We start from the raw sequence: 60,948 nt of genomic DNA, 5'->3' as shown, positions 1-60,948 counted from the left end.
GTTCACAAGAAGACAAAACAAACATTTATGGACATGTCAGTATTTGCTAATGTTCATTTCAGTCCAAGCCTTTTAGGAGCAGTTGGTCAACACTGTCTTTCACATTTCAATAATGCAAATAAATGTGTTATATACTCTGAAAATGTGTTTTGTCTTGTTTTGCTGAAAAGAAAGCTGAAGATGGGTCATGCGTGATTGACCGACACATACAGTATTGATCTCGTCCAAAATGAGTGAGTTTAGTTTTAAGGAGCACTCGACAATATTCCAACTATATGCCGGCGGTCTGTAAATAATCAAGTCTGGGCCAGACAATCCAGTGATCATTATCATGAGCATCGTTCTTCGCAGTTGGGATACGATAACATGATTTGTGTTAACCAAGACTCGATCCTGTTAGTCACCTCTTACGAAGGGTTTTACACAGACTTTTAAAAATGGGAATCATGGTGATTCCCAATATTTATTTTTTGGGAGTCATTCCCAATATTTGGCAGTCATGAAAATTTTAATATTTCTTTGTGTAAATCATTCGCAGTATATAACTGTGTATGTCAAACCACCAAATGAAACTACAGCATTGTTCAATTCAAACAGGCACGATTACTGTCTGAGTTCTCTGGAACAATCTGACAGCTCTGTAAAAGTCAAAACTATCATCAAACAATATCATTCTTTGCTTATCAAATCGATTTTATTGAACTGAATTGTGAGGGCCACCCATAAAACTTGCGTCAAGCTTGACTCGTATGATAATATTTTGAGTGTCGTTTAGAAAATTGTTGCGTCAAATACGCAGGAATCACGCGTCATGTAAAACCCTGCTCTTACAGCAAGGGGCAGTGGGGTAGCCTAGTGGTTAAAGCGTTCGCTCATCACGCCGAAGGCCCGGGTTCGATTCCCCATATGGGTACAATGTGTGAAGTCCATTTCTGGTGTTCCCCCACCATGATATTGCTGGAATATTGCTAAAAGCAGCGTAAAACCCAACTCACTCACTCACTCACTCTTACAACAAGCATGAGTTGCTGAAGACCAATTCTAACTTGGATCTTCACAGGTGTCTTGTGCAAAAATATCAGTATAATGGGTAAAGTGGTCAATCTCCACTCGAAAGACACTTCATGTCGAAAAGTGCAGTTTGCCTTGACATAAAAAATGCTACATATTATTTCTTGACAGAAGAAATTAGCATAGAAATAATAAATGATACACACATTTTGGCATTAAGCCTGTCATTTCAAATAACTTACATAATATTTCAGGGATGTGTTTTGACATGGGGAGACATTTTTAATGCACAAAACACTACTTTGACAAGACTTGTTCTTTCGACAATTCAATCTGACAATGCACTGTATTTTAAGCAAGTCGAATCTTCGAATGTCAGATTTTTCCCATTATTATATAATATTTTATCTTTCACACACGCCAAAATTTGAAGAATCATAAAATCATTGAATCGGAATTAATGAAAAGTTATCCTGTTGTTACAGTTGACCACAAGATGTCGCTGCACAACACATCTCCATACACTGTTCCTAGAGCTCGCTCGATATGTGAGGCGCTTTGTCTCTGCAGTGCCGTGAGTCGAGTTGGAAAGGGGCGGCGAGTTTGCTTGTCATATCTTTAGGAACCGTCTGCTGTATTTTTCACATAACATGTGAATTTGAATTTCTTTCGCATGCACTTGTTAATGGCAGTATATCTTGATTATGGGTAATATTCTAACAAGGGTTATCTCTGGTGACAGAAGGAGGAAAAGAAAGCGTGCAGACGAAACATTTGAAAAATCTTCCGACGATTCTTCCAATGATGATGGAGATTCGGCATCCGAATCTGGTTCTCCACCTGCCCGCAAATCCAGAACAGTCGACATACAGACGCCGAAAAGGTGAATGAATAGCCTCATTGTTGGTCAACAATCTCTGTTGGTCCTGAACCTGTCAGAATGCTTCGGTGGGCATGTATATTTTAAGACATATCGAACTATCTCTGTGAATATTGTGATCAACCAGGCGGTTGTTCAAAACAGGGTTGCGATGATAGAGTCTGTTTGCCACCCAATAATATACAAAGTATTTGAAAGAAAAATAATGCTTAAAATGGATTTCTTTGTTGACTGGTCTGTACATAATAATTACTATCATTTGAGTAGGTTACTCTCAACTTTCTCTTTAACCTCTGGTTCCTTTAAAATGAAAGTAGTGCCAGATATATCCTTTAGCAGTTCCTAAACAAGTATCTGTTCTGTAATAACAGAAATAGCTGCAAAAAGAATAAGTTTTAAATTCGGGCAGGTATTATGTGGTAATATTTCTGAAATGCCTGCAAAATGTCTTGTTGCAGGAAGCATATCAAGTCCACTTCCAAATATATCTATGAGACTCTCTTTGTGAAGGGTGATAACAGTGATGTCACCATTCAAGCACTTGGAAGAGACTGGCACCTGCACAAACACTACCTCAAGCAGGTAATGTCTTCATTCCTATTGTTTCTTGTTTGTTCCTTAAACTTGTTCAAAGTAATGAATTGTTTTCATCATTATCATGATTATCATGACTTTCAGATCCAGACACAATGCTAGATCAAGGGTATAAGAAAATGTCAAACCCCAAGTGAGATAACTGGGCATTTGTCATGAGCTTGAAACATAGTCATCATGCAACACCTAGCAGATATACAGGATGATATCACAATTTTTGTTTGCAAATAATTCAGTTCACAACTCATTAGTTATGACATGTCACTTTTATCAGAGATAAAAAAAAAAGCATTCAGTTACCCCAGTGTTCACCGGTTGCCATATTTACATTAATGTCCAAAATGAGAAGTATGAATGCAAAACATAACAGAAGAATGTAGAATATTTTCCATTGTTGAAATCTTCAGATTTATGCATTTAACAGAGAATATGTGTCTGAAAGTTTTTTGTGTTTGTAATATTGCCTTCCTGTATGAAAATACCACATGGGTTACCTCCCTTGCCATTTGATTACACCCTGATCTGGGTGTGATAATACCAAACCTTGCAATATATAAGCGTCAGTGAAACCTTAAAGCATAGGTGCCAAAAAAGCAATATGTCGCTTTAGGAAAAGTTATTTTTTTCACACATGTCAAATATGCCTCCAAACACCCAGTCATTATAGTGTCTCATTAAATGTTTTGCATACATCTTGAAATGTAATCTTGTGTCTGGACCTGATTGTATCAACAGAATGTTGAGTGTTTATTTGGGGAGAGGATATCCTCAAGGAAATGTGAATTGATTAAATCCCTTGTATTGTCAGCCTTTTCGATATACAGACTGATTGAACAATCTCTTTACTGATCACTAATTTTGTGAGAAGTTGTTAATGACTCATACTGTGCCTAGGTTTTCAAATTTTTGAGTCAACCACTTTAGCTATTTCTGTAGTATGCTGAGTGAAATATATCTTGGTATTTATGAGTGCAACTACTTCAACGGTTTTCTGAGTGAACTATGCTTGTACATCATACATATTTCTCTGTGGCATACTTAGTGAACTATATGCTGTTTAGTTTTCATCCAAATTATCTCGGACCAGTGAAGGTCTGGGTTAGAATATTGATCTTCAGTAACCCATGCTTGTTGTAAGAGGCCACTGACGGGATCAGGTGGTCAGGCTCGCTGACTTGATTATTTACAGACCGCCATCATATAGCTGGAATATTGCTGAGTGCGGCATGAAACTAAACTCACTCACTTCAAATTATCCCGTGTCCTGGGGGAACTATGAGTTTGTGTTTCAGTCTGACTTCTCTGATATTCTGAGTGATCTGCATGTTTGTGTTTCAGTCTGACTTCTCTGATATTCTGAGTGATCTGCGTGTTTGTCTTTCAGTCTGGTTATTTCTGTGGGATGCTGAGTGGTTCATGGAAAGAATCTAACCAGGATGTCATACAGCTTGATATACCAGACAACAATGTGGATGAAAAAGGTAGATTAATGATATTAATACATGTATATGGAGACAATGTTGTACACACAGGGATGTATACAGGGTTGCCAACTGAGTACTCTTTGCAGGTAATTTGAGAAATTAACATATTCTTGCTTAAATAAGTTAATGAAATACAACTACCTCTACAAAGCCAAGCATTTGGCATTACTGAATTGGGAAATTTGTCATTCCAATGTGGGAACTGTAACTTGCATTTGCTGCAGACTTGCATGTGAGAAATGGTCTCTCAGCAATTCAGTATAAAGCCCAGATACATAATATATAGTTGTGTATGTTGTATGTAGGCTATTTGGTGAGAGGATTGAAAAATGAAACAGTGTGATTTCCAAATTGAAATGCTGTGGCTTGTCTAGAAAGAGTCATTTTGCAGAGATATTTATCTGTTAAATCAGTCAGTGGCTACAGAAGATCAATAAATAATCAGTCAGTCTATGTATGCAATCAAGACCCCAAGACGAAGGGTCAAACAATTCTCAGCAGCAAGAAGTACAAGCAACACAAATGCACAAGATGGTGTAACTGTCGCATGTCTTTAACGAGGCTTATCTCCATCCCTGAATCCAGTCGAGTTGAGGTAAAATCCTAATCATGTTTTCAGCTCTGCAGACGGCCCTGGGTTGTCTGTATAAAGACGATGTTGTTCTGAAGCCAGTCGATGTCATCGGAGTATTGGCAGCTGCTACGCTCCTGCAGATGGTTGGTTCTACTGTATAGAAATACTGAAATAGGCATTTACTGTTTTAATAAATCTGAAATAATAATTCATGGTCAATCTGATAATTTTAGTCTGTGCCAAAACATTTCAGTAGATGCAGGCTTCAGATTAATGTGTCATAACATGATGGAAGCAGGTAGATACACATTACTTTGATGTAGGTTATGAACAAATTATTATTTCAGGATGGTCTGATAAAGCACTGCACTGAGTTCATGAAAGAAACAATCAGGTGAGTTCTGTGACTGTAAACCTGTTCTCATGTCTGGTCTGATGTTGGCGTCATGATATGATCATTGATAATAGGAGTCCTGGTTGAGATTTCATTACAAAGAGAAGCAACTATCTTCAGAAATTTTGATGTTCTGAGAAAGAAAAATAATTCTTCTCAATCAAGTAAAATTATTTTGTAAGTTTTCAGTAGCAAAGTTGGTATTAATTTAACCATATCAACAATAATATTAATAACAAGTTTCCTGGTTTAAAGATTGTGGAGAAATATCAACAGATTACAAGGCTTAAGCCTACAGGATAGACATACCTTTTTGTTTGTTTTGAATGGTGATGTCAGCCCAAAGTTTCATTGTTCATCTTATTTACATAGTGTTGGAATATAAGTGACATGTAGCACAACATGATTCAGTGACTATTGGGTATTTTCTGCCATGTGTATATTACCCATGTGTTTTACATCAGTTCCAGCACGGCAGTGACATACCAGGCTGCCAGTCAGATGTACTCCCTCCCTGATGTAGCTACCTTCTGTCAAGGTTGGATGTTGCACAATGTCATGGCACCCAGTAACCTGGCTATACTCAAGGATATCAGGTATAGTGCTACTCAGCAACCTGGCTATACTCAAGGATATCAGGTATAGTGCTACTCAGCAACCTGGCAATACTCAAGGATATCAGGTTTAGTGCCACTCTGTAACCTGGCTATACTCAAGGATATCAGGTATAGTGCCACCTAGTGACCTGGCTATATTCAAGGATATCAGGTTTAGTGTCATCTAGTAACCTGGCTATACTCAAGGATATCAGGTATAGTGTCATCTAGTAACCTGGCTATACTCAAGGATATCAGGTATAGTGTCATCTAGTAACCTGGCTATACTCAAGGTTATCAGGTATCACTTAGTCAAGTCAAAGTAAAAAACAAGAACGTTTATTGTGTTTAAGGCCTCCGGCCCACATACATATATACATTTGTAAATAATATACAATATACAGAAAATATACAATACACATAATGGAGAGAACAAAATGACAGGCAAATGTAAAATTAGCGTTTTAAATTGTTTCACAGTTCATTTCTTAGTCTCGTACTATGTTTGATAAATAGTGATAGATAGAGATATTTCCCTTTGTGGTAACAGCACGATTCATGTCAGTGAGAGCATTTTTCTCATTTTTAAAAAAACCCCTGCAGAAACCTAGTAAACTGGCAGTACTCAAGGATATCAGGTATAGTGTCATCTCTTAACCTGGCTATACTCAAGGATATCAGGTATAGTGTCATCTAGTAACCTGGCTATACTCAAGGATATCAGGTATAGTGCCACCCAGTAACCTGGCTATACTCAAGGATATCAGGTATAGTGCCACCTAGTGACCTGGCTATAATCAAGGTTATCAGGTATAGTGCCACCCAGTAACCTGGCTATACTCAAGGATATCAGGTATAGTGCCACTTGGCAACCTGGCTATACTCAAGGATATCAGGTATAGTGCCACTTGGCAACCTGGCTATACTCAAGGATATCAGGTATAGCGCCACCCAGTAACCTGGCTATACTTAGTGTCTTCTAGTAACCTAGCTATACTTCAAGGATATCAGGTATATTGCCACTCTTTTACCTGGCTATACTCAAGGATATCAGTATAGTGCCACGCTGTACCCTGGCTATACTCAAGGATATCAGGTATAGTGCCACCCAGTAGCCTGGCTATACTCAAGGATATCAGGTATAGTGCCACTTGGCAACCTGGCTATACTCATGGATATCAGGTATAGTGCCACTTGGCAACCTGCCTATACTCAAGGATATCAGGTATAGTGCCCCTCTGTAACCTGGCTATACTCAAGGATATCGGGTATATTGCCACTCTGTACCCTGGCTATACTCAAGGATATCAGGTATAGTGCCACCCAGTAACCTGGCTATACTCAAGGATATCAGGTATAGTGCAACCTAGTAACCTGGCTATACTCAAGGTTATCAGGTATAGTGCCACCTAGTAACCTGGCTATACTCAAGGATATCAGGTATAGTGCCACCTAGTGACCTGGCTATACTCAAGGTTATCAGGTATAGTGCCACCTAGTAACCTGGCTATACTCAAGGATATCAGGTATAGCGCCACCCAGTAACCTGGCTATACTTAGTGTCTTCTAGTAACCTAGCTATACTTCAAGGATATCAGGTATATTGCCACTCTTTTACCTGGCTATACTCAAGGATATCAGTATAGTGCCACGCTGTACCCTGGCTATACTCAAGGATATCAGGTATAGTGCCACCCAGTAGCCTGGCTATACTCAAGGATATCAGTATAGTGCCACGCTGTACCCTGGCTATACTCAAGGATATCAGGTATAGTGCCACCCAGTAGCCTGGCTATACTCAAGGATATCAGTATAGTGCCACGCTGTACCATGGCTATACTCAAGGATATCAGGTATAGTGCCACCCAGTAGCCTGGCTATACTCAAGGATATCAGGTATAGTGCCACATGGTAACCTTGCCAGGGAGGGAGGTGAAAGTTATAAAATATATTTCCTGATGGACATCAAACTTATGAACAGCTCTCTTAGGTTTCTTCACATACAACTTAATATATGAAGCAGAAAATGTGCCAACCTGTAGGGTGCTCCATGTATTGTGTTGAGCAACTATGACTTACTCCTGGTGGCTGACTGTTCCAGTGAGGATCTGATGCCAACACTGGTGGGATCAGGGGAACTGTGGGTGCTGCAGGTCGAGATGGATCTCTACACTCTCCTCAAGAAGGTAACTTGCCCAAACACATCTTTCATATCATGGTGTAATTTGCCTAATGTTTACATTTAGACTCTCCATTTTCTTCATCACCAGCTTGTCACACAGTTATGTTCAACATCAGGGTTCTGATCCACAAAACATTCGTAGCACTACGATATTGATAAGTCTATGATAAACTTTATGAACACTTATGTAACAAATGTAACACAGCATATCACCTTATTGACAACAACTTGCTGTTTATTGCATAGAGTGACATGTTGATTTAGATTCTTTCACCATTATCACTATATATTTATTTACTCTCCAGAATCTAGAATACTGATCAAAGAATCAGTAACAGATACTGGTGCTTCAACACAAACCCAAACATTTAACATTGGCCGCCTAAGGAAAACTTCAAAATGAATACTTAGTTAAATAACAATGTGTAACAGACCAAGTGCTCACACCAAGTACTCAGACCATGTAGACCTGAACTAATTATGTCTTCTATTATAATCAGATGTTTTGAGGGAGATCAAGAGGGGGTCATGCCAGTTGAACTCTGATGAACCTCAGACACCAAATCTAAATGAAGCACGCAAAGGTTTTTCCATTAATCAAATGTCACGATTCAAATGAATTGGCTAAAGCTTCATTCCTCAGCCATCACAGTATATTAATTTGATCTTGACAGAAGAACACCCGCACAAAACACAAATATGCTGTCCTTAGTAGAACGGTTTGGGTTTAGATGCCATGGCGTTTAGAAATGACTGGATGTATTCATGTATAATTGTGATGGCTTTATCATTTTAAATTTGGAAGTGCCTGGGTATATTTTATTTAGATGCAACAAATATTCTGCAGTGAATGGTTGGCACTATAGATGCCTCTGTGCTGATCATTTGGTTAGAGGTGCACCTGAAGCTATCCCCTGTGTGTTTGTGGGACTTTTATGCTTAGTTTGGTTGTTGTTTAATGCCACACTCAGCAGTATTCCAGCTTTATGGCAGCAGTCTGTATATAATCGAGTCTGGACCAGACAATTCAGTGATCAACAGGATGAGCATCGATCTACGCTATTGAGATACAATGACATGTGTCAACAAGTCAGCAAGCCTGACCACCCGATCCTGTTAGTCACCTTATGACAAGCATGGGTTGCTGAAGATCAGTTCTAACCCTGATCTTCGCAGGTGGAACTTTTATGCACAGTGGTATTGGTGAGAGATCTGATTTTAAGCAGATTAATTTTCTTGTTCTGTCTGTTAATGCTTCCTCAAAAGTGGATATTCCTGAGACATAATCCTACCTGGTCTGGACGTCGCTGCCAGCTGATGTCAAATGTGGATTCCTTTTTCAAGCAACTGACAGGTGTAGTAGCTGTTTAAAGTAGATATTCAGAGCATTGTGTACTGATCAATCTAAACGAAATTTTTGCACCATATGCATACACAAATTGTAAATCACCGAACTGATGTACAGTTTTCTTTCAAGGACTTGTACATATTATGGCAGCAAAGATGAGTTTACATGCTCCATAATCAAAGGTGCTGAATTTTCACTGTGCAGAGTTGTATTCCTTGGCTGTACCAGTGAGTGTGTGAGTGAGTTTGGTTTTACGCTGCTTTAAGCAATATTCCACTAGTATCATGGTGGGAGACACCAGGTATGGGCTTCACACATTGTACCCATGTGGGGAATCGAACCCGGGTCTTAGGCGTGACAAGCAAACACTTCAACCACTAGGCCACTCCACCGCCCCCTTTGGTTGTGCCAAGATCCACTGTTTATCGTTTCACATCCTAGATTAGGGTCTTGTGTTTCATGATGCATTCATACATGACACACCTAATCATGAAGTAAATGATGGAAGTATTTCCTTTTGAAATTTCTTCTATCTCGGTACTACACACAATGTTGTTGTTTCACACATGAACACATAAGGCCACTTTGAGATACAGTCACATTAATTTTAACAAACCAATCAAGCAGCGGCCTGGTTCCAGTGAAAGGGAAGTCAGCAAGTGTTCAGATTGGATCACACAACTGTTTGTTTCTCAATTGACAATGTGAGCAGCATGTGAGGTATGTTGCATGCATGTGCCACAATGTTGTACACACTCAGCTCAATGTTGTACACATGTGACTCGATGTTGTACATACTCAGCTCAGTGTTGTACACATGTGACTCGATGTTGTACATGCTCAGCTCAATGTTGTACACATGTGCCACAATGTTATATACACTCAGCTCAATGTTGTACACATGTGACTTGATGTTGTACACATGTGCTGCCACAATGTACACATGACTCGATGTTGTACACACACTCAAGCTCACACTCAGCTCAATGTGTTATATATACACGTTTGTCTCAATGGTGCACACATGTGACAGGTCATTGAGGAATGTACTGAATACAATGGGCAACTTCCTTCTTTAGGAGACGAGTGTTACCTGGAGAGCAGTTTTAACTAATCCTGCACTACTTACTTCCTGCACTTATTGCTTACGGCTCGGCGTGGCTTGCCAGGCGATGTCAAAAGGCGTAGAACTGCAATCACTTCCTGGTCTCGGCTGCTTTTTCGTCTGCGCATGCGTCACGGAAGGTGGCGTCAGCCACCTCAGATTATTGCTTTTCATAGCGCGCGCCTCGTTAGGCGTGTTGTTTGCCAGCTCAACTTGTATCCTCACGGGATTATATTTTGTGAAGCATTAATAAAGACTGACTTTGTGTGTATTTTGTTTTTGTACCTCTCACGAGAAGTGTAGGTATTATCTTTCACTTTCTTTTTGTCATTCAGTAGTTCTGTGTAGTGATGTCGTTCGTTTATATACGGTCCCGTCATCACACTTTCACTTCGCCATTAAAACACTTTGCGTATTTGATCGTCGTTGTGTTTCATTTAGTTCAGGCTTATATACTATACCATATAATAGTGGTATATTTATTGTGCCTGTATTATGGTCTCTTAAACTTTCAGTTATTTTGAGACTTTTGTTCTCAACTTTGCTGTTATATTCATTACTTTGTATGTAATGCGTTTACTGGGTTTTCTGCTTCATTGCAGATCTATGTACAAGCGCCAGTTGTATACATTGTCGAGGTGGGAAGTCTCGTAAAGACCCTCATCCCGATGTTTGAAATGTACTACTCAATGTACCTCTGGCCATAAATGTGCCAGCTGCGCTGTGCTATCACCCAAGAGTTTCTCCGTTTATCTACAGGTTGTTAAGAAGCCTGGGACAACAGAGGCGGAAGAGTATGTCTACTACGCCGACACGGTCTTGGCGACCACTCGTCTCGTCAAGTGTTGCGGCGTCAACTGTGTCAGCGAATCGCCTGTCACCAGCATTCAGATTATGTCTTCGCGCTTATGTGGCGGGTGTTACAGCGTTTGAAGCCGGCGGCTTACAGCTTCGTCGGCGCTTGGATCGGTGGCCTGGGTAACCAACCGGCAGCACTCCCTCACCTCCTCGCTGTTGCCGATGTCATCTCCACAGCGACCGATGGGCCAGCAGTTTCGCCCGTATCAGACACCCCAGCCAGTGTTCCGGGGCAGGCGCCTTATCGCGTATCAACCACATCACGGGGTTTCCAATGCCTCAAGCGTCTATGATGCAAAGCGCCATCACGGCCACCAGCAGTTTGATGTATCCCGCTCAGCACTCTCTTGACTTTACTATCAGGTCAAGCCCGGTACATCAGCGCCTATGCGTTTATGCCACCAGCTACATCGGCCTCTCCCCTCACGAGGCCTCCAGCGCCTTTGCCACCTTTGCCACCTCCGGCGATTTTGAGCCTCTGCCCCCTCCAGCATCGGTGCCTATCTTGTCAACTTTGTCTGCTCCTGTGCCTCGCTTAGCGTCTCCCGTTCGTCCCGTCTTCGGCAGGCGAACATAGGTCGAGACCTCGTAGTAAAGGCGTCTTCTGCTAAGGCGTCGTCTGCGCGTAGCCGTTCCCCTTTGCCGTTTAGTTCACCGTCCTCTGAGAGGGACTTTGCCCCAGACTATGAGGAAGACCACGGGCTCTAATCACCTTGGCTTTGATCCGTGTTTGACTGGATTGCTGATCGTTTAATAGCCTCAGTCCCTTCACCAGGCCCTGATGTTGCAAAGTCACTTACTATTTGGGACTCGCCTTCCTTAATGTTACCAGCACATGAGGCGGTCAGAGATTCTCTCTACCCTTGATGAAGATTTGGCGGGAATGTCTCTCAACCCAACTATTAAAAGCCTAGAGTGCGTCGTGATGACTATCCTATTCATGGCTTGGACTTTGCCCAGACAGTGACTAAGGTGGATGAGGAAATGAAGCGTGTGACAGGTTCTTCCTCTGTGTCCTCCTATAAAGTTCAGGATACAAGGGTCAGCGGCTTTGGACTTAGAGCTTAAAGCGTATGCTCCGCCCTATATCGGCATTGGCGTCAGCGACTGATGCCATCACTCAGGATCTTAAGGAAATAAATCCGGATCGACTGGATCATCTTACAACTATGATGCTATGGCAGGGTAAAGTGATCACTGACCTGCGTGAACACCTTAGGTCGGCTTGCCAGCGCGTGCGTAATTCGTCGGCAAGGCTTCCTCTCCTTTTCTTCATGGGATTGAATTTCAGCGGAAATTATTCCACCAACCCTGGTCATCGTCGTCACTGTTTAGCGATGCCATTCATGATGTTTATCGGCAGGTGTGTGATTTTGCCAAAGGGAGACTGCCTTGAAAGCGTTTCAAAGGGACAGCGTCCTGCCTCCACGTCATCAACACCTACCAGCCTCGGCGACCGTCTGTTCGGCGTGCCAGAAACTCAAGCGCCGTCGTGGCGGGGGCGTGGTGCCAAGCCTAGATCAGACAGGGGGTGGATATCAGCGTCGCCGTGCTCCGCCCAGAGGCGGCGAGGCGTGAAGGGCAAGTGAAGTGAGGGACGCATGCGACTGGACACTCCACCTCCAGTCGTCCCAGTTTATCCTACACGGTAGGTGGGAGAATAGGGATCTTTTGGGAAAATTGGTCCATCCTAGAGGATCCATCGTCACCCGATATATTGAGGCAGGGGTTTGGCTCCCCTCCTCTCCGATCCACCTCTGACAATGTTCCGCTCGGCACAATCACTCTCAGGTTCAACACAACCTTCTAGCGGAGAACATAGCGATTTTGTTGGAGAAAGAGCCATCGAACTCCTCCGTATCCCATCATAACACCAGGGTTTTATTCTCCAATATTCTTAGTGCCGAAGAAAGGGTCCGCGAAAATGAGGATGATTCACAATCTGTCCTATTTCAGCGAGACTTTCCTGGAGCGTCCTCCGCACTTCGAATGGCGTCCCTCGAATACCTCAAATCTATGGTATCGTCAGCGACTTTCTCATCAGCCTGGACCTACAGGATGCATACCTCCATGTTCCAATCGCCCCAGCGACAGGAAGTACCTGCGCTTTATTTTCAACAATCAACATTTCCAATGGGCTGTCCTCCCATTTGGAATTTCAGCGACCCGTGGTTGTTCACCACGTATCACAACTCCTATTCCCGGTATCTACATTTGAGGGGCATCAATTTCGACCATTACCTGGGCGATTGCCTTATGCACCTGTTAGACCGTCTACTTCTTATACAACAGCGGGATTTCACCCTTCGTCTGTTGCGCCAACTAGGGTGGCTGGTCAACTTGGACAAATCGGGGCTTGTCGACTCACACTCTGGCGTTCATCGGAGGCCATTTCCAGGCGGACAAGAACCTGGTTCAGATTCCCTGGACAGGTGGGACAAGATTCAGTCTCTGATTCCCGCGTGCACTCTCCCAACCTCTGTCCCTCAGAGAGTGGCAGTCACTTCTGGGATTGTTGGCGTCGGCGCAGGATCTTACCAGCAGAGGGCGTCTTCAACCGTCCTCTGCAGCGGTTTCTTCAACCATACATTAAATCCGGGCAGGCGTTCATCAGCGGTTTTGCCTTCCACCTCAGTTACATCGCTATCTTCTTTGGTGGACTCGCCCATTGAGCGTCTTAGGAGGAGTCTCTTTGACAGAGCAGCCTCCGGATTGCCAACTGTTCGTGGGCGCCTCCTGCAGGGTTGGAAGCTCACTTACACGACCAGACAGCCTCCGGCCTGTGGTGAGGTCAACACATCAACTGGCATATAAACAGTCTGGAGTTGGAGGCCGTGATCCTCGCTATTCATCATTGGGCACATCGACTCACGAGGAACTTGTCTTCTAGTGGCTACAGACAACACCGCGGTCGTATGGTACATCACGAAGGCAAGGGTCGAACACACTCACAGTTTCTCCTCGATCAGACATTTCGGCTCTTTCAACTGGTCGGCCGATCTCCACATTCTGTTGAGAGTTCGGCATATTCGAGGGGTGCCGCAATATACTAGCAGGCGCTCTCGAGACCCGACTGAGTTGCTCCCACGGAGTGGATGCTACACAAGGAGGCCTTCACTCTTTTAAGTCACGCACTGGGTTATCAAACATAGATCTGTTTGCCACCAGCCAAAACCATCAACTGCCAGTGTATGTGTCCCCAGTCCCAGATCCAGCGGCTTGGGCGGTGGATGCTCTCAGCCTATCATGGGGAGGGACTTCCGCGGCAGATGCGCTCCCCGCCACCAGTTCTATTACCCAAAGTTCTCGCGCAAAGTCAAGGAGACAACTTGCTACGACTAATTTTGGTGTAGCCTTGGTGGCCAGCCAGGAACTGGTTTCCGTTCTACAAAGTCTAGTGGTAGGAGATCCCTTCCCTCTACCCCGTGGAGGAACGTTCTAGTGCACCCTCACAGCCATCTTCCGCATCCGGCTCCAGACCGATTCAATCTGCATGGACCATTTGCAGAAAGCACTGAGTGCTAAGGGTTTTCGGCTAGAGCAGCCAAAGCCATTCGCGACGGGCGACAGAACTTCTACTAGACATTTGTATGGCGACAAGTGGCAGTCGTTTGAGCGTTTTTTGTGTTACCAAGAAGCAGGATCCGCTGACTGTGTCTCCTCAGTTCATAGCAGATTTCTTACTTTATCTCCGAGCGTCCAGGGCGTCTGAAGGGAGGCACCATTGCCACGTATTTGGCGGCAATTAGCTCTGTTTTAGCGATTCCCACTGACAGAAGGATTTCCAAAATCCCAGAATTACAGGCCATGCTTGGCTCATTCCTCGACTTGAAGACCAGAAGTTGAAGTTTCATCCGCCCGGCATGGAATCTCAACACTGTTTTAGACCATCTCCGTGGTGCACCGTGATGAACCTCTTGATAACGCTTCCCTCGCGCTGATTTATCCAGGAAGACGGCATTTCTGTTGTCATTAGCGACTGCGGCTAGAGTGAGTGAGGTTCACGCCCTTGACGTGACTAGGATCAAGTTTGAACGTCGTCGTCATGGTTCTGTGCACTTAGGTATGTGTTGGGATTTCATCGCTAAAAACCAACTACCAGGACAACCTGATCGCCAGTTTTCCATCCCGCCATTATCATCTATTGTTGGCTCTGAAGGCGATGCGGAATTATTGTTTATGTCCGATTCGATGCGCTCAAAACTTACATTGATCGCACCAAAGTTCGCGTATGGTACAAAGGAAGCGTTTATTTCTTCCACTGTGTCGGAGCGTCGCAGTCAGATGTCAGCAAAAACACTATTGCCTTATGGTTAAGAACAACCATTCTTCAGGCATATAAAGCGGCTGGGCTGGACCCTCCCTCGTCCTCTCATCCCCCGAGATTCGAGCACTTGCTTCGACTATGGCACTTCACAGTAATTGCACTGTGTCATCCATTATGCAAGGTTGTTTTTTGGCGGATTCCGGACACAGTGTTTGCCAGTCATTACTTGCGTGACATGGCTGTCAGGGCGTTAATGATGTCCACAGCTTCGGACCATTGGTGGTTGCTCAGGAACTTCGCCATTCCCGAAGAAAGTGACCCTCCTGCCTTGTGTTTCCTTCCACGGACCACCATGTGGGAAATGAGTTGTTTTTCTTCACAAACAACTAGGGTATGTCAGTTAAGGAGTTATCCTTGTTTTTCAAGTCCATGCTTTTGCTGCATTCCTTAAGCTTCGCCAGCTTTAAAATTAGTGGGTTCTTTTCATTTAAGGCGCGCAGTCTTATTTGCGAATTACCGCTACTTGATCGTCCCTCGCTAATTAAGCTCTCTGTTATAGGTAGCGTTATCAAGCGCTTCCCGAGCACGGGATTACGGATTGAGCTGGCTGCTATTAAGTAGCGAAGGCGATCCCTCAGATGACACGCCCACCTTCCAGCCTGCAATGTCGGATAAAGTGCAGGAAGTAAGTAGTGCAGGATTAGTTAAAATTTAGTAAAATCTAAATATTTTTTATATTTGTATACTTATCCTGCACTACTTATGATAAGGAGCCCACCCTGTGCTATCAGCTACCTCCCGCTTAGTTTTGCCATCTGTGGGATTTCTAAGCAATAATCTGAAGGTGGCTGGCGTCACCTTCGGTGACGCATCGCAGACGAGTAAGCAGCCGAGACCAGGAAGTGATTGCAGTTCTACGTCTTTTTGACATCGTCTGGCAAGCCAGCGGCTTTTAGGAGGCAGTAAGCAATAAGTGCAGGAAGTAAGTGAGTGCAGGATAAGTATACAAATATAAAAATATTTAGATTTTACTAATTTCTGGTGTCCCCCGCCGTGATGTTGCTGGAATATTGCTAAAAGCGGCGTAAAACCAAACTCAGTCAGTCCTTACAGTGTAACATCTAGGATGTATATGTGTTCTGTTCATTTGTAAATTTTATATTCCTTGTGAAAGAATAAGCACAAATTAGTTTCAGATGCAAAACTTTGTATTCACTGTTTATTTGATGGAATCCACAGTGTAAAGATATTTTTTTCAGAGCTCATACAATTACCGGTAGATTGGAATGGGCTTTCGACAGCTGCCATTCTGAAAGGAATGCTGTGTTTGGTCAGATGTATTTATTGGAATAAATGCTATCAGTTAATTCTAATGTTTGAAAACTTCTAACCTTGGGTCACATGATGCTAGCAATTCTTTGACAGTGGTGTGACTTGTAATATGTACAGATAGAATGGAAACGGTCAATCAGTGTGTCACTTTATAGTGGTGAGCAAGGGACATTTAAATTTGTGTCATTGATTCCATGATTTACAGTTATTATGTTGATTAATAACTAATCCTTAAACAAGGGTCTGTGTAATATTAATGCAAATAATTCTATAAAGTATAAGGAACCCTGAAGTCTCCTAATTTCAGGAGCTAAGCATAGGAGAAAACACGCCCCTGAGGTTTTGGTAGAGAATGTAAAACCGTAGGAGGAGGGAAATCCCTAGGGACTTTAGCCCCGAGGGATTTCCCTCCTCCCAAGGTTTTAAATTCTCTACCAAAACCGAGGGGAAGTGTTTTCCCTAACATATAAACCGTCAATGATGGATAATTATAATGTAGATGATAATTTAATGAAGCTACATAACAATAACAGAAGCGCAAGTAAAATCAATTTAATGACAGTAACTATAAATAGATAATTCAACCCCAATGTCTTCGTCGGCTCGGTGGCCGTGAGGTAGAGCATCCACTCAATAACCTGAAATACGTGGTTCCAATCTTGCTTGAGAAAACATTTGCACTTTGAAATTAATCTTGGATGATATTTTTCAATTGATTTCAAACACTCGTATATCATTTGAATGTTGATGTTCATATAGAGTTTGGAAAAAATAATTACAAAAAGTAAAACCTGAGAGCAAACAAAAACCTCAAATGCGGTTATTCCGGGAAAACAAGTGATGCTTAATATATAGTGAGAAGCACACTTCAGGTTTATATTATGGGGACAAGTATTGGCTGCTGGAAAGTGGCTGCAGAGGGGCAGGAGGTGAATGTTCCTTATATATATTCCTTGGTTCTGTCAGACTTGATGTGTTGGTACATGTTTAATACTGACTGCTGTGATGCAGGCCCCAGGATGTGGAGGAGCCGGTGTTTCTGGCCAGAGCCATGAGATGTGGTCGAGTTTTACCATCCAATGAAGAGGTGAGGTACTTTCTGTATCATTTAGCAGTTCAAGGTTTTCTTTATATTGGTTTAGTGTTTCACAGAGGACTTACTGTACACTGATACTTGTGGCATGTGTAAGGTGTACCTGCATCAAATCCCATCCCACCTTATCAGTGTTGTGCAGTTTTAATGTATATAAAAGAATGCTGACTGTGTTATTAGACATCATTAACTTTCATTTAATATAACATGACTGTTATGTGACTAACAAAAGTTATGAGGTAGTTCTTGAGCAAGCATTGTTGGCTACTTATTTGGATGGTTTATTGGGACTGACCATTTGATATTCTTGGGTGTGCAGGGATTATTTCTTTTTTCATTATTGTTTTCCACAAAGTTCTGAAAAAATGTGGGCAAAAAAAATAACCTTTCCTTAACAGAAATACTAATAGCATCATCCCAACAATATCTGATGCTGAGTCCCTGAGATGGTTAAAACATTTTGGGTATGTATAGATCAGTATACAATGTGTTTGCCATGACGCAGAAGAAAACCTGCGTATTTGACACACAAATTATCTCAAATATGCAGTGAATTTAGGAGCTTGCATCAATGTTGACGCAATGCTACTGGGCCCTTTGTTCAGAAAATCTAAACTTCTAAAACTAAATGTTTGCCAGTTAACTGCTTAGTGCTGATTTAATACCTGACCTGCCTTACCTTGTTTTTTGTTATTAAACAATCACAGTTGATGTCTTGATGAAAGTTCCAAACTGAAGTCCATGAATCTTGTCCATGACTCCCTCTCATGACACCAGGAAGTCATGATGACTCCTAAATGTTTATGCCTTGGGCAAACACTGATACAATCACATAATCCTGTACTATAATATAGCATGCTTGTAATGTGGACTAACTGAATGTGTTTTCAGTTCTGTTGGCGGTGGGTTGGCTACAGCTATGGTATAGATGCGCTTATCACCTATAAAAGCAGGTCAGTTATGTCATGATTGGTGGTGTAACCATACAGCAGGACAGTACTGTATCGCGATACAATGCTCATGATGCAATACCTTGACTTACACCTCCTGTATTGCAATACATTGGATGAATTACATTACAAGTTTTGTTGATGAAAAATATGTGAATAACAACAGAAACTGTTCAAGAATCAGTTTATGTAGATTTCCATGTATTTCCTGGTATTCTACAAAGAGCAGAATCTTTTCATTGCCCCAAAGCTTATGTGTTTACATTATCCCATTTTCTCTAAGATATTATAGGATGTTGATCACTGTATGGTCAAGTCTAACATCATGTGCAAACAGAATAGCTTCTTTTCTTTAATAAATATTTCTTGATTAATGAACTTTGTTGTTATGCTCTAGATGAACAGTCATAAAAGGTACCACTAAGTTGTATCCCTTAGGTATGCCAGGATGCTATGATTATTTGTTAGAATTCTAGATTTACCAAGATTATTATTGTTATTATTGTTTGAATGACAATCCCCATGCTAATGGTTTCACTAAAGTGGAAAACATCGAAGACATGCAATACCTCAGGCTTCCTTCTAGCTGACACAATGTGATATGACTGAAATACTGTAAAAAGTTCTGTAAGATTCACTTACTCCAAGATGCATGAATACAACTTTGCCTTATTGCACATGTCATAATACTTCAATACTTTGTGTAATGATCACAGATTAATTTCCCTGATGAGAAACAACTCCTCCAGCCTCAACTACCCCGGGTCAGTCAGCCTGCAGCCCCACAGGTCCATGTATATCAGGTGAGTCTCTCAAACTACCCCGTACAGTCAGCCTGCAGCCCCACAGGTCCATGTATATCAGGTGGGTCTCTCAAACTACCCCTGGTCAGTCAGCCTGCAGCCCCACAGGTCCATGTATATCAGGTGGGTCTCTCAAACTACCCCGTACAGTAAGCCTGCAGCCCCACAGGTCCATGTATATCAGGTGGGTCTCTCAAACTACCCAGTACAGTAGGCCTGCAGCCCCACAGGTCCATGTTTATCAGGTGGGTCTCTCAAACTACCACGGGTTAGTCAGCCTGCAGCCCCACAGGTCCATGTATATCAGGTTGGTCTCTCAAACTACCACGGGTTAGTCAGCCTGCAGCCCCACAGGTCCATGTATATCAGGTGGGTCTCTCAAAGCCCTACCCATCAGGTGGGTCTCTCAAACTACCCTGGGTCAGTCAGCCTGCAGCCCCTCAGGTCCATGTATATCAGATGGGTCTCTCAAACTACCCCAGTACAGTAAGCCTGCAGCCCCACAGGTCCATGTATATCAGGTGGGTCTCTCAAACTACCCTGGGTCAGTCAGCCTGCAGCCCCACAGGTCCATGTATATCAGGTGGGTCTCTCAAACTACTACCCGGCACAGTCAGCCTGCAGCCCCACAGGTCCATGTATATCAGGTGGGTCTCTCAAACTACCCCGGGTCAGTAAGCCTGCAGCCCCACAGGTCCATGTATATCAGGTGGGTCTCTCAAACTACCCTGGGTCAGTCAGCCTGCAGCCCCACAGGTCCATGTATATCAGGTGGGTCTCTCAAACTACCCTGGGTGAGTCAGCCTGCAGCCCCACAGGACCATGTATATCAGGTGGGTCTCTCAAACTACCCGGGTCAGTCAGCCTGCAGCCCCACAGGTCCATGTATATCAGATGGGTCTCTCAAACTACCCCGGGTCAGTCAGCCTGCAGCCCCACAGGTCCATGTATATCAGGTGGGTCTCTCAAACTACCCCGTACAGTTAGCCTGCAGCCCCACAGGTCCATGTATATCAGATGGGTCTCTCAAACTATGCAGGATGTGTCAGCCCCTGCCCACCTGTACATCTTGTTGGGGGTGACTGACTATCAGGGGTATTGTGATTACATTACATTGAAGTAGTAGTCCATACTATCCATGATGTTTTTAACTTGCTCTGATATAGTAATATTGTTGGGCAGGTATGTTGATATGCACATACATTCCTAGTGTCTAAGACTACAGTGGGTTTATACTGGGCCTATACTGAGTCATTTGGTGTTTTTCTCAGATATGCGGAAGATATACAACATAAACTTAAAACATGGTTGACGCTAAAGTTTGGTTGACAAATATTACGATGAGAATCCATCTTGCGACCTAATTAAAGTGATACAACACATAAACAGCTGGGGTATGAGATTAAATCTTTTGTTCAGAATTTGTTTCTAATAATTATTAACTTGCGAGAGATTACATTTTTTCCTGAGATTTTCCTATACTTTAAAAATATTCTCGTGGTTTTTGAGGAGTTGGAGTGACTTTGGTTTCGATGCTTTGAAGAGCGTTGTTAGGCCTATACAGAATGCCAGCCTGACATGGGAGGAGTGAGTGAGTGATTTTGGTTTTACGCCGCTTACAGCAATATCACGGCGGGGGACACCAGAAATAGGCTTCACACATTGTACTCATGTCGGGAATCAAACCCGCGTCTTCAGCATGATGAGCTAGTGCTTTAACCACTAGGCTACCCCACTGCCCCTGATGTGGGAGGAAAGTGACATGTGTGGTACTGATGGACTAAACTCACTCACTCACAAGCAGCTTTAAGCAGATCTTTACACACATGTGCATGCACACTGCTATTTGAATACAATAATCCTGAACACAAAGTTAAACCCCATTTCACATCACATCATAATCTGGACAAAAGCAGGATTCATTCCCAAGATAAGTAGAACCTGTCATGACTGGGAATGCAGGTCTCGTGGTTTAGACCATTCAGGCCCCTATGTAACTGCATTGTCATGATTATTGTTAAAGACATGTTATTTTAATGTTTCTTGACCAGATCTCTATATTATTAAAGGGGTGGTGGGGTAGCCTAGTGGTTAAAGCATTCGCTCATCGCGCCGAAGATCTGGGTTTGATTCCCCACATGGGTACAATGTGTGAAGCCATTTTTGGTGTCCCCTGCCATGATATTGCTAGAATATTGCTAAAAGCTGCTTAAAACTAAACTCACTCCCTCATTATATTATTAAATGATGGGGTTAAACCTTTTAATATTTCGAAGTATTTAATATTTACAGTTTTGTGGGAGCCATATTTGCTGGTACTGTTAGTTTTCTGAAGGAGTCTCATGATATGTTACCATGGTTACAGACTCACAGCTTCCAACATCAACGAGCATGGTTGTGTCACGGCCACTAAGTCAACCGGCATCAAGAAGATCAGTCTTGACAAAAATGAGGTTTGCTTAGCTACATTTTTTTGTTTGTTTGTTCATGCTTCTCCAACCATGCATGCAACATGTACAATACATCAGAAATGTAGGACCAAAATGGCTGGCTTCATAAATGCTAAATATGATGTCTGTTATATCTTCGAAGACAGGAATCATTCCGTATATAGAAGGGTAGAATTTGAACATTTGTCTCGTATCCTCAACATTAGCTTGACATTGATTGAGTGGGCTGTCCATGTTTGTTGTTATGCCCGACATTCTGAGAGAGGAAGTGTGAAAGAAAATCAGAATGACCTTCATGTATGTGTTACTAGTCTGTAGGTATTAGTGATTGTGTTTTCTGTTATCTGTCAACATCTTGTTTCTCTGACAGCCAGGGACATGATGGAGTGATGATCCAATTACCATTACCCTGTCCTGTGTTGCCATGTGTTGATGTCATTGTTGTCATGGATGGGAATATATGTTGAAAAGAGACTTGGGCTCATCCAGATGTTTCTCAGTACTCAGCCCAATATATGTAATCATTGAGTAATATTTAGGCTGTCCTATAGCTGGAACCTTTTTTGAGTGCAGCTATATACAACAAACAAACATATCATGCATTGTCACGTCATGCATTAATGATCTGTCATGATTCAGTTTTCAAATGTATACAAACACACCTCAAACCATTTTGATATAACAGGTTCACATTTACAGAACACGATTCCTGTTTGAAGACAATGATAAACCTTTGGCATCCACAAGACAAAAAAAGCTTTCAAAAGAACAGCCCCGAGGATATTTTCAAAGCCTTTTGGTCCTGCACACAGACAATATTTGTAAATACTGGGTACAAATTCAGAGAGTTCTACTCCGTCAATATACATAATAATAGTTAAATTAGTTGTTACTGTTGTAAAATGTAAACATACATTATATAGGTCACACATACCAATAACCACATATTGTGTATAAGAGATAAACTTTTTTGTTGTGAAACATCCTGCAATTATGTAACAGGTTTCATCCCACAAATGGTTTTGCATTTTGAATTGTGTAAAGTGATCTGGCCGGTATGACTGTCTTTAGTCATCATTAGAGTTGTCATCGTAGAGCTGAGACAGGAGGACCCCGAAGAAGAGAAAACATTGTGCTTTTATCATGTACACTTTGAATTTGCTCCTCTTCATTATTTTGAGGTTGATGTGCTGTACAAAGTTAGTATTTTGCTTCCTTGCAGTCAGTGGTATTGCTAAGCCTGGAGAACAGCTTCAAATTCCCCCTGTACATCACAGTCTGCAGCCTAATGACCACACCCAACCCTGCCCTCTCAGTTCCCCGCCTGGATGTCAAGCTGTACAGCAGCACCACCTGCCAGACACACAGACTGAATACAGGAGAACAAGACAAGCCGGACACCATCGCCTCAAGCTGCATCGGTGACGTGGATCAGTCTCATGATCATGTCAGTGACAGCTGTCAAGCCGACCCCAACAGCCATGATGAATCTCAACACTCCCATTCCCTCAGCCCCCAAGCAGAAAGTTTGTTGGCATACTTGAGAAGGAGTAAATCCAGTACTTCAACACAGCCCCATGACATGGACAGATAATGGTCAAGGGTTTCGTCTGTCTGTGATTGACTTACATACCCTCAATAGGCTTTTCTGGAAGTCGCACCTTTCTTGCATTATCTCCAAGGCTCATGTTTCAGTAAACATTGGCTAGTATATGGTTCGGGCAGTCTCATATTACCTCCCTTGAGCTTGTTAGCCAGTCTGATTTGCTATGCTGCTCTGTCTATAAGACCAATCAGAATGTGAGTTACAAACACTGTGTTGTCAATATCAGCAACATATGGGTTAAGCACATTGATTCCAATATAGTTTTTGCAAGAAATTCAACTTTGCAAATCTGAACGACATGCTGAAGAAAGCCGTTAAAATTCGTTTTGATGGAAATGATGTTTTCATGTTACTCCATGACCAATTTCCTTTTTCATCTCATTGTTTGGTTGGTCTGTAACATGTTTAGGAAAATCAAGGGCAGGTAATTTATGTTGTAATGTTCATGCTGCCGTTTCAGTTTTAGTATGCCGAATACAAATCTATCAAAACACATATACCTGTGAAACCAGTACATCCAGATTATTGCTAAATCATCATACATAATAAGAATTGAAAAACCCTTGGTTTAACCCTTGCCACTGCACGAATAAGAACCCTTGGTTTATATCATCAGTTATAAACCTATGATTTGTATCAAAATAACAGTAGTGAACTTTTTCAAGGTACCTTGGCAGTATATATTCAGTGCCATACTGGAGGGAAGCAATTCCTTTTTTTACAAGATTACTAAAACATCACCCAATGACACAATTCATTAGATTTTGTTGCCAGATACACTAACAAAACAATGGCCTGTGACATCAACTTTACAAGAGTGTTTCTAGGGGTCATCAAGTTTGCCTAAACTTCTCTGACAAAAAACTGGTTACTTGTGTGAATAAGTTACCTGAGAGCCCGATTTTTCCCATGGGAAGCCACTGCAACTTTGAAACATTAGCATGGGTCTTTTTCACAATCACCTGACTTTGCGACAACTGCTCACATGCTGATATTGTATCATAACCTGTGTTTCCTCTATTTATATATTGTATCACTGATTCCTGATAAGAATATATCTGCTCACGATGTCAATCACTGGATTGTCTGGTCTTGTGATGCTATTATTGTGATTCAGACAGAAAACAACAAACAAGAAGGTTTCCTCCCAATATGTAAACATGCAGTGATACAAGTGATTAACACAAAATGTTCCAGCTCACTCAGCAGATTTGTTATGAAAGATACCTGCTTTGTTGAAATATATTAATGTTTCTTGGCGACTTGCGGTTGTCTGCTATAATTAGATAATGGCAATATTGACTGTGAGTCAATAAATCTTAAGGAATGAGATATTGCCAAAGAGAAAGTTGTTTCATCATTATTTGTTATGTCATTCTGTGAACTCCTGAGAACTGCTGTGCAAATATTCCGTTTCACCACACCCATAATCATGTGATCTTGGTAGTCTCACACAGAGGACAGAGACCCGTGAAGATCCAGGTTAGAATTGATCTTTGAAGCCCATGCTTGTTGTAAGAGGTGACCAGAGGTGACCATAGGGATTGCTTCACTGACCATTGGGATTGCTTCACTGACCATTTTGACTTCAGAAGAAACTAATGGCATTCCAAACCCTTGAACATCTGGGTTAGAACTGGTCTTCAGCAACCCATGCTTGTCGACTAACGGGATCGGGTGCTCAGGCTTGCTGACTTGGTTTACTCATGTTTTTGGATCCAAATTGCGTAGATCGATGCTCATGATGTTGATCATAGTTTTGATACAGATTTTAAAGACAGCCGCCATATAGCTTGAATAGTGCAGTGTTAAACAACCAGAAAACAATCAACAATCAGAGGGCTGAGAAGCAGTCCTATAATCTGAGGGAAAGAGAGTTCACTCAATGGGATAGGCACTCTAACGAAATGAAGCAGATCACTGCAGTCTAACAAGATGCTGTCAGATTACCTCTTTGATTGCATTTCTTATAGATGCAACACAACTAATTCTGTTCTCACTGTTGACAAAAACAGGTTCGTTTTCACTTTGATGTTTTCGTCTTGGTTATTTATATCCTAATTTTCTATTTCTCACTTTTGAACCTGTTATGTTATGTAATATCAGTCACTGTTGATTGATTGAGAAATAAGAGTAGATTGAGGGAACATGATTGAAGCTGTTTTAAGATTTGTTAAAATTTATCAGTTTCACAACACTCAGAAGCTTATTATAGACATGCTTTGATGAAGTTGAATACTTCAGACTATTTTGGTGAAACTAATTTCTATGAGTGATCTGAGAATCGGAAGTCTTGATGTTATATTTTGGTTATTATTTTATTTCCTTGTATTTTGTCCGAATTGTATTAATTTCTAAAAATGAAAAAATCCAAAAGTTTTCTCAGTATTAAATATGTTTAACAATTTCTTTGTTGAGGTTTATGTTCAGATCATGCACTTCGTCCTTAGAACAATCTTTCCAGGTCATCGTGCCCAAAGAAGCAACACCCGATGGTGTTTTATGACGAATATTACGTGTCTATAGTTCTGTATTCCCGTGGGGATTCGTGTAAGAATCTGGTCAAGTATCCCTGCAATTACAGTGTACAACTGGCAGGTGGCCATCTTGGTGGTGACAACATGGTTCTTTGGTCTCTAGCACTGATTTCCTCAGATTTCTTCATTAAGTACAGGCGTTCAGTGATCAGGCTTGAATATCACAGATTTAGCTTTAAAACTAGCTCGAGCTTCAAAGCATCACTGGTGCTGTCATTTGTGTCATAACTTTGCAAATTCTCTGACAGAGGCCTTAACAAATTATAGATCGGGAATTCAATGTTCGACTAAAAGACATTCTACGCTCTGAACTTTGGTTTATTTGTTACCTGAATGTTTGTTTTCAAAAGTCCTACAGGCCCCCCCAGGATTCACAATGTAATTTCTTTGCATCCATTATCAATTACGAGTTGGAAATAGGATAAGTACAATCCTTTGTTATCGAGAACCTACGCAAGTCGCAAGTATTTTCATTCCAGCTTAAAATATAGAAAAACATTATCTTTATTTTCCCGCCACTGTGGACATTTATGCCTTGATGTCACATAAAAAGTACTCTTTCCTGTGCAGTGTTGTTTCTCTAGTTGAAACTAAAAAGTTACCTGGGAATCAGAACTACAAAAGCGTGGTGTAAAAACAACAAAGTAATGTGATACAATTAACAATTGTATTCTAAAAATCAATACAAATTCAGCACATAGGTGTAACTAACAGTACAAAATACAGCGGCAATACAAGTTCGGAAGCAGTATAATACAAGAGCAGTGATCATAGCAATAAAGCCAATGGTGGTAATATTCACCTCTCATGACCCGTGAAGATCCGGCTTAAAATTGGTCTTCAATAACCCATGCTTGCCATAAGGTGAGGTGAGGTGAAATTGGGTTTAACGTCGTGCTTGAGAATATTTCGCTCATATGACGACGTGCATGCGTGTGTATGTGTGTGCGGCTGCTTGTACTAGCCCAGACTTAAGCTGGTTTTATAGTGCTAGCCCACTGAGATACCATACCGCAGTTAGGCAGAATACCCCACTCAGACACATTATACTGACTCCGAGCCGACCAGTCCTTGTTGTACCCATTAATGCCTAGCGCCAAGCAGGGACCAACAAGTACGATATTTTAACTTCTTTTGGTATGACGCGGTGGGGGGATCGAACCCGCGACCTTCAGCTCTCCGGGCGGACGCTGTAACCACTACACCACGGAGGCCGTCGCTTGCCACAAGAGGCGACTAACGGGATCGGTGGTCAGGTTCGCTGCCTTAGTTGACACGTGTCCTGTCCCAGTTCCGTAAATCAATGCCGTTGATCACTGGATTGGCTGGCCCAGACTCGATTATTTACAGACCTCCACCATATACATGGAATATTGCTGAGGGCGGCGTCAAACAACTATCCAACCACAAGCAGAGTCTAGTACAATTCCGACTATAAATATATCATGAGTATGTATTTGTTTCAGCAGTATTACAGCTGTACTATGTTGCTTGTAAACAATCGAGTCTGGACCAGACAATTCACTGATTGTCACCATGATGACAGAGTATGTGTTTATGAATCATTATGAAATAGTGAAAAAGGTGAGCATAAACTGCCCCACCGGTGGCACCCGTTATAAACATATGCAAAGTCAATCCAGTTGTTCGCCTGAAATAATTCGGGAACGGATGGTACATGTCAAAATAGGGAATTGTATCGGACGTGTCACTGATGCATCAAATTTGGAAATGTCCTCCACATGTCTAACATAAAACTGTTTGAAAGCTGTACCGAGGACTTGAATCTTGTAACTTTGATCGAACAACCTTTGAGGAAGAGTGGTATGACGCTCCTTTAAATCTTGGTAAAAAGAGCATGTTCGATTGTACCGCAAAAGTTGTGAAATGTCAACACGAAAGGCAGGTTCTTGTGGGTAAACAATTCATTGCATTATTGATAAGTGGTGCTTAATTTTCTTCTTGACGTGCATATAATTTAGACAACCTCTAAACAAAAGAGCCATATTGAACATGTCCACAGACCAACACCGAATAAAGCGAGTAAAAAGTGGTGGTAAACCTCTGCGGCCCTGCGTGTCATGTTGAGAGTGAGTGCATGGCTCGCTCATCGTGCCTTCAGTCACTCGTTTGTCTAGTTAGATTTCCGCCATAACAGGCTAGCTATTCTCGAAACGTTCGTAGCCCTAAGAACTTCTTAAGCCCATTCTTAACACACTGGCTACGATCAAAGTTAAGAATTCTTAGATCTACGAACGTTTCGAGAATAGGTCTCCTGGTCTCCATGACATAACTGTGGCCATAAACGCCATTCACTCGCCTAAATGAATAGAGAAGAAATCTGACTTTGGTTATCCTTGTATTTTTACAGTAATGCAGAGAATGCAGATCATAAACACGCCCTCGTTCGGTTGGGTCGATATGACCCAATATATCGAGCCTCTTTACTTCAAGTGCAGCTACGGGCCGACTTTGATAAAACAATGTTGTCTTTTGAAACGTCACTTGTCAGATCTCCATGTATTGTAAGTATGTTTAGATGTGTCTTTTGATGATCCACGAGATGTTCTACCCTTGAGTGGAATTCGCCCGAAGAATTACCTTTGCTTTGTCAGCTCCGTGTTGGTGTACGCAAGTTGTACGAGCTTTCGTCCCTAAAGAAGCTGAAGTGCCCGGATATGACAAAGTTAAACCACGTAAAACTCAGCTACAAGTTATCCCCACAAGTAATACTTTCCTAACAAGCGTGTATGTGACTTTTGTTGAACTCAATTACAAAAGGTAGGTCTACTACCCTCAAGAAATACAATAATTGGAAAGTATTATAAGCGTATATTGCTTAGATTCTGGCATGCGGTATGACTTGGGGGTTTAGATCTATAATGTTGCTTAGAGGCAACCGTTATTTGGATTTTATGTGTCTCGTCGGTTGGTTGTTTTATGCTACACTAGGCAATATTCGAGGTACATGTAAATTCCAGTCTGAACGAAGACATCATTGGCTGCAACAAGCGCTAGGACCCAACTGCACCCGTGAGCTGCATCAGTTGCTGCTTTCCAGCATCAAACGAGACCACTAAAACGGTTCAAATGGCATTGCACTCAACCCGCTCATTTACACATCATCCAAACTGCAGGTTATCCTCCATGTAGAGACGTATCTACCTCTTGGCCATAACATCAAAACTGATGCAAGAATGTCACTAACACCGGGTGTCTTGTGAGACCATCATGGACTAAGAACTGTCTGTCACTGAAGGAGCCTTGATGCTATTTTCCCTTTGGTGCTCGGAAAATCTGAGACATAGTTTCATATCATGTACACAATCAAGGACTCTCCGTGTTTCATAAAGGTGATTTGCATGTTCAGCGTCATTCATCATGGAAACAAAAATGTCGGCAATGAGCAAAGAATCCCAGATACCCAGTGATCATGTGTCTCGGTTTGTCAGAACTAATGGTATCTTGAGACAGGATGGGTGTGAGAGCTTGTTTGATGTTTCCAAGTCTTTTTTCGTCTGTGGAGGAAAGTGTGATTTGTCAGATCGAAATTTATCTTGAGATAGGATGGGGTGGGATGTGAGTGAGAGCTTTGATGTTTCCAAGTCTGATTTCTTCTGTAGCGCAAACCCCAAAAGCATGTTTAGCAGGGAGTGAGTTGTGTTTGATGCCGCTTTGAACTGTATTTCAGGCATACCCAACGTGTTAGATCAATGTGAGACGAAATCCCGAAATAGAGCAGGAATCGCGCTTTAATAATGGCTGATTTTGGTGAAACCCATGTGTACGGTTACAGCAACATGCGGAACTTTAGAAATCTTTGGTCCGTGTTCCACAGTGAATCAAGATCTCATAAGGTCATAGACTTTCAGAAGAATTCCCTCACTCATCAGCAACTGCTATCGCCATTTTGTGTTAACTTGCTGGTGAGAAGTCAGTTCCTGTTTCCGGCGTCAACGACGATGATTTCCCGTGAGGCTAAGCGCTGATATGGTGAGAGTTGATTATCTTCCCTAATCACTGCCTTCGATCAGGGTAATAGTGTACTATATCATGTATAGTTGGTATATTCCCTTCACACAAACACACATTTATCTGATCCTAGTATCAATATAATAAAGGCTCAACAGTATCCCACATCAGACAAGGTCGCTGCAACCGATCCTGGTCACAAGTGGCAACCCAGTGTACCGATTGACGAAGCCAGGAGACTTGGCCGATTGCAGGTCAGCATATCCCGACGGTTTGGATCGACGCTCATGATATCAGTCACTGGATTGTCAGGTCCAGACACGAATATTTACACGCCGCCGTCCAAGGGGGCGATTATTTCTGAGTGCCTTGTTAAACAAAAACAACCAATATACTATAAATGAATTCTTGAGCTCGATTGCTCGGACAATTTTAAATCAATCCCAGCGGTTTTAATGACGGACATTTACACAGCTACTTCACTTGATGTCTGGGATATAGTCCGTTCTGGTAATAACTGATTGCCGCAATCACTCGGAGATCGTATCTCATCATCGCAAGATTCTCATGGGAACGCCTACATTTAGCCTGACAACATCATCAAACATGACTGGTACTATTTCGGATTATGATTTGGTTATTTTATCGATTTTAACCCATTTATGTGTCACAGATACTTTGTGCGTGTTTTTTACGACTGATTCTACTTTATTCTGTAGACGGCAGTTTGTTCCACGCAAACAGAACATGTTGCTAAGATTATCGTTCTCGGGTTTTTAGCCCAATTTGTATAATGGCCTCTGTGTTAAGGCCTGTGGACCTCCGATTCTCTGAACCTGTTTCTGGAACATTTAGCTTAAATTTGGTTCCCATTAGGATATATGAGTGAGAAGCCTTGTGGCTAAGTTGTTGTCATCCAAGACCCTGATACATTTCCATTATTTTGATTCCTTGATTGAAACCCATTGATGGGAAATGACATTAAACGTTCAAGGTTATTGTACTTACGTTGCCTGTTTGCTTCCGTTACACCGGATTCATTATAGTGCTTGCCTACAGAGATGCCATGCCGCAGGACCCGTGGAGACTGAACGGGATGGTCAGGCTTGCTGACTTGGTTCATACTTGTCATCGTATCTAAATTGCATAGATCGATGCTCGTGATGCCAATCACTGGATGGCCTGGTCCAGACTCGATTATTTACAGACTTCCTCCATATAAAATGTAGCTGAACAATAGCTGATCTCGGCTTAAAAAACAAACAAAACAGTAGTATAACATGGACAGCCCGTTTAGACACGGATCACTGACTCTGAGTTGGCAACCGCCTCCGTGGTGTAGTGGTTAGAGGTGAGGTGAAATTGGGTTTTACGTTGTGCTTGAGAATATTTCGCTCATATGACGACGTGCATGCGTGTGTAGGTGTATGTGCGGCTGCTTGTACTAGCCCAGACTTAAGCTGGTTTTATTGTGCTAGCCCACTAAGATACCATACCGCAGTGATACCCCACTCAGACACATTATACTCTAACCACTACAGACCGCCTCCGTGGTGTAGTGGTTAGAGCGTCCGCCCGGAGAGCGGAAGGTCGCGGGTTCGATCCTCGTCCGCGCCATACCAAAATACGTTAAAATATGGTATTTGTTGGTCCCTGCCTGGTGCTCGGCTTTAATGGATACAACAAGGACTGGTCGGCTCGGAGTCAGAATAATGTGGCTGAGTGGGGTATTCATGCTTAACTGCGGCAAGGTATCTCAGTGAGCTGGCACTATAAAACCATCTTAAGTCTAGGCTAGTAAAAGCAGCCACACATACACACGCATGCAAGTCGTCATATGAGCAAAATATTCATGATTACGACGTTAAATCCAATTCACCTCTTGCAAGGCAAGTTAAGTACCACCCGTAAAGTACCACCCCATGCAGACACTCCATCCACGTGCTGGTTTTATTCACCAGCGTATGACATATGGCTTTAAATAGCAATACATGTGCATGGAGTCGTCACATACGTGTACGATGCGTATTTGGATCAAGATATTAAGGGAACACTTACACCGATTTATTCAACCTTCCAAATTGTATTATCGCGGTAGGGTAGAGGTTAAAGTATTCGTTCGTCCCGTCGAAGACCCGGGTTCGATTCTCCACATTAGTACAATGTGTGAAGCCCATTTCTGGTTTCTCCCGCCATGATATTGCTGGAATATTGCTGAAAACGGCGAAAACCTAAACTCACTTACTCACTCATTATTGCTTACAAATTTACACTGACATTGAAATATCACCAGGCTTCAAATTGATTTGATTAAGGAATTGATCCTTCTGAGAAAGTGAGATGTATGTCAAACGTGACAACGTATTCATATTTCATGACCGTTTCGTACTAACGGTATGGATTAATAAATTGCATGAAATCCAATAACTGTCTAGGTGGTTTCTTATAATTGCATTTCTCGAAAGGTTACGAAAACAATTTGTCTGACTAAAAATATATACGTGACGAAGATCGGGGACACAACTTATTGTGACGTCACATACTCTCATTTACAGTGATCATTCTGTAAAGATGGCGTCATATAGAGGGGGCACATTTCAATGGCGTGAGACCAGCTCGCCCATACAGTAAACAACATCGACAGGTAACCTGTTTAGGGGAGGCTGTGACTATTTTGTACAATACACCGCAACTGCCGCGTTTGCTCTTGCTGGCGACTGAACACGCCAACAGCCTTCTGATGACTGGTGAATGGGCTATTCACGCGAGGATAACAGAAAAGTACCGTCTCGGCTTGTTTCTTTTGCATGGACGTGAATGTCAAAGATTATGTTTATTGATTGTGGAAACTGGTTCAGAGTCACAAGCCGTATCCATGTCATGCATCTAAGAAATGTTTATCTCTGACAGTGAAGGTGGAATCAATATCTGTTCGAGTGAGTGAGTACTGTTTTACGCCACATTTAGCAATATTCCAGCAATATCACGGCGGGGGACACCAGAAATGGGCTTCACACATTGTGCCCATGTTGGGAATCGAACCCGGGTCTTCGGCGTGGCGAGGGAACGCTTTACCCACTAGGCTACCCCGCCGCCCCGATATCTGTTCGAGAATTCGTTAATACGGCAGTATAACGTAAAATGAGTGAGTGAGTTTAGTTTTACGCCGCACTCAGCAATATTCCAGCTATATAGCGGCGGTCTGTAAATAATCGACTCTGGACAAGGCAATCCAGTGATCAACAGCACGAGCAATTCGATCTACGCAACTGGGAACCGATGACATGTGTCAACCAAGTCATCGAGCCTGACCACCCAATCCCGTTAGTCGCCTCATACGACAAGCATGGGTTGCTGAAGAGCCATTATAACCCGGATGTTCACGGGTCGCATTTTGCATGAGCTTGAGTGTAAACATGTTGATATTAAAATGTCATAAGTTCGTATTGTTAATTAAAAAAACATGTGAAAATACGACACAACTTTAGTGGAGTGTGTTTGGGGGACTGACTGAAAATATTCTTTAGTGTATTTCCAATATAAGTTATGAAAGTTTGACCTACAGTCTGAAATAGGTCTGAAAATAATTATTTTCTTAAAAAGTGTGTTCGGCGAATAGGAGCATCAATTTTTGTGTCTTTTGTCCTACAGACTGCAAACACAGACATATTATCACTGTTTTAAAATGTCCATTGCTACTTCTTGTCGGGTCGTCGATTATAACTAAAAACGTGTACTCCAGATACATGTGTGACTAGTTAGCGTTGACTGATACAAACACCACGTTTTATACAACACGAACTGTGTAATAGGGCGGAGCTGTAATAATCACCCGACAATAATTGTATCCTTCGATTGGCTTCCAATGTGTCTCTTTCACGTTGTCGTGGATGCTTAGTTCGAAGATAATGGAATCAACAGAGAAAAACTCCATAGCAAAACAAATCGATTTAACTAAAGTTCGGAACATCGTTGGATTTTTCCTTCAGAATAATACATTGCTTCAACAAAGTGACATGGGTTCAACAAAGTTTCAGTTATTTCATGGCGTTACGTGTGTATTGAAAGTGACACCTTTCTGTTTCCTGTTTAACAGCGCAGCCAGTACTGCGGCCTATAAGCAGAGACCATATGGTCTCTGCTATAAGTAAGTGAAACTGGACTAGGAAAAAAACATACACGCCCTACTGCCCGATTCCGGTATTCACCTCTCATGACAAGCATATATTTCAGGGCACCATGGTTGGTCCGTTCAAACCGAACGGGAATGGTGTCAGTAACAAAAGGTCACAAAAAGAGTGGAAGCGGTATTCGAACCCTCGATCAGCAGATCCAGACATTGCTAAGGGAAGTAACGTAGCAGTGGCTTGTGGCCGTGAGAACAAAGACAACTCGGTGCAATTATCAAGTCATTATTTCATGAAGGAACGGTTTTCCATGTGCTCATGTGGTATTTTTTCAGGCGTAGTGTTAATGACCATTTCCCTTCCTTTGAACAGTTACGCCATCATAGGAAACAGTTAAATATTGAAAAGGTGTAAGACCGTCCCAAAGCATGTAATAAAACTGAATAACAAAATCTAATACATTTCGGATGCCTTTTCGCATTCTTTGCTTGTTGGAATACGGTTCCCAGAGTCATGATAAACACAACACCAAAAAGGACAGGAATACCCTTTTTGAAAAAACCCTGTTATCATCACTGATTTTGTGTGATCTATTAAGATATGTTTTAGCTCACAATTGCCTTACGCCCAATGGAATCTGTATCTCTGGATGATCGCTATTATCTGACGTTGACGCCATATATTTAGGTGTTTCTGGTTAATCTTCTCTTTCTTATAAAGTCTTGTGTTATCTTCTGGACATTCTTCAAACCACTACATAGTATGACATCATCATTTCATTACAGCATACATTGTACGGCCCCTTTTTCCAAGTCGATATATGTTCGAGGTTACACACTCTTGAAAAACATTTATTTTCTCGTTGCCAATTTTCTAAATCTCCCATCCACTATCTCCTCCGGTGATGATGGAAGTACGTGTGCTGAATGTGGCATAGCACAGAACATTGCAAAATAACTGGAAGCCCATCGTTCCTTGTACCAGTGCATTTCGCCCTATTTTGACAGGTGACAAGGCGTCCATAACTTACTGTATTCAGAAGCGGTTAGATGTGTTCATGATAGTTTCAAATGTCTGATTTTAAAGGCTCCATCTTTAAAGAAGTATTGTCAAAGTAATGCAATTTGAGCAAACAATTCAGGTTGACACACGGTGATGTGACGGAAATACCATTCAAAGCAAGAACACTGTTCAAAATAACTCACTTGCTGATGGTACTGCCATGGAACAACCGTCATTTATACTTTTTACCTCATTACTTCACCAGCACGTGTATTAGAATATAAATATGCATATTTCTATTCAATATAAACACACCGGTGAAACAATTTGAGTAGCTATATGTAAACAGTTATAGGTGATATTGTGTTCAAAGGTCCTCAGAACCCGAAGATCCAGGTTCGAATTCATCTTCAACTACCCATGTTCGGTGTAAGAAATGACTAATGGAACCGCTGGACTCGCTGAGTCGGTTGATGCATGACATCGTATCTAAAGTGCAGAGACCGATGCTCATTTTGTCAGTCACTGGATTTTCTGACCCAGACTGGAACACAGACCATATATAGTTGATAACTGCTGAGTGCAGCGGGAAATAACCCTGAAAACACAAAGGCACTGTAATTTTGTTTGCAAGTCCCCTTTTCGCCCTGACTGCGATCTTTTGATAATAGGGGCGGTGGCGTAGCCTAGTGGTTAAAGCGTTGGCTCGTCACGCCGAAGACCCGGGTTCGAATCCCCACATGGGTACATTGTGTGAAGCTCATTTCTGGTGTCCCCCCGCCGTGATATTGCTGGAATATTGCTACAAGCGGCGTAAAACCAAACTCACTCACTCACTCACTCACTCACTCTTGTAACACCTGTCACATAAAAAAACTTTGTCCTGCTTTACTGTTGAATAGAGTGAATGAGTAAGGTTTTACGCCGCTTCTAAGCAATATCCCTACAATTTGACGTTGAGAATCGTACACAGGTGTTCGGCAGACAAACGAATTATTTTTGTAATTTGTTAGTAATTTTTGTAATGTATATTCACCGTCACATATTTGCCATTGCTTTCAGCCACGAGGACTAAATGACAGCGTTGCAATTTAATCACATCGGATGTGGAAGGTATTTCTATAACATCTACATAATAAACCAGAAATCGTGTCGTATCAAGTTATATAATCAATGCCAATACTCCCACAGTCAGTAGCGAGGCAGACTTTGGTATGTTCTATGTAGTGAAAATAGTCTAAACCCTGCCTATGGGAAGAACGTATAGCGATTCACTGTTAAATTTAATCTACATGCCGGTGTTAGTTAATGAGTTAGACATCAGGTCGTGACGGAAATATGCCAGAAGCCAATCTCTTTCTTAAACATGAAAATAACTTGTCTTTCTAGAAACATGCGTTCATTAGTTCGGGAAAATCATTTACATGCTCTTGTCAATATTTAGAATGACATTCGCTTGAAGACGTTTGAATTAATTTGAAATATTAGCTTATAACGTCAATAACGCAGTCTGAAAACTAAAAGAGTCTGTCGGAAGTGAAACTGCGACCAGATCTGTCTGCTAAGTATCCGATGGCTACGAGAAGGAACGTGGAGGTCGGTGTGAGGTGAAACATGCGTCTGTGAGATATGAAATCTTAAGTGTGAAACTTGTTAGACAGGTTAACAGTTCCAGACTGAACTAATTACCTATGTCAAACGGGGCGTTGGGGTAGCCTAGTGGTTAAAGCGTTCGCCCGTCACGCCAAAGACCCGGGTTCGATTCCTCATATGAGTACAATGTATGAAGCCCATCCAGTGATCAACAGCACGAGCAATTCGATCTACGCAACTGGGAACCGATGACATGCGTCAACCAAGTCATCGAGCCTGACCACCCAATCCCGTTAGTCGCCTCATACGACAAGCATGGGTTGCTGAAGAGCCATTATAACCCGGATGTTCACGGGTCGCATTTTGCATGAGCTTGAGTGTAAACATGTTGATATTAAAATGTCATAAGTTCGTATTGTTGATTAAAAAAACATGTGAAAATACGACACAACTTTAGTGGAGTGTGTTTGGGGGACTGACTGAAAATATTCTTTAGTGTATTTCCAATATAAGTTATGAAAGTTTGACCTACAGTCTGAAATAGGTCTGAAAATAATTATTTTCTTAAAAAGTGTGTTCGGCGAATAGGAGCATCAATTTTTGTGTCTTTTGTCCTACAGACTGCAAACACAGACATATTATCACTGTTTTAAAATGTCCATTGCTACTTCTTGTCGGGTCGTCGATTATAACTAAAAACGTGTACTCCAGATACATGTGTGACTAGTTAGCGTTGACTGATACAAACACCACGTTTTATACAACACGAACTGTGTAATAGGGCGGAGCTGTAATAATCACCCGACAATAATTGTATCCTTCGATTGGCTTCCAATGTGTCTCTTTCACGTTGTCGTGGATGCTTAGTTCGAAGATAATGGAATCAACAGAGAAAAACATACTCCATAGCAAAACAAATCGATTTAACTAAAGTTCGGAACATCGTTGGATTTTTTCCTTCAGAATAATACATTGCTTCAACAAAGTGACATGGGTTCAACAAAGTTTCAGTTATTTCATGGCGTTACGTGTGTATTGAAAGTGACACCTTTCTGTTTCCTGTTTAACAGCGCAGCCAGTACTGCGGCCTATAAGCAGAGACCATATGGTCTCTGCTATAAGTAAGTGAAACTGGACTAGGAAAAAAACATACACGCCCTACTGCCCGATTCCGGTATTCACCTCTCATGACAAGCATATATTTCAGGGCACCATGGTTGGTCCGTTCAAACCGAACGGGAATGGTGTCAGTAACAAAAGGTCACAAAAAGAGTGGAAGCGGTATTCGAACCCTCGATCAGCAGATCCAGACATTGCTAAGGGAAGTAACGTAGCAGTGGCTTGTGGCCGTGAGAACAAAGACAACTCGGTGCAATTATCAAGTCATTATTTCATGAAGGAACGGTTTTCCATGTGCTCATGTGGTATTTTTCAGGCGTAGTGTTAATGACCATTTCCCCTTCCTTTGAACAGTTACGCCATCATAGGAAACAGTTAAATATTGAAAAGGTGTAAGACCGTCCCAAAGCATGTAATAAAACTGAATAACAAAATCTAATACATTTCGGATGCCTTTTCGCATTCTTTGCTTGTTGGAATACGGTTCCCAGAGTCATGATAAACACAACACCAAAAAGGACAGGAATACCCTTTTTGAAAAAGCCCTGTTATCATCACTGATTTTGTGTGATCTATTAAGATATGTTTTAGCTCACAATTGCCTTACGCCCAATGGAATCTGTATCTCTGGATGATCGCTATTATCTGACGTTGACGCCATATATTTAGGTGTTTCTGGTTAATCTTCTCTTTCTTATAAAGTCTTGTGTTATCTTCTGGACATTCTTCAAACCACTACATAGTATGACATCATCATTTCATTACAGCATACATTGTACGGCCCTTTTCCAAGTCGATATATGTTCGAGGTTACACACTCTTGAAAAACATTTATTTTCTCGTTGCCAATTTTCTAAATCTCCCATCCACTATCTCCTCCGGTGATGATGGAAGTACGTGTGCTGAATGTGGCATAGCACAGAACATTGCAAAATAACTGGAAGCCCATCGTTCCTTGTACCAGTGCATTTCGCCCTATTTTGACAGGTGACAAGGCGTCCATAACTTACTGTATTCAGAAGCGGTTAGATGTGTTCATGATAGTTTCAAATGTCTGATTTTAAAGGCTCCATCTTTAAAGAAGTATTGTCAAAGTAATGCAATTTGAGCAAACAATTCAGGTTGACACACGGTGATGTGACGGAAATACCATTCAAAGCAAGAACACTGTTCAAAATAACTCACTTGCTGATGGTACTGCCATGGAACAACCGTCATTTATACTTTTTACCTCATTACTTCACCAGCACGTGTATTAGAATATAAATATGCATATTTCTATTCAATATAAACACACATATATAGTTGATAACTGCTGAGTGCAGCGGGAAATAACCCTGAAAACACAAAGGCACTGTAATTTTGTTTGCAAGTCCCTTTTCGCCCTGACTGCGATCTTTTGATAATAGGGGCGGTGGCGTAGCCTAGTGGTTAAAGGTTGGCTCGTACGCCGAAGACCCGGGTTCGAATCCCCACATGGGTACATTGTGTGAAGCTCATTTCTGGTGTCCCCCGCCGTGATACTGGAATATTGCTACAAGCGGCATAAAACCAAACTCACTCACTCACTCACTTACTCACTCTTGTAACAGAACTTTATCTGTACTGTTGAATAGAGTGAATGAGTAAGGTTTTGCTTCTAAGCAATATCCCTACAAGACGTTGAGAATCGTACACAGGTGTTCGGCAGACAAACGAATTATTTTTGTAATTTTTTAGTAATTGTTGTTGAGTATATTCACCGTCACATATTTGCCATTGCTTTCAGCCACGAGGGCTAAATGACAGCGTTTCAATTTAATCACATCGGATGTAGAAGGTATTACCACACAATCTACACAATCAACGGAAATCGTCGTCGTATCTAATTATATAATCAATGCCAATACTCCCACAGTCAGTAGCGAGGCAGACTTTGGTATGTTCTATGTAGAGAAAATAGTCTAAACACTGCCTATGGGAAGAACGTATAGCGATTCACTGTTAAATTTAATCTACATGCCGGTGTTAGTTAATGAGTTAGACATCACGTCGCGACGGAAATATGCCAGAAGCCACTCTCTTCCTTAAACATGAAAATAACTTGTCTTTCTAGAAACATGCGTTCATTAGTTCGGGAAAATCATTCATTTACATGTTCTTGTCAATATTTAGAATGACATTCGCTTGAAGACGTTTGAATTAATTTGAAATATTAGCATATAACGTCAATAACGCAGTCTGAAAACTAAAAGAGTCTGTCGGAAGTGAAACTGCGACCAGATCTGTCTGCTAAGTATCCCATGGCTACGAGAAGAAACGTGGAGGTCGGTGTGAGGTGAAACATGCGTTTGTGAGATATGAAATCTTAAGTGTGAAACTTGTTAGACAGGTTAACAGTTCCAGACTGAACTAATTACCTATGTCAAACGGGGCGTAAGGGTAGCCTAGTGGTTAAAGCGTTCGCCCGTCACGCCGAAGACCCGGGTTCGATTCCTCATATGAGTACAATGTATGAAGCCCATTTCTGGTGTCCCTGGTCGTGAAATTGCAGGAATATTGCTCAAAGCAGCGTAAAACTAAACTCACTCACTCACCTATGTCAAATTATTCTATTACATAGACATTATATTTTCCATGTAGTAATTATTTAAATACGCACTAAATTATTGAGTGATTTTAAACGTTACTGTCATAAACGTTTGAAAACACCAGCACAGCACCAGTCCAAATGAATCTTACATATGATGGAGTATTATGTATGGAAAACTGCAAGGAGACACTTGGAAGGTATCCCAATATCAGTTTCCCCGGTCTCACTATATTGTAGCTTATTGTATACCAGTCTACTGTCAATGTCTGCTATGAGAGTGCTTATTGAAAGGGCGAAGAGCTAAATAACACCACAAACGTTTTACACATTGAATTCATGGTATGGTTTGAAGGAGATTTTGTGAAACAAATTGTGTTCGGACATTGATATTTCTCTGTATGGAATGGATACTGGTGAGATACATCAATAGTTACAATGTGCTTGATGTAAAAGAAAGGGAATCAGAAAAAGCCCAGATATTTCGTATACGATAGACAATAAACCATTTCCAAAGTAACATATTTTTACCATTGATGACAAAATGTTGGAGGTGAATATATTGATTACATCAGGTCAATGCATTGGCTTCTGAATATACATACGCACGTGAAATGACAACATTTCGCATTTTAAATAATATTATTGGGCCTTCACCTGATGGCACTTATGTGGAAAGAAATATTAATCATTTTGTTCAAGTTTGTCTTGTACGCGATATGGTCACTTCAGTGGATTTTGATTCCCAGTTATTATGCTTTGTCAGCATAATGCATGTGCTCACTGGTGAAATATAAACGGCAAAACACTCAACATCAACAGGAAATCTCAGAAGGCAGAGTGGATTGTACACTTCCGGCTATGTCACGTGTTTATTAATCACTATCAAATAGCGATGATGCCAAGTATTGGCGAAAAGGTTAATGCTTCCTGTCCAATGCAAACAAACAAATGAAACGGCTAGTCAGTCATTCACCTGAACAGGTACGGTATCAATTGATACAAATCAAAATTCGGAATTGCATCGGCTATCATTTATATCACTGATGCGACAAATTGGGGAATTTTCTCTTTTAAAAATCGGAAAAAGAACCGTTTTGAAAGTTTTACTGATGTTGATGGTGCTATTGTCTTGTTATCATTGAATTATTGACTGAATACTGTGACTCCTTTTGTCTACATTGTACCCGAACACCTTCAGTGATCCTCGGGGTGAGGTTTCAAATCCATGTTTCTGCTTCAGAATAATCTTCAGACTCTCAAGATCATTTTGACCCTCTTGTTTTCAGCCAAGGGTCAATTATCCGGACACAACACGATATAAAGATATACCGTTCAAATCGGAGTAACGACCAGTTCACTCGTTGATGTGAAGGAAGCAGCCTATGAGGCTACACTTTCCCAGCTTTGGTTATACATCTCTCATACAATACATTTCCTCTTGCATCAATGCAGCCAGACTCAACCCCCGTTACTAACGTCATCGGATTGGAAGGCTCGGCATTCAACCTGATCAATATGACCCTAAGCAGACCTAATGAGACACAAGATTGCTGGAGAAGAGAATCAATGTTTTAGTTTCACATAAATAACATCTTTATTAACAGTGTGGTTAACCAACCATGATGTGTTCCCTTTACAGGGAATCAAATCGTTGTAACAAGGGATATGTGATCGCATCACACCTTTATTGCAGCTGAACTTACAGGAACTGTGAATATGGGGAGTTGATAAATTAAGTAAGTCTGCATACAAGATATAGCCTGCAAGCTTCCATGAGGTATCTGTTTGTAGCCATGGAATGTCGGCTTGTTTCAATGTGGGAAGATACATCAAGTGAATTCAATAGCGCTACACCGTTGAAAACCCAAATTATAGGTTGTTGATAAACCACTTCATATTATTCATTCAGGACAATAATGATAATGTAGAATGAAATAGCATAGATTTTGCAACAATGTGTCAAAACTTGTTTCAAAATGTAAATTATGTAGCAATTTGAACAATCTTCAAGTTCACTGTCAGACACGTAATTCTTTACACTGGGCAATACAGGTTAGAATATGTAGATTGAATGATTAAATATTCAACAAAAGGAACCATTGTTTCTGTCAGCTTTCTAGTTCAGCGTTGCAGACAGGTGTAAAGAGCGAAACAAATGGCGACAGGCTATTGCAGACAATATATATACAGTCGGCAGCTATGACACAGACATACTACTTACGTCCAGCTAACGAGATGAGTTATTTTTACGAAAGGTCACAGTATAATGGATATTGATTAAGATAAAAATGGCAGAGTGAAGGGTTAATTACGTTTGCGTCTCTGCAAATTCTGAAAGAGACCATGTTCAGAACAAACACCCACAAATCAGTATGAGGTTACAATTATCTCACCTGGTTTTCGCGAAGCATGAATACTTAAGTTAGGTAGCATATCACCTGGAGGATGTATGTTGTGGGTTACTTCAGCTGACGTACATATATATTTGTGCTGTTGTTTCCAGTATTAGTTGTTACAAACATACTTCCGGATCTCCTATTTAGCAAAGAAGACAATTTTCTCATATATGTGAATCTTCACTGTATATTTATCATAAATAACGTTTTTTCCTTCGAGTCATATATAGACACGGAAGGACTGAAAAACTGAGAGACAAACGAAATTATATTGGACTCTATTTTTAACATGTGCAACCTGATGTGATGTGACTTACCGTGTTCGTGAACATCTGGTGTAATGTATGATTTTCAGCCAGCCATTTGTGTGATCTTTGTCACTATTTGACCTTTAAACTAGCCCTGTGTCTGTGAAAATGTCTACAAGTGATGCCTGTTATGGCAGTTAGGGACGACATAAAAACAACCCTACAATTTTAAACAAACCTTTGTTTTCAATCTATAATGTAAACACAATAAGGATTTATAGGACAGTGTAACGGTTTATTGAAAACTAAAAATAATTTCTGTCTTGGAATGACTTAGTTATCCTTGTGGTGCTAAACCTACAAATATATTAGAAATGTTACAGCTGTACAGAGACACTTTCTTTATATTATATATTCTCCCAGTCTGCATCTGTTCCCTGCATATTGCTTACCCGTTGGCAATCAATGTCTGGTACCAAAGGGCATGTAAGATTGAATTTGTTTTATAGATTTGGTTCTTAACAACTGGTGAGAAATCCGTGACACGCATTTCGCTCATAAACATGTGTTCTCTGGATTTTGCACAGACGAGTTGGGTGACATAATAGTTTCAAAATGATTGATGAAAAGGCGCAGACAGATAATTTCAAAGATATACATATCAAAACGGAAAACTATTCCACAATTGCTGCTCACACTAGTGCGGAGAATCTGATCATCCCATTTCCCAACGTACATAGGTGACATTGACAATTATTCGTATGTGAAAGGCTTTATCGGACAAAAGATGTATCAAGCATGAATGCGATACAATTTGGTAATATTTCCATTGTATGAATCCCCACCACACTGCAACGACCAATGCATAAGCCAAACCTATTATACGAGGAACAAGGGATCGATCGAAAAAAACCGAATCATCCTACAAAAGTAAGTGAATTCCCTTTGCCGAAAGGTTGTCTGTTTAACTTAGCAACCAGCGAAATGAGAGCATGTTTAACTGAAAAACGAATAAATAACGTCGTCGGCGACTGGAGCTTGAACATGACAGTCGGCTCTAGCCATGGTTTTCGACTTGTCCCACAGCGCCATCTGGAAACGTTGGGAAGTAAAACGACTCACCAAGGTCAAACCTGTAACATATTTCGTTTCGGTCTTGCTGGAATGTCTATTCATTCCATTTCCATTTTTAATATTGCAGTTCTTGTTTTTTTGTAGACTTACCATATATGTCACCTGATTACAAAGGTATGGCCATCTGAAAATATAACAAAGCCTATAATATTGTTTGGCAGGGGCTTCTTATGATTATAGGAAGGTTTTCTCGGTTTAATTAACAACGACTGGGACCATTTCAAACGACTTCGGGGACCATGGGTAGTCAAGCGGTTTATTCGTTCACTCGTCACACGGAAGGCCGGATACTCGTAAAGGTTCGGGTCAGAATTGGTCTTCAGCAACCGATTCGTGTCGTAAGAAGCGTATGATGGTGTCAGGTGTTTAGGCTTGCTGTCTTGGTTGATACATGTCATCGTATCGCAATTGAGTAACTCGATGCTCATGATATCAGTCATTGGGTTTTCTGATCGAGACTTAATTATTTACAGACCACCATCATATAGCTGGAATACTCTGAGTGTGGCGTTAAACAAACAAATATATCGTGGTTGCAAATTTGACACATTCAGTTGTCTATTATTGATAACCAGTTGCATGACTCAACAACGCCTGCACTCCCATTGGATATTCCGTGGAGACCATACAGTTGTTCTGTCCATTGGGGATTACCATTACAGTGTGCGTGAACCTTTGAAAACATTGCAAAATTTGATCAACAAAAGTATTGTCATTCAAGAGAAGCATACAAGCAATGACCCATAAAATACAATCAATGTGTTTTCGTTGTGAGACATTGATGGTATCCACTCCTATTGTGCTAAAGTTTGTTATATGTTCAACAATTGTGGTTTCACCGCATGTTGAAAGCATAATTCCCTTAAGTTCATTATTTACATTTTAAAAAGCAATGTGTGGCACCAGTGTTCCAACCTTATTGTATGGAAGCTGTTTTCTTTAACTTTGTAATAAGATACTGATTTGATTGAACGTTCTAAAACACCTTCCATTCTCATTAATGAAGACTTACGATTACATTACATGAACATGGCTTCACATCCTCTTATGCTTGGAACTATATGCCCTTCAACTAATGGCGCCAACTATCTGGACACGAGGGCCCCTGCGGAATAATATCGAACACAGGTCAAGAAACGTCTGGAAGAGTCACGTCCCCGGGTTTAAATTCACACACGTGAAGAAGAATAAATATGCTTTTCATTTCCCTTTTCACTTCATAAGTGAAAATGTCTGTTGAAATTTCGATGAATGGGCCAAACACAAGCGCTACATTGAAACACACCCAAGACAAGCTTGTTCTAAACATGATATAGGATCTGAAATTGAATCAAATATACGGCCTCAAGCACCTATCATCCTGCAAAAGAATATACAATATGCCAAATATATTTCTACAATATAAGCCTTTTTCATATTTTAGCTTCTTTAGCGATTTTCTGTATAAATAATATTCCGCTCAAGTACATCGAATGTGTAAGCAAGTGGTGTAAAATAAGGAATGTTTGTTATTGTGAAGAAAATTATACATGCCAATTGTCGTTTTTGTCTCTCATTTTGAAGCAAATAATCCAGACTTGTAATTAACCATTCATGACTAACATTATTTGACTGCTGTCATCAGCAATAAATACTAATATCTTCATATTGCAGAACTATATAAGTGATTGCGTATTACACTGTTCGCACAGACAATACAATTCCATGTTTTAGTATGGCGAGTTTAGTATCACAGAACGCCGATAACAGTACAGATGGATGGATATAAGAGCACATAAAAATAATAAAATAATGTAAAGGAATGTAAAATGTGTTTATTCTCAGGTACTGATTACTAGCAAGTATTTCTTGTGCCATTTTGGGAACGTTTGCTTCCGTGTCTCTAAGTCAGGCAAGAAGTTTGCATGTATGCTGCGTTTGACCAATGGCTGTATATAACAATCTATGACCCTATTGAATACACAAAAACCTGAACGAAGAAGAAGGTTATATAGAAGGTAGAAGTTAACGCTTTCCTGTAAACATGCTGATAGAGGGATAAATGCACAATGGTGTTCTTCTGTCTGAATATATCAGACTTGCTGTGTATAAAAACGTGTAGTAGAGTGTACGCATATCAACAGCAACTAACGTGTTTACAACTTAAACAAATGTAAATCGATGGCACTTCAGTTTAACAACTTGTCATATTCAGAATTTACACAAAACGTTGACTCTATTGGGACAAAGAAGTTGTTCTGTCTGCTAGATGATAGATATGGACCTACGTGGCGTATTTATATGAAGTCATTCCTAGTTTAGACAACCAAGTGAGGGTTTCAAATTTGCATAAATGCCAGACTGCTGAAGGATGTAACTAAAGCCTATCTTCCAGAGTCTCGATATCAAATTTTCAAATCTTCAGTTCTAAAGCTGCAATATTTGACACGCATTGGCTGCTGCGTTTCTAGATTAACCAGAATTAACAAGAGAATAATTCTCTCTTAAGTTAGTGTATAGTCTCTAGCAATCATTGGATGAGCAAACGTTTCAACTTCGCAAAGTAACAATTGATGCCAATCCTCTCAGTTTAATTTACACAAGTAACAGGTGCAAACATCTGTGATATTGCTGATGCGGCTAGTGACATTAAGGCTTATTCATTCACACACCTGTGCCAAAAATAATTCAAAGCAAATAGACGTAATTCAGCACAATTCTGCATTTACAAGTTGAGTGACCTCGATTGTTAAGAAAAATAGCTAAAGAAGAATGAACCGAATTTAATATCAATACGTTTTGTGTCTTGTCATGCGCTGTAATAGATACGAGTGAGTTCTGTGAGAATTTATGGCTTGCGCATTTTGAAAAATGACCGCAGCCAATACCCAGAAATAAAGGTGAAATCCTTCTGGATCAGTTTCATGCTCATTTTCTGCATGACAAAAGGTGAAAAGCTAAGAAAAACATACATTTCTAGTTGATCACATTCCCAAACTAATGAAACATCCTCACCATGAAATTAAAGTGAAGAGGTGCAGTTACTCTCCACCTTAAGTAACACTGACATAAAGTATCTTAAACGAGAAGCCTTCCTGTGCTTCACATGCATGAACCGTCTCTAAAAGCCTCTCTTACATAATCATGTTTCTTCAAGGACGTCTTGTCACAGAGTCAATTAAAGGATGTCACAACATCCTCCATCAAACTGTTGAAATCGGAATCTACTTTTGTACTTTTTTCACTCTTCTATCACTTTTTAACTGAGCGTTGTCATCGAGAATCCATTCCACACGTCGTGCACTGAAGACGTAATGCTGGAATGCAATCGCTTCAACTGTACTGTCAAATTGGATCAAACAAATGGTGTGTAACTGAATAGCTTTCCATTTTGAAATAGAATGAAACGCGCTAACCCAATTCCAAATGATATCCATTCACTATATCTAAATGATATTTACACACACACACATTTGCCATTTTCTTGCTTTACAAGATCTTTTGAACGATTAAATACCCTCTTCCTCGTATATATACTGCATATATAGCTGGACATTAAATACCTCAGTTTTGGGATTGTTTGTCTGTGTGGATTGCATACTATACACAATTTGTTAACACATCCCCTATAAATCAACCCAATGTGCATTCATTCTATTTCACAGCATACACATAGTAATTACAAAAACGTCAATACCTGTGATATTCAACGAAGGTCGATAAGGAATGCATGTACGAGATTTCGAAATACGGATCACCCAATGGAAGATGTATTTTGTTCATGTTCAAAGGACACTCGCACAGTTTGTTGGGCGGAAATACTTGCCACAAAAGTACGCTTCATCAGTGTCATACTATCATGAACCAACTGTCATTTTTACCTTTATTATTGTAGGTATGTTGCAATATACCAACCTCGTCAAATGTACAACTCAAGTGAGGCTTGGTGGATGATTTCACATTGGAACTGTTGGGTATTCTAGGAGGTTCTAACAATTGATGAGACTGCTAATGCTCTTTCATTATAATTAGCAACATTATAGTTTTATGTATAGATTGTATCATTCAATATATTCCCGAACAAGACAAGTTGGTGGTTCTGTGTGAATTAAATGTTCAATAATGTGTATTATAAAGTTACTTCCCATGCCTTTGTTTAATTTCTTCCCAAATTATGACTCCCTTAACATTACAACGGAGTAAACATTCAATATATGGTTCACAATGAGTAAGACAGGAACCGGCGCTCCTCTGATGTTACGCCAGGTCATTCAAACGTCACTGACAGTGTAAATATACAATATACATCATAAACAACAGGGAATATCCAGTCTGGATTGTTACAAATACAGATGCTATTTGTCGTAAAGGACAAATAACGGTAACAATTATATAACTGGATGATAAAACCAGGTGTTTAAAAAATGGGTTCACCTACCTCAAATTACATCAAATCTGAATCTGAGATTGTGTGTTTAACGTGTAGGGCGACGATTATCAAACCAGTCATAATGTTTACAGCCTTTACTGCGGTATTTCAGTGGCAGTCCCGTATTACTCATAATCTACACACATATTTTCCACAAGACTTGACCTCTAACGGTCACACATCAATTTCTAAGAATATTCTGCTTGAGAATAGATATGGACCTACGTGGTGTAGGTGAAATCATATTCTGTTGCATAAAAGCGAGAATGCTGGTGTTATCTGTTCATGTTCATTATTCAGTGAAGGTAATGATATGTTTTCTTATTGCCACGCGTAAGACAGAATCGGGACAGCAGTGTTGACGATCAGACATAATGGGATTGTGCTAAATGAAGGATTGGTTTGTCTGCATGTCACGAACTGGCTTAAATTCGATCCTCTTGTTGGGGAAACGGGGATTGTAGAGAACAAAAAGCATCGAAGACACGCGTGTAGGAAATGAACCAACCGCCAATTCATCAATGGGCTAGGAAAACGAAATGTAAACTTTAGTTAGATACTATCAATACACAACCAGTTAAGTTTGTAGATTAACAAAAACAGACATTTTCCAACAAACGTAATCATTATCTAGTGTCTGCTCTCCGACAATCGCCAGTTGAACAAACGTTTCAATTTCACAAAGTAAAGCAGCAGCATTTAAATGATGTTAATCTCCACAGTCTATATTATGTAAGTAACAGGAGCGAATTGATGTGATATTGTTGAAGCGGGTATGGACATCCATGACGTTTCACTCACACACGGATGAGATAAATCAGTCAAAGGGATTAAACGTCATTCAGCACAGTTCTGCATTTGGAAGTTGAGTGACCTTGATTCGTCTGAATAGAACCTACTAAGTAGGAAAGAATGTTCACAGCATAATATCAAAACGTTTTTGAAAAAAAATGTGATGGTTAATGACGTGTTTCGTGAGAAATCATGCGCTTTTTCAAAAATGGTTGGATCGATTTATTTGTATCTTTAAGACAAATAAAGAGATCCTTCAGGTTCAGTATCATGATCATTTTCTGCATGACAAAATGTTAAAAGCTAGCCAAAACCTACGTCAATAGTTGAGCACATTTACACAATAATGGAACCAGTTACTCGCCACCTGGGGTAGCACTGACATAATAGTGTCTCAACGGAAAGCCTACCTCTGCTTCACATACATAAGCCGTCTCTAAAAGCCTTTCCCCTCAGAGATTTGTATTGCTTTAAGGATGTGTTAGCACAGTTAACAGATGTCACAGTATCAACAAACTGTTGAAATCAGAATCTCTTTTTTCATTCCCTCACTGAACTTTGTCATTGAACATCCATTCCATATGGCGTACACTTTCAAAAAGATAGACAAATGCCGTATTACTGAATGACTATCCAATATGAACCCCATACTTTTGCAATGCTGAATCTGTTACACATAGCTCTTTACACACCAAACACATGTTGTCAGTGGAGAAATACTTTTGTCCTCTGTCTGTTTATGAGGAATTCATACATCACACGTTTTGTATACGAGGCCACCAATAAATCGAGCGTGTGTGTATTTTGTTTTCATCTTGGTAACTATACATAGTTTGATATTCTACTAATAGATGGATTTAACTACATATAACATAACAACACAGTGAAATGCAAAGGGACATGCTATAGTGACTATCTGAACTTCTTATCATTTATGAAGTTACACTAGCACACTATAAATGAGCTGACTGCAACATGTATGCTAATTTAACGCTTGCCTGTTTTGACATTTTCGTTACAATTTGCATATTTTAACTAATTGGCTTTAAAAGAATATTATATGGAAACTGTAATAAAAATCCATGAAATCATTACAAAATTATTGTGAAAACAAGTTCAGTGTGCTTTTGGAATTACACTTTCTCAGTATAGAACAGATTCTAGAACATTTTTCTGGCTGAGTCTCATCCGAACCCACAGTCTCAGAGTGAGGCACCCAATCATGAGCACCCAACATAGCGATTTAACCCACTCAGCTACAGCATCTTCCACACAAATGAACGACTGGAGTCAATATCATATACTTTGCGTAGCCCTCTGATAAGTGTAATTTACACTTTCTAAATGATATTGCCTGTTCTCATTTCAGTGTATACAAACCAAAATTGATGACAATATTGCACCGTCGTGTTTAGGCATTGGCCAACTCACCGGACGTCACCTTGATTTATTTATGGCCTTACTTTTCAAAGACATTTTTTTTCAAACTGAAATTGAAAGTTGTTAACGTTTATCAGTTCAGTGGATTCATCATCCAGCACCTCCTCATCCTCTTCATTCCTCTTCCCTGTCAAAGGTTCTTCAAATTTATAACAGTTCATGGCAGCGATCACAGCAGTCCATCGTGTGTCACATCGTGTCTGATTAATGAGTCGTGTGCTGATGGACTGTGAATGTCGACTGTTTTTCTATGCTCTGACTAATGGCGACATCAGGAGCTCGGTAAGAAGCCTTGTGCTTTTCTCCATCAGCCCTCGAATACATATTTCACTTCTTACACGCACCTGATACAGAAATGTCATGTTCTGGTTGATATGGGCCTCACTTCCATGAACTGTTGGGAAATCACATGGACATCATCTGTCTTACTGGCTTGTAAAGGATCTCACTGATATTAGTGTGATTAGTATCTTCTTAATCTTTACTAATCCTGTTTCCTTGATCTTAAATTTTGTATATATCCAACCACTTAAAATATGAACATAAACAATGGCAAACACTACCCCATTTTCTGTCGTTGAAAAATGCATAATTGATCTTTGTTCAGCGTTGAAATATTTAACTTTTTGCCTTCTTAAACTCGTTGCCACGATTCAATCAATCATGATATCTTCACGATGAGGCTAGTGCACTTCCGATCACTAAATTTTTCAAAACTTAAATCTTTGATTTAATGAAAACATTCAAGTGTTGTGTTGCTTGATTACATTCTATAGTTATCTTCTAGTCCTCAATTTCGAACTGAACACTCCGGTGATGTTATCGAAGGAAAGCCAATAATGACCGCTGTTATAACCACACCCTGAGCGCTGAACACATGCACTCGAGGAACGTTGTATAAACGTTTCATTTTCCTTACTGATGCCAATGGATATCAATGTTGTGTTGAATTCAAACCTCGTCGAAGGATTCTTCATCTAAGAAGTAAAGACAAAGTGCTGCTAATAATGGTAATATTGAAACATGCAAAGTGCAGCGTTAAACAACACACAAACAACCAATCTCTGATGCGTCCACAAGTTTCTGTTGAGAAACTTTCTCTAACTGGCTTGGTCCGACTAAACTGGAATATTCTGGATGCTCAAAATTCTTCCACAAGATCAACACCCCACTGCCGCCTACTCAGTCTTCACAGAAACAGTGTACCACAAACACAAAACAGTTCCACAGCGAATAACACTGCCCAATAACAGCAGTTGCAATGTTTCAAAGAATCAAGTTGCGTTTTAACTTCTTTGCTGTTTCGACCCTTTGGTTGAAACAAAACACTATCAAAAGACATGTCAAAACGAAGGTACATCTAATTGATCATATGCTGCATCAAACGGACGATCTGCTCAATTACGTTCTTGTAGCTGATTCAGAGACTATCTGCCTTTGTGGAGTCGGGTCTACATTCGGATCAACACAGCTGGCATGGTGTTAATGATCCAACAACAATACCTGATGATATAGCGTTGGTGCACATGCCAACCCTCTGCCGAAAGACACATTCCAGTTCGGTAATGTTAGACAAGGAAATCGATACCTTTAAGCAAGCAATATGCCTGAAGCAATATGACGTTTCTGTAATCAAGGGCTGGGTTTGTTTGGATTGCTCAATATCCAAACAATTAACACCAGAAAAGCATGGAGGTAAAATGTGAACTTCTCTCAGAGAAATTGTTTTAAATTCTTTTAAGGATCCCAGAGTACCTTTAAACAGTTATTACATGTAACTGCCGATTAGGCGTCAGTAAACCCTACAACAGTTACCTACTAATATGACCCTTCCACATTGTCTCATGCATGTTCCATTTCAACAGAAACATGATATTAAAATAGAAAGTAACGCAATTATCATTTAAATGTTACGTAGAAATTCTTTTGCCAAATGAGATGCTTATAATGGTAATTGATTCATCAAAGAAAGGTTTTCATGCTAAGATCGATATTTTGCTCATATAGACATGACGGTATACTTTCACTAGACAATAGCACGATTAGACTAGGATAAGTTTAGGCATTATAGTTTCACAATCAACCCATTACACTAAGTGCATCGTTTTCTTACGAAGCCATAATGGTTCGAAAGGAATTAACCAGCCAACCAGCCTGTGCATTATCATTTTAACGTAAACCAAAATGAGCTATATGAGTTGATGGCTCATTTAACACTATGATCCTCCTCAGCACAGTCAGCTGTAAGTCATACTCAAAAACAAATAGCTGCCCTCAGTTTCGAGTCTGTCCTATATTTCAAGAAGTAGCGATTCCGTCCTTGTATTTTCAAGCATCTGCTCATTATAAGAGAGACAGTTTTTTCGAGGATCCGCCTTTTACTCAGAAACTCAGAAAGTCCGTTAGTCTGAATCCCGTTTATCAGAAGGTCCGGTAGTCAGAAAGCCCGTTTGTCAGAAGGGCCATTAGCGAAAAGACATAACAAAGAATCTATTATGGAAATATACGACGAACAGCAATCGACTTCATGCGTGTGGACAGGCTCTTGTATTATGATGATATTAGGGTCGTATTATGATGATATTAGGGTCGTTATCTGCAAGGTCAAATTTGTTAGTTCTTATACTTGCCCCACAGGTCTTCCGCCAGCATCGCCAGTATAGGGCGTTGGCAGTTACCTTGTTTGTTTGGTATGTATATCCACGATAAACAAGGATCTTTCCTCGTGTAGTTTGCATAAGCGAGGACATAGCAGCTTGTGACGTGTATTAACAAACTGGTGCTGACCTGCACAGTTTTTGTGTGCATTAGTCAATTTGAAAGGGGTCTAGTCAAACTCATTTGTTTTCTATTGGCTTACATATTCCATTTCTTTGCCCTCTTATTTTCCTCATGCACGTTCGTTTATTTTCATTCTCTTTTTCTCCATCTGTCTCCTATTCTCCTCCCTCCATTCGACTCTCTCACACGGTCAAATAATTTTTCTGACTAACGGGCCTTTTGACATTCGGGCTTTCTGACTACCGGACCTTCTGACTAACGGGATTCTGACTGACGGGCCTTCTGACAATTGCACCTTCTGACTAAAAGGGTGGCCCCGTTTTTTCTCAGCAACATACAGTGCATTGATTAAGAAAAGGATTGTAAATACTTGCATCCGCTGAAGAATAATTTTCAAAGAACAAGATACAATTGAGTTGTCTGATGTGAATAGCTGAATACATATTCCCGTCTTGCTGAATCCATTCCCAAAGAGATCGAACACCCTTAACCAAAACTGTGATATGAGGAGGTGGAGCCGGTCTCCACCTTAAGTGACAGTGTGACATAAAGTATCTGCAAACAGAAGCCTTGCTTTGCTTCACTCGCATGAACCGTCTTTGAAAGCTTACATTATCATGTTTCTTCAAGGACATTGCGGCAGTGATCCAACAACATCCTCGATAAAACTCGCAGCCCCCTTTCTACACTTGTCACTTGAAAGTGAACTTGGACTTGCCTTGAACACAGGATCGCATGTAACCAAGCACATGTATATAGATCAGCTTAACAAAAATTTCAGCAATAATTGCCCCTGATATCACACTCGTTACTGTCACTGACGCTACGGCAATGTATTCTTTTCATTCAAGTATTATATACAACCGATGGTTGACGCCACTTTCACAGAATGCTTAGGTCGTTGATCATAGGAGTTTCACAGTTTGCTGAGTGCAGGCTATAGCAAATTAGTGTCTCGTCGGTTATGCTGATAATTTTTGCATTTAAATCTTGCATTCTAGTGGCTGTCAGGGGATAAAATGTAATTCAATTTGAAATGCATTTTCAAAGGGTTTATCCTTTGCAGGGGTTTAGATTCCTGCTTATATTTTCATGCCTGAAATTTACAATTATTAAATATTAGTTGCATTTATGATTTTGACTTGTCATCGTATTTCGTATCATTTCAAAGAAATATGTTTAGATATGATTAATAAACGTATGTGTATGCATGTGCGTGTTGTCTTTTGCGAGGTAGGCAGCGTCGGGTGAGTGGAGATGTGATGACAATATTTTCATTTGGACGATCTGGCAACAAAAGCCACTTGCCAGTTATTAGTTTACATGCCCATAGCTCATTGTCGTGTCCTCAAGTGTCTCATCGACTTTCATCATTCCCTTGGTATGGAACCAGAAAATTGTTTTAAAATATAAAGCAGCTAATATTTCTTGTGTGTGTGTGTGTTGCACTTCACAAACCTGCATCTATTAAACGAGAAATATCAGTTTTACAAAAGAAATAGATTTGTTTTACCATTCACTGAATAAAATATGTGAAAGTAGCCCTTTCTTATGTTTTGTTTGAGTGACGTTGATGGCAAATGCTTCTGTCGTGCTCAAGATTGTTTCTATGTCCAAACAAGTGTATGCTCACCACATGCAGCAAAAGCTTTTCACATATTTTCATCATTTATACTTTGAAAACATTCTGTGGCGCCAGTGTTCTTTAAGTTGTGTAGTAATTGTTTTCTTCAATACTTTAAGAAGCTGCTGACTTGATTAAATGAACTAAAATGTAACACTGTAAACTATCTTTAGCGTGAAAAGAGATTTTCATTGATGGTGGCGTGTGATTACATTACACGAACACGACACCCATCCACTTATGAGTGGAATTAGATGCTCATGCAACATATGGCGCCAACTATCTAGACACAAGGGACCCTGGGGAATAATATCGAACACGGGTCAAGAACGTCTGGAAAAGTCACGTCCTCAGCTCTAAATGCATAAAATTTAAGAAGAAGATAATAATATTCATTTCAACTTTCGCTTCATAAGACGTAAGGTCAGTTGAATTGGCAACGAATTAATGTTAAATAGGCAAATGACATGCCAAACATGCTTGTTAAAGAAAATGTATAAGACTTAAAATTGAATTAGATTAGCATCCACAAAATGTAAATTTCAGCGAGATATTGTCAATATACACATCTCAGCCACTCGGTTTCTATATTAACATAGACATTCTGCTACAAACGTAACCAAAGCTAGTGTCTGCTTTCCATCAATCGCCAGTTGAACAAACGTTTCAATCTCAGTTTATGGTTTATGGAAGTGTATACCCAATGCAAACAACTGCAATATTGATGATGCGGCTATTAACAGTTATGATTTTCCACTCACACTCTTTGGCTACAACACACCAAAGCGAATATACGTCATTCAGCAGGTATCTTGCAATATCGTAACCTTATATGAGGTACTACTCTTGAGTGATTCCTGCTTGGAGGTTTTACGTTGCAATTGCGGAACCTTCTCAGGCATTTTACGTTTTTAACCAAACCCAAGGAAGTGTGTATTGAATTTAACATTCTGTCATAATGACGTATATAGTGAGACGTAATAGTGCCCCAAGTTTGTCAATATGTTGAATCTGTTTTGACGGATATTCGAGACTGATTATTATCTCTTATATTTGTATCATTGAGGTTTTATATTTAGTTAAATATATTTGATATAATCCCGAAAAATCACAGAAAAATTTGATAGATGTGTTTCTGAATTTAGTTTTCTTTGATTATATTAATTGTTTTCCCTTGCCTTTTTCAGCTAGTGGTAAATTGTTACTCACTTGATATTACAGCTTAACAAAAAAACATGTAAAACAAATGTACATTTAGTCATAAAGGTTGAACATTACAGTTCTAGAACGTTTGGTTCAAGCCGTTCAATCGCTATTTAGTATAATATATAGCGTAAACGCCAGGGGATATATCGCGTATCTGCGGAAACAGATTTCCTTCAGATTAAAAGGCAAAGTATCTGCGAAAAGTATATGACCAGCTCATTGAAAATGAATAATTCGGGAATATGGTCATCTAATTTAGACACTGTGTATGCATTTTATACGTCTATAAGTCAAACCCACAGCACCGGGCAAAACACGTAAACAATCACTGATAATTAGCTTAAGCACAGCCCTCCTCTATTAACAACCAGTTCAGCGTATTTTATCAGAGACTGGTGACAATATTGCACCGCCGAGTTGTTCATGTTTATCCATTAAACACTTCAGCGGGCATCACCTTGATTTATGCCTTACTTTTCAAAAACATTTTCAAACTGAAATTGAAAGTTGTTAACATTTATCAGATCAGTGAATTCATCATCCAACACCTTCTTCTCTTTCTCTTTGAAGGTTATTCAAATTTATAACAGTTCATGGCAGCGATCACAGCAGTCCATTAGTGTCACATCGTGTCTGATTCATGACTCTGTGCTGATGGACTGTGAATGTCAGCTGTGTTTCTGTGCTCTGGTTGATGGCGAACATCAGTGCTCGGTAAGTGAGTCAGTGAGTGAGGTTTAGTTTTACGCCGCTTTTAGCAGTATTCCAGCAATATCATGGCGGGGGACACCAGAAATGGACTTAACACATTGTGCCCATGTGGGGAATCGAACCCGGGTTTTCAGCGTGACGAGCGAACGCCTTAACCACTTGGCTACCCCACCGCCCCCAGTGCTCGGTAAGAAGCCTCATGCTTTGCCACATCAACTATCGAGCACCTATTTCACCAATTAAAGACTCTGAATGATATGGGCCTATCCTTGTTGAACTGTTGGCAAATCCCATGCGGTCATATGCATGATTGACATTGGTTTGTCAAGGATTTCATTGATGTGATTCTAATTGGAATCTTCTTAATCTTTGCTCATCCTGATCTTAAATTTTACATATATTTAATTACTTACACATATGAAGATAAACAATGACAAACACAAATTTATTTTCTGTCGGTGATAAATACATTATTAATCTTTGTCCGGCATTGAAATGCATTACTCTTTGTGTCCTTAAATCATGATCTTAACGATAAGGCGAGTGCACTTCCGATCGACTTCCCAAATTGCTACTGATTTGATGAATATATCAAAATTTGAATCGTCAATTATCTTTGATTTGATGAAACATACAAGTGTTATATTGCTGGATTAATTCTACAGCTGTCTGCTAGTCTTCAATTTCGAACTGAACATCCCGGTGATAGCAAGGACGGGTAACAATGGGCGGAAAAGGGATGTGATAATCACACCCCCAACACTGAATACATGCATTTGGGGAACAATGTACAAACTTTTCATTTTCCATTTTGATGCCATTGAAAATGTCGTTTTCTTGAAGTAGAACCCAGTGACTTCAATCCGAGGAGATATTCTGCCGTAAGAAATATATAGATAAATAACTTGTCGTGCAGCTTTCTCATTACTACCTACAATAGTAACTTTCATCAATTAATAGAATCAAACACGTTTTAGAAGCAATAAGGATTCATGCACTAAAGGTTTTCATTTATAACAGAAGCATAATATCTATATACAATTTAACACATGCACAGAACTTTTTAAATTAAATTCCTCATAACGTAAAATGATCCATGCCTTTAATTATGGTGACGGCATACCATTACGTTACATGCATTATTCTTCCACAAACATTCAACCGGTTACACTATGTCATCTTCACATTACGAAGACTGATGCAGCGTTATACATTATATATACATTATCATTTAAAATACAATCAGTCGTAATTGTTTATTATACATTTAACATCACAGCCTTCCTGATTACAGTCCCCTGTTACAAATACACTCAGTATCAAGTGTCTGCATGTAATTCCAGTTTCAAGAAGTACCTTTTTATTAAAGCATCTATTCATTATCAGAGACACAGGTTCTTCGCAGCAACATAGTGTTTTGTTGAAAAATGAAAAATAGATTTTAATACCCGCATCGTTGAAATCTGGATCTGTGTACATCCGAATTTCATACTTAGTTCCTTGGGAGGTGCTAGATGTTTAGCTGCTGTAAACAGCATCCTTCCGGGTACCCCTCGCAACTTTGAGCAAAGAACACACAACATGCAATATGGGTTTCACAGGATCGAAGCCTCAGAAACTCTCAGAGGAAACTCTCAAGTTACCGAACACTTACCCATCAACCTACTTTCAATGACCAGCGTTGCTTCACGTCGCCTCATTTGGACCTGTGCCCTGACCCTGGTCATTGAGACCTGTACACAGAAGCACGTACCAGCACGTATATGGATCAGCTTAACAAAAGTTCCAGCAATAATTGCCCCTGATATCACCCTCGTTACTGTCACTGACGTTACTGTACTATCAGCTTTTCATTCAACCGATATACGTCTAAAGGTCGATGGGCTATTGAGGACTACTTGCCCCTTGTCACCATTTTTAGAAAATAATTAGGTCGTGATTTAGAGGATATACTGCTGAGTTGATGCTGCCACAAAATGGTTCCTTGTCGGTTATGTTTGTAATTTTACAGCGACATCTATATTCACATTCCAGTGAAAGTTCCTATCAGTGTACCCCCATACGGGTTAGAATTGGTCTTCAGCATAAAGCTGTCAATAGAAACATTCTAAGAATAAACTAATCCTCAGCTGAGGTTACGATGACAATTTGTGCTGGTCTTGTTTTGTCATGCTATAATAACATATCCAATGCTTTACTGAATCTGTTATTGTGGAGAATACAGGCACATATAGCAGGCATATCGATGTTATTACAATTCAGCATATGAAACCTTGATGTTTGATCTGTGTTATATACATGTATAATCATATCAGCGATGTGGGTATACTCTTTGCAAATTGGTAATCTCTCTTTAAATCAATTGTTCACGGCTAATAGATCGCGGTGCCAATAATAACACCAGTTCGGTTTTTCCGCGACCATGTTACGTTCAAATGTGGCGTTCCAGGCCTATAATGATTTATGTTCCATATAAAGTGTCACGCAAAAGAATTTATATACTTAGATTAGATTTCACCGAACAATTATTAACGTTTACCGACCAAGACACAACGCGACAACAGTGACCGAAAAAAAGCGATCATAAGATCTAAACTACAGCTAGGGCTCCGTGTTAGAAACATCGCCATTCAGTGAGTGAGTGAGTTTAGTTTTTACGCCGTACTCAGTATCTCACAAAAGCAGAATCTTGTGTACGACTTGATTATTTCGATTTGTTTATGAGTCGCTATCAGTAAGCAATTGTTCGCGAAAATTCTCTCTTAACCTGCCTCATTGGAGGACATGTCACAAACACATGCAAAGACAAGTCCATTGTTCATCTCGGAAAACACGGGGACATATGGTATAATAACCTGCTAGCGCCTCACGGGCAGCTTGCGTTATGCAGGGTAATAATGTGTTAGCGCTTTGAGCATGCACAAGTGTGTGGAAAAGGTGCTTTCTAAATGGCAATTATTATTGATCATTAAGTCTAAATAGGAATTGCTTGGGAAATGAGTTTGGTCACTGATGTCTGCAGCTAAATCTTTTGAAAACTTTCCCCAGACTTTGAATGTTGTAACCCTTATCAAACAACGTTTGATCATGGCTCCTATGACCTTCTTTGATGTAGACACCAAAGGTGGTAACTGATGAAATATTGCTGTTCATAAAGGTGAGGTTGAAGTCTTCTCCTCTGCTCTAATATTGCGGATACATTATTGTCACCGTGAATTTCTTTCTTCATTGATCCAGTAGATGAAGCAGATGAAACAGACTGCTTATGTCTAGTTCAGGTGTGGAAAGCAGTGGAGGAGAATCGTGTAGTCAACCAGTATTTAATGATATATATGATATATAATATATAATGGTTTATATATATGTTAGCTGAAGTTAGACTTATTGGACAAGTTCCCCTGTTTTCATTTTGCCAATCTAAACAAAAGTACCAACGGGTATGCTATTGCTTCCCTGTTTTAAAGTAACTATGACTCAAAATACGCTTTATATTATAAATGTACTCGTGAAGATCCGGGTTTGCATTTGTCTTTACAATTGGGCAATTGGGATACGATGTATCAACAAAGTCAGAGAGACTGGCCACGCGATCCCGTAAGTCGCGTCTTACGTCAAGCATGGGTTACTGAAGAATAATTTTAACCCGGATCTTCACGGTCCAGGTTCGATTGTTTTACAGGCCGCGGCCATATAGCTGGAATATTGCTGAGTACAGCCTTAAAAAACAAACAAGCAACCAAACATTTCAAAATGTTCACT

General features: G+C 40.4%; 1 protein-coding gene across 1 annotated transcript; it reads left to right on the top strand.

Moving 5' to 3' along the window:
• Positions 1-1,021: 1,021 nt before the first annotated feature.
• LOC124261482 lies at positions 1,022-25,934 on the top strand. The gene is made up of 19 exons (XM_046695803.1): positions 1,022-1,894; positions 2,350-2,473; positions 3,870-3,966; positions 4,589-4,686; positions 4,891-4,937; positions 5,402-5,533; positions 7,635-7,719; positions 8,982-9,069; positions 10,143-10,166; positions 11,095-11,146; positions 11,390-11,573; positions 11,987-12,067; positions 13,319-13,811; positions 16,933-16,987; positions 17,637-17,712; positions 18,610-18,671; positions 19,385-19,471; positions 21,837-21,924; positions 23,144-25,934. Exons 1-19 carry the CDS (start codon positions 1,716-1,718, stop codon positions 23,513-23,515), a joined length of 2,424 nt encoding a protein of 807 aa, XP_046551759.1. The 5' UTR covers positions 1,022-1,715; the 3' UTR covers positions 23,516-25,934.
• The last annotated feature ends 35,014 nt before the right edge of the window (positions 25,935-60,948 follow it).

This window comes from Haliotis rubra, unplaced genomic scaffold (assembly GCF_003918875.1).
Source record: "Haliotis rubra isolate DU_JTF1 unplaced genomic scaffold, ASM391887v1 Scf8, whole genome shotgun sequence".
NCBI lineage: Eukaryota > Metazoa > Mollusca > Gastropoda > Lepetellida > Haliotidae > Haliotis > Haliotis rubra.
The sequence above is the reverse complement of the archived record's forward strand: the minus strand, read 5'-3'. Positions and strand labels throughout refer to the sequence as shown.

Excerpts from the sequence above, each read along its gene's own strand:
- LOC124261482 (XM_046695803.1), top strand. The coding sequence starts at position 1,716 with ATGGGTAATATTCTAACAAGGGTTATCTCTGGTGACAGAAGGAGGAAA. Across the intron at positions 2,474-3,869 it reads ACAAACACTACCTCAAGCAG|TCTGGTTATTTCTGTGGGAT; the intron begins GTAATGTCTTCA and ends TTTGTCTTTCAG. Across the intron at positions 10,167-11,094 it reads CGAGTGTTACCTGGAGAGCA|CGTTTGAAGCCGGCGGCTTA; the intron begins GTTTTAACTAAT and ends CGGGTGTTACAG.